We start from the raw sequence: 72,089 nt of genomic DNA, 5'->3' as shown, positions 1-72,089 counted from the left end.
TTTATTTTTGGGTGCTGGCGATCAAACCCAGGGCCTTGTGCTTACAAGACAAGCACTCTACTGACTGAGCTATCTCCCCAACCTGATTGGTAGGTTCTTAATGGTTTAAAATAAGCATACTATGGTAGCACAGCCACATAAATGTTTATAGCTGCTCAGTTGACAATAGCTCAGTTGTGGAACCAACCTAGATGCTCTTTGATAGATAAATGGGTAAAGAAATTTTGGTATATATACACAATGGAATATTATTCAGCCGTGAAGATTAATAAAATTATAGCATTCACATTTAAGTGCATTGAGTTGGAGAATATCATGCTAAGTGAAATAAACCAATTTCAAAGAAACAAATGCCAAATGTTTTCTGTGATAAATGGATGATACATAATGGGGGATACCAGGGTGTTAAGAGAAGAATGGAGAAACTTTGGTTTATATAGAGGGAAATGAGGGGAGGCCAGAGGGTGGGGGAAGGAGAGATAGTGGAATGAGACAAACATCATTACCATGTGTACATGTATGATTACATAAATGGTGTGAATTTACATCATGTACAGACAAAAATGAAAAGTTGTACCGCATTTATGTACAATGAATCAAAATTCAGCCTGTGGCGAGGCTGTGGAGAGCTCCGGCCCGCAGATTGCTTCAGAGACCAAGACAGGGCAGCCAGGGACTTCCAGAAGTAGACCAGCTCCCTCCCGTGGGAAGTGCCTTTCTGGGCTAGCTTCTCGGAGCAGACCACCCAGTAAGAGCCTTTCTACACAGTGCCAGCCCCAAGTCCCCAAGTCTGAGGAGACCTCCGACCCACAAGCAGCCTCTGGGACCAGGGCAGGGCAGCCAGGGACCTCTCCAGGTGGCCCTGCCCCCTCCAGCTGCAGGCATTCTCCACAGGGTGATCCAAGATGACAGACTAGAGAGTGACAGCATCTCCAGTCACTCCAGAACCCAGGATTCAAGAAGGGGAGGCATTGAGAGACTCAGACTAAAATAGAGCCACGGGGTGAATTTCCCCCACCTGGTGAACCTCAGACCGGGTTGCAGGCCTGGATTCGGGCTGCTTATTAGAGTAGGGCAGAGCACCTAGGGTCTCCTCCAGGCAGCCCTGTGCACTCCAGTGGTGGGCTCCTCCCACACAGCCAGCTTCTCAGAGCAGGACCCCAGTGAGAGCCTTTCCACACAGAGCCAGCTCCAAGCCCTGGAACCAGTACCAGACTAGTGGCACCTTTCTTCAGAAGCACTGCATTATCAAGTTACTCCAAGACGTCAGGCTACTGAAGGCTGGGAGGTGATACACTGGTAATCTATAGGGACACTATAAGGCAATAGAGGAAATCTGCAATATCACAGAGTCCCACTGACATCTGACCAATATGAGAAAACAAGGGAAGAAAATGTCCCAAACAAACCTAGATACTATATCACTAAAACTCAATGACAGCACAGCAGAAGAAATGTCAGAAAGGGAGTTCATAATGTATATAATTAAAATAACCAGGGAAGCAAACGAGGAGATGAAAGAGCAAATGCAGGCATTAAATGATTGCACCAATCAACAGTTAAAAGAGTAAATACGGGAAGCAAGGTATCATCTCAATAAAGAGTTAGAGATACTGAACAAAAAACCAAACAAATCCTTGAAATGAAGGAAACGATAAACCAAGTTAAAAACTGCATAGAAAGCATAACCAATAGGATAGAACACCTGGAAGACAGAACCTCAGATATTGAAGACAAAATATTTAATCTTGAAAACAGAGTTGACCAAACAGAAAAGATGGTAATAAATCATGAACAGAATCTACAAGAATTATGGGATATCATGAAAAGGCCAAATTTAAGAATTATTGGGATTGAGGAAGGCTTAGAGAAATAAACCAAAGGAATTAATAATCTATTCAATGAAATAATATCAGAAAATTTCCCAAATCTTAGGAATGAAATGGAAAACCAAGTACAAGAGGCTTATAGGACTCCAAATATACAAAATTACAACAGACCCACACCATGCACATTATTATGAAATTACCTAACATACAAAATAAAGACAGAATTTTAAAGGCCATGAGAGAAAAGAATCAAATTACATTCAGGGGAAACCAATAAGAATATCAGCAGATTTTTCAATCCAGACCCTAAAAGCTAGAAGGGCCTGGAACAATATTTACCAAGCCCTGAAAGAAAATGGATGCCACCCAAGTATCTTATACCCAGCAAAACTTACTATCAGATTTGACGATGAAATAAGATCCTTCCATGATAAACAAAAGCTAAAGGAATTTACAAAAAGAAAGCCAGCATTGCAGAACATTCTCAGCAAAATATTCCATGAGAAAGAGATGAAAAACAACGAAGCAAATCAGCAATCGGAAGAACTAGCCTAAAGGAATAGCCAAATAAAGGGGAAACCAAATCATGTCAAAATAACAAAAATGAGTCACATGACTGGGAATACAAATCATATCACAATAATAACCCTGAATGTTAATGGCCTGAACTCATCAATCAAAAGACATAGACTGGCAGAATGGATTAAAAAGAAAAATCCAACAATTTTCTGCCTGCACGAGACTCATCTCATAGAAAGAGATACCCATAGTCTAAAGGTGAAAGGATGGGAAAAAACATGCCATGCACACAGACACAGCAAAAAATCTGGAGTATCCATCCTCATTTCAGATAATGTGGACTTCAAGCCAAAACTAGTCAGAAGGGATAAAGAAGGACATTACATACTGCTTAAGGGAAGCATAAATCAGCAAGACATAACAATCATAAATATCTATGCCCCGAACGTTGGCTCATCCATGTACATCAACAAATCCTTCTCAATTCCAGAAATCAAATAGCCCACAATGCAATAACACTAGGTGATTTTAACACACCTCTCTCACTGCATACAAAAATATATTAAAAAGATAGTGCACCATGATCAAGTGGGTTTTATCCCAGGGATGCAAGGTTGGTTCAACATCCAGAAATCAATAAATTTCATTCCCCCTATCAACAAACTTAAAGTTAAGAATCACATGATTATTTCAATAGATGCTGAAAAAGCATTCGATAAAATACTGCATCCCATCATGCTCAAAACACTAGAAAAAATTGGGGTAGTGGGAACATTCCTTAACATTGGAAAGGCCATCTATGGTAAGCCCTTGGCCAATATCATTCTAAATGGTGAAAAACTGAAAGCATTCTCCCTAAAAACTGGAACAAGTCACGGATGCTCTCTTTCACCACTTCTATTCAACATCGTTCTTGAGACTCTAGGGAGAGCAATTAGAAAAACCAAAGAAATTAAAGGGATACGAATTGGAAAAGAAGAACTCAAACTATCCCTGTTCGCTGATGACATGATTATATATTTAGAGGAACCTGGAAATTCCACCAGAAAACTCTTACAACTCATAAGTGAATTCAGTAAAGTAGCAGGTTACAATTCAATGCTCATAAATCCAATGCATTTTTATACATAAGTGATGAATCTTCAGAAAGAGAAATTAGGAAAACTACCCCATTCACAATAGCATCGAAAAAAATAAAATACTTGGGAATCAATCTCACAAAAGAGGTGAAAGACCTCTACAATGAGAACTACAGAACACTAAAGAAAGAAATCAAAGAACACCTTAGAAGATGGGAAGATCTTCCATGTTCTTGGATAGGAAGAATTAATATTGTGAAAATGGCCATACTACCTAAAGTGCTATACAAATTCAATGCAATTCCAATTAAAATCCCAATGACGTACCTTACAGAAATAGAGCAAGCAATTATGAAATTCATCTGGAAGAATAAGAAACCAAGAATAGCTAAAGCAATCCTCAGTAGAAAGTGTGAATTAGGGGGTATAGCAATACCAGTTCTTCAACTCTATTACAAAGCAATAGTAACAAAAATGGCATGGTATTGGTACCAAAATAGACAGGTAGATCAATGGTACAGAATAGAGGACATGGACACACACCCAAATAAATAAAATTTTCTCATTCTAGACAATGATGCCAAAAATATGCAATGGAAAAATGATAGCCTTTTCAACAAATGGTGCTGGGAAAACTGGAAAACCATATGCAACAGAATGAAATTAAACCCCTATCTCTCACCCTGCACAAAACTCAACTCAAAATGGATCAAGGACCTTGGAATCAGACTAGAGACCCTGCATCTTATAGAATAAAACTAGGTCCAAATCTTTAACTTGTTGGCTTAGGATCAGACTTCCTTAACAGGATTCCCATAGCACAAGAAATAGAAGCAAGAATCAACAACTGAGATCGATTCAAACTTAAAAGCTTTCTCTCAGCAAAGGAAATTATCAGTAATGTGAAGTGAGAGCCTACAGAGGAGGAGAATATCTTTGCCACTCATACTTCATATAGAGTGCTAATTTCCAGAATCTGTAAAGAACTAAAAAAACTCTATACCAAAAATACAAATAATCCAGTCAACAAATGGGCTAAGGAAATGAACAGACACTTCACAGAAAGAGATGTACAAGCAATCAACAAATATATGAAAAAATGTTCAACTCTCTAGTGAGAAATACAAATCAAAACTACCCTGAGATTTCATCTCACCCCAATTAGAATGGTGATTATCAAGAACACAAGCAACAATAAGTGTTGGTGAGGATGTGGGGAAAAAGGTACACTCATACATTGCTGGTGGGGTTTCAAATTAGTGCAGCCACTCTGGAAAGCAGTATGGAGATTCCTCAGAAAGCTTGCAATGGAACCACCATTTGACCCAGCTATCCCACTCGTTGGCCTATACCCAAACGACTTAAAATCAGCATACTACAGAGATACAGCCACATCAATGTTCATAGCTGCTCAATTCACCATAGCCAGATTGTGGAACCAACTTAGATGCCCTTCAGTTGATGAATGGATAAAGAAACTGTGGCATATATATACAGTGAAATATTACTCTGCCATGAAGAATGATAAAGTTATGGCATTTGCAGACAAATGGATGAAAGTGGAGAATATCATGCTTAGTGAGATAAGCCAATCTCAAAAAACTAAAGGATGAATGTTCTTGCTGATAATCGGATGAAGACATATAATGGGGGGTAAGAGGGGTTAGCGTTAAGGTTAAGGTTAGGTTTAGGGTTAGGGATATGGAGGGTGGCAAGAATGGAGGAAGGAAGGACTGTAAAGAGGAAAAAGAGGGGTGGGAGAGGTGAGGGGAAGTGACAAAATAACAGAATGAATCAAACAACATTGCCCTATGTAAATTTATGACTTTTAATTAAAAAAATAATAAATAAATAAATAAAATGTTAAAAAAATGGAGAAATGGGCAGAGATTATTCTCTATTAGTAAAACCACATAAAAATACTACTAAAACTTCCACTCCTGTCCAAATGTTTATGCCTGATGCAAAGACTAGATCTTTGGAGCCATTGTTCTAGGTCGGATTTTTTTGTAAAAAGAAGTTTTGTGATTGTTTTGGACATCACTTGATATATTTATGCTACACATTTTCTGTTTTGTGCAAAGCATAATTCTGGGAAAGACTCAAATCTTTGCTGACTTCTCTGTGAAGTGTTTCTGAACTCTTGTCTTCCTCCCAGCACTCATCCATCTTTTTATTTTACCACCTATATTCTGAACGAAATCTTTATAACTCCTAAACTCCTTAATATTTGAACTCTCTTTTCACTTTTCGACTTATATCATATTTATGTTCAATTATGGTGCTTTTAGTAAAGATGAACAGCAGTTAATATGTGCCTGTTTAATTTACAGGATTTCTCTTTTGTTTTTTGTTTGCTGACAGTGAAATGTAAAAGAGTCAAAAGGTCCCTTTAAAATTTCATGTCTTTTAAATATTTTTATATCATGCTATTAAGATATTTATACCAATGCTGACAGCAGCAGGTGAAAAGATTAAAAATTGAAAATTAATTTCCCATATAATTTTAGTACAAAATTTGTTTCTTTTTACTCTTTAAAAGTCAGCACTGTTCATGTTACCACTATTTGTTGTATATATTCTATCTAAAGCTTTTATGTTAAGGCTTGGGTTTACTTTTGTTTGAAGTGGGAAGTATGTTAAATTTGATTTTTTCAAAATGTGAATGTTAAGATTAGATTTTTACAGCAGAGGTAGAAGCTTGCATAAAATACTTGTGATATGTTAAGTCAGATCTAAGACTACAGCCACTTCTCAAAGTGATTGATTTAGTTTTTCTAAAATAAGTGAGGTTTTGGCACTGGGGCTGTAGCTCAGTAGCAGAGCACTTGCCTAGCATGTGTGAGGCACTGGGTTCAATTTTGAGCACTGCATAAAAATAAATAAAGAAAGAAATAAAAAAATAAAAACATGTTACCTATCTACAACTAAAAAAAAGTTAAAAAATAAGTGAGGTTTTGTATGGCAGAACAACAAAATTATCCCAAAAAGTCATATTCAAATTGAATTTTTAAGTTGAAGTATACAGCCACAGTCATATTTATTTGACTCTCCTACAGGCAATGTTTTCCAAAACAAATACTTGGCAAAGGTCTGCTAAACAATATATGTAAAAAATTTTGTAAACTCAATAATAAAAAAGACATATATCCCATTTTTCAGAAGTAGGCAAAAGATTTGAAGATTGTTCACAAATGAAGATATACAAAATACTAGTAAGAATAAGAAAGAAACAAGTCATCAGAGAAATTCAAATTAAAAGGTTAGTGACATACTGTTACACATCTAATAGACTGACCAAAATACGAAAGGCTAACAACACCTCATGTTGGTAAGATTGTGGAGCAACCGGAAATCCCCTGTGGTATTTCTGAGAATAAAATTGTACCAACATTTTGGAAAACAAGAGGGCATTTTTTATTTTTGTTTGTGAAATTAAACCTTGACATCAAATCTGAGTTCCATCAATTCCACTCTGACATTTTACTGAAGAGAAATGAAAATATAGGTCACAAAGATAACATTTAGTAACATGTTATTTACAATAGATAAATACCATAGTTTGAAGTCTACCAATAGGAGAATAAATATACTATGATAAATTACATTGAACATTACATTGAACAATATTTAATAAAGTCCTTTAATGCATTACTGACAAATGAAACAAATTAATAACCAAGCTTGATAACTAAAGTATATCTTAAATAAAAAATAGAAACTCTGGTGTCTTTTCTATAAAATTCTGGCAGTGAAGTCATCAGTTGAGAAAATATCAAAATAATGATTGCTTTGGAGTGATGGAGTTAAAATTGACTGGTGTAAAGAGTGTGAGGATTTGAAAGCTTGTCAAGCATGAAGATACAGCCATGGGACAGGGCTGCATAAGAAAGTATGTTCCAGTGGGTGTGGTGGTACATGTCTATAATCCTAGCAGCTCCAGATTCTGAGGCAGGAGTATCACATTTTTGAAGGCTGCCTCAGCAACTTAGTGAGGCTGTAAGCAACTTAGTGAGACCCTGTCTTCATATAAAAAATAGGACTAGGGATGTGCCTTAGTAATTAAGAAACCCCTTGGGTTCAATCCCTAGTACAAAAAGATAAAAGAGGAAATAATGTAAAGAAAGGACATCCCTCACAACCTGAAACTGTCCACAGTATTATGACAAGCAGCCATCATCCAAAAGGGGAAGAGTTCAAGGGAAGTCATGGAGAAGCAGAGAACCAGAGGAGGTGTCTCTGTGAATTATTTGCCCAGGTTATGCAGCTAGTAGCATGGCAGGGGTTAGAGAGATCCGAATGGGAGTAGTACCTTGGGATCTCTTAACCACACACTTTTCTTTGGACAGCAGATGCTAGGTGCTCAAAGCAGGTGGGAGGCAAGTGGTTAAAATTTTTGCTTCGTGGACCTATTTTTTAAAATAATAAGGTGTGAATGAATTTGGATTTGGCATTCATGAGCTTTTGACCTAATAGTTCTGCCTGTAGTGAACACGTAATCCAGGAGCAAACACATGGAAACCATCCTTGCTAGTTTAAATAACTGACAACTAGCAAAAGAGAAGTTTTTGGACTGATAATTATGTATATTTTGGTCAGAGTTTAGCGTTCACAGATGAATAAATCTGCTAGACCTTGGTGAATATGTACTTCAGATTTGTTTATTTGTGCATTTCTTTGTGTAAGTTTTTATAGCAAGATAAAAATTCTTTTTTTTTTTTTTTTTTTTTTTTTCGTGGTGCTGGGGATCGAACCCAGGGCAACAAGATAAAAATTCTAAAAGAAATATTGAACTGTATTTAGTGATAGACATGCGGCAGTATTTAAAGGAATATGAAATGCTTTTTGCAGTTCATGGTAAAATGTCAAAAATGAAATGAATGAATCAGTTGAAGATCAGGTACTTGGTTGTATATGCACTAGCAAGAATCATAAAATAGTAATGTTAGAATCTATGTTGGGGTATACGTAGATTTACACTAAAAGACATAAGGCATATGTTGGAGACAAGGGTACAAAGAGTTAACAATTCAGATACTGAGAGAAAGAACTGTAACAAATTACCTCAGAACATACTGTTTGAAAACTAAATATTCTCATAAAGTTAATTATAAAACTAATTCAAATTTTATATTTCAAAATGTTTCTGGTGAAGCATTAGAAATTACTGTGTATAGAATTGGCTGTGGGTCAGTAATGACACAATACTGTTGAATTAAAAATATTATAGTCTTACATTTCTTACCAACTGTAAGCTATAGTTGTATAAAACTTTGTTCTATAATTCTTGATATGACTAACTGATCTGTGAGATTTTTCTGTTATGGGGAAAGTTCATTTCTCCTTCTTGTTATTTTTCAAACATCAAGAAGGGAAGAATATTTTAACAGATCCATTCTGCACAATGAGAATTTAGTCACTAGAAAGAGTAAAAGCTTTATTTTTACTATTAATACCCTCACACGTAAATTAGCCCATGGCATATATAAGTCACAGTCAGGGGTAGGTCCAAACTTGGCAAAACACCATAATTAATATGAATGATCTTAATACAAATAAAATTAGCATTTATTGCAGTCTTATAGTATGTTAGGCATCAGTCAGAAGACATTAAACAATAAAACTATAAAGAGATATTTTTCTCATTATGTAAAAATTGATATTTAGAGGACTTAAATGATTTCTCCTAGATTACCAGTTTAGTAGTTAGTTGAGTCCACATTTGAAAATAGGTCCATTTTATTTCAAAGTCTACTCCATAAATCAATATGGAATTGGCTGCCCCTATAACCGAATTCTTCTGAATTATATGAATTGCAACAATGTATGTTTTTTTTTAACCTTTAACTTCATCTTTACTTGTTTTGTTTTGTTTTTTTCTGTTCTTTCTTTCTTTGTTGTTTTTTCTTTTTTTTTTTTGGTATCTGGGATTGAACCCAGGGATGCTTAACCACTGAGCCACACCCTCAGCCATTTTTTGTATTTTATTTAGAAACAGGGTCTTCCTAGTTGCTTAGGGCCTGCTACGTTGCTGATGTTGGCTTTCAACTCACAATCCTTCTGCCTCAGTCTCCCAAGCTGCTGGGATTAGAGGTGTGCACCCCGTGCCCAGCTCATTTTTTCTTTTGATGAGAAAAAAATTTCTACTAAATACTCATTGAGTAAAAATCGTAATACAAGTTTTATTGAATAGTTCAAGTTTTGTGTTTTTTGTTTGTTGGGGGTTTTTTGCTTGTTTTTGTACTGGGAATTGCATTCAGGTGCTACATTCCAGTCTTTTTGTTTAGCTTTGTTTTTCTTTTCTTTCTTTTTTATTTTGAGAAAGGGTCTTGTTAAGTTGCTAAGAGTCCCGTGAGGTGTCCTTTGCTGTTCTCAAATTTGTGATCCTCCTGCCTCAGCCTCCTGAGTAGGTATTGTAATAGGAGAACAAGACAGGTCCATTTTGATTTTTCTAACAATCCGTTAAGGCAAGAGTTGTTGTACATATTAAACACTGAGTCTCAGTATGTTCATCATATATAGGGACTTGGCAAAGATGGGGTTTAAACACAGGGCTTAATTCTACAGCTAACTCCTTCTACTTGATTGCATTCTTCTCAATTGCCTAGCCTGTGCTCAGCCTGGAGGCCAATAAGACAAGACTTATATAATATCCAAAATCCCTGAACTCACTAGGACCTCAAAGACTGTTTACTCCTAACTGATATTCAGTTGTTACGGAGGAAGGCATTTTTCTTTAACTTTTTGAATTTTTTCTTAACAATTATAGTCATGTTCAAAATAGTACATCTTTCCTTCCTAAAGTTCCTATTTTTCTGAATATTGCAAGTATCCAAATGTTTTTTGTTAATCTATTTTGCTAAAATTCTTTTGCATACTCTTTTCCACTGGAAAATTTCTATTTTTAAATATATAGACGAAGTATGTGCTCACAATCTACTTCTATAGGTGACTTTTTATTTTGATCTTCTACATCTCAAATAAAGTAATACCATGTGTTTTCCACATACTGCTTTTGACATGACATTTTGGGCCACTTGAATGTTTTTATGCAGTCACAAACTCCATATCAATTTATTTAAATGTTGTTTTTAAAGATAATCAGTTCACAAAAAGTTATAAGTATTTTGTTTATTAGAGATATTTTAAAATACAAGTCATCTATTATTTATTATTAGTTATTTTTGAAAACCCAAACCCTTAAAATAGTACATAATTATTTGATGAAATAATAATTAACAAATGCTACCCCCTTGAAAATTTATGACCACAAATTTTCAGAATGTTGTCTACATGTCCATTCTCATAGCAAACATTTACTCATATTTACAAATCATCTTCATAGAAAATAATATTTTTCTAAAATGAACAACAATCAAAAAGAAACAGCTCCTGAAATAGCAAATGTGTGTCTTTTATCTTTTCATACTTGGATGAAAGACTGGGTGGTGTCCTGGATCCTTTAATTTGTTGAAATAATCTGAGTCAACACTTAGTATTCATTACTTAGTCCATCAATTTGCAGTCATGAAAATCATGCAGCCACATGTTCCTCATATCAGCTCTTCTTCAGGCTCCTTAAGAAACTGTTTCAGTCATTAGGATGAGCTCACAGAAATAAAGTCAACGGGGATAAATAATTGACTAGCTGCCACATAATGTTCATGAGTTCAATAGAGAGTTTTCATTGTATCTTTTAATTGCTAAAATAATATATTTGCTCCATTTAGTGTTGAATATTGACAGTATTTCTAAGAATAATTTTGAGTTCATTATCAGTCTTTTCCATATTAAATTGGAAAAAGGATTAAAGACAGATGGGCTTTATTGGCCATGTTAGAAAGGTATGTTATTCTCTAAACAAATTTTGGGCTTGTAATGTTAAAAACAGGATCTGTTTTGTAAACATTAAAGTTTTAGAAGGAAGTCAATGTTTTCCCTGCTAATAGCCATAGGAAAACCATGTGATATTAAAAGAAAAGAAATGACTACTCACTTCACACCCACCCAAACCTACACTTATCTCATATTTCATTCCATAAGCAAATGATAAGCCATGAATTCTGAGTAGGTAAGATAGATTTTAAACAATCTACTGAATAGTAATTTCACTAGAATTTTGATTGGATATTTGTGGCATATGTTGTGATTTCTACCCCAAAATGTAACTATATAACACTCTATATGAAAAGGGAAGAAAACTATCATTTTTTGAACTCACTGGAATTTCTTCCAGGATAAAATTTCCAATATACCTGTCATTTTAAAAATTTGGAAGTGATAAACTACATGTAGATAAACAGTAATTAATTTTGGGGAGTTATTGTTTTGATTTCAGTCAGTTTCCCCTTAGATACAGAAGTTAGAAAAAAAAAAAAAGAATGAAAGGGAACATCTCAGAGAAATAGGCAAGTCAGTAGAGGAGAGTTAGCAGATTGAGATGGGGGTAGGGAGGGAATGAGGAAGAATGAGGGGATAGTTCTGAAAAAATTATACTGTATTAATTGTGAATATAGCATTGTAAATCCCACATTTATGTGTGCAGTGATGGAAAAAATGTAAAAAAATTAAAGAAAGACCAGAAGAGAAGAGGAAGGGGAACAGGGCGAGGGAGGTAATGACAAGGGGAATACCAGGGAATAAATTAAAGTAAATTGTAATACATGAATATGGGAATATGTCACAATGAGAATGACTTATGTAAAATTATAATGTAATAATACAACATAAAATGTTAGAATTTAATTTAATTTCTTTTGGTGTAGTATAATTTCAGATAATAATAGCAATACTGTTGCAGCCAGTAAACACTAGATTCATATTCTTCAATTTCTTCAGTATAATAATATTAGAGTTTGAGAGTAAAAATTGGAAGTACACTATGACCCCAGAACTGTCCATTTTTGAATAAAGATTATTGGAATACTTATTTTTAATACTTGTGAGCTATACATTCTACATTTGTATCCATAACTGTTCACAACTTTTCTCCCCCAAGCCCATAATAAAAATAATCATATCAGGAATACTTGTATCTTAGGATAACTGAAAAAAGTAGGCCTAAGAGAGAAAAACTAAAGGGAATTTTATGGAAAGTGACTTCCATTCATTTGCTTTATAGGGATCACAATTTCCAGATCTTTCTGCAGATTCTTAGGAGTTAAGAACATAAATAAGCTCAGAAGTGTACCCTCTCCCTGTTCAGATTCTTGCTTTGCTTTTTTAAGCTCTTTCACTTTTGGCAAGTTAGTCTCTCTATGACTCCATTTAAGGATAAAATGTCTGAGAGTTAAAGTAAATAATATTGTAGACTTTTACACAGTGGCACCTGGTAAGTTTTCAGTAAATATCAACTATTATTTTTAGTAGACGAGAACAGAAAACATTGTTACACATGCCAAAATTACCTTTCTTGACATCAGGAATTGGCAACATTGACACTTTTTGATCTAGAGAAAGAATTATTGTAATCACTGTTTCTAGATCAATAGATACTCATCTGCACATGAAATCTAATTCAGAGACCTGAATAAAAAACAAATATAGCAAAATAGTGTCCACACAAAGAACTTTTAGTTTTCCTTCATAATTACCTATATTTCATTAAGAAATAAGATTTTTATTGATAATCAAGTCTGTTTCATACAATAATATGCAGATCAATAAAAATGGTGTAAAACTATTACAAGGCCAAAAGGAGCCATTATTCTACAAAGCACTTTTACCTTACATTGAAAGTCAGTGAACCCTATGGGAGGAACAAATGAGGCATTGAAATTATGTTAGCCTCTTTGTATAGTTTCTCCAAAATCCTTTTTCATTTTATAAATTCCATTTAGAATTTTTAGCATTAAGCGTTCCATGAAGTAGAGAATCTTTAGGGTTCTTTCTACATAAGCTGTCTTTGATTTCCCTTTATCTTTTAGCATTTACTCAAATGGTTCTGAATGATATTAAGTGTCAGACTTTCCTGAGTATTTGTCCATCTCTGGGCCTTCTAAGCTTTTGAGTCTCAGATCCTTCATGAGAACAAAAACTATCCATAAAATCAAAAGCCATGGGGATTTTCATATTAGAGATTGTCAAAAAGCAGTTTTACTGATAATCCTAACAAGTAGGTTACTTTTGAGTTTCTCAGAAATGAAAGATGATTGTGTCAGTTCTATTCTTCTGCTTTTTTCTTTTCCAATTTAGTTTAGACTGTTTTAGGCCATAGTTTTTCAGGTTTTTTGTCAGAATATAGGGAGTAAAGGTCAATGAAATCATAAGAAGTAAAATTTAAAACAACCTACTCTTGTAATAATACAGCTGAAAATGTATAATAAATTTCTCTAAGTTGAATATTTTTAGAACATCTGCCATGAGATATATTTGTAAATATTTTAATAAATGATGGTTATTCCAATAACTTGAGTCTTTGAAAGTAAGCAAGTTGCAAATAATTTATGAATATTTATAACCACAGTAATTTTCAATTTGGTGTTTGATCCAAATCCTCAGCATATAGAAAATGAAAAGAGCTAGGTTAAAAAAATTAAAAAACAAAGCTGCCATAAACACAGGTATGAGGTTAAAATTGTTCCCCAGATATTTTGAAGGTCTTTCTGGGCCTAGGTATCCTACTATGTTAGCACTTACTCTGCTGGGCACTGAAGATAAACACCGTAAGATATTCTCTGACCATTATTATTAGCAAATGTCTTGTCATAACAAACACAGAAGTTCCTGTAAAATTTAAGAAATGAAATATCAATTCCTGTTTTGTTTTTATCTTTCTAGATGAAATAACTTGGATGAAAAAAAAAACAAAATAAAACTAACAAATATGTGGATTGTTGTGGATGAAATGGAAGAAGACAACATCAATTCTGTAACATCCTTTGTCTTGGACTGGCCCAAAATGAACTACCTGGTCACTTTAAAGTAAGAACTGCTAGTTTCTCTGTATTTACCTGACTCCACAGCTGAAATAAGGTCTGGGAAAAGAGGAAAGATTTATTCAAATTTTGTTGCTATAATTTTTGAAACATTTTTTTTGAGTTTGTTTTAATACTTTTGAAACACACATCCAACCAAAATACTCATGCACCTTATGTTTCTCCGATAGACCTTTGGATTAAAATCCATATGAAAGTCATGTGTCAATAAAAGAAACTCTTGGAGTCACTTTGGTTTTGACAGTGATTTTAAAAGGGTTTAAAATACCATAACAAGTTGAAGAAAGGAAACTTAGAAATCTGAGTATAAAATAGAGTGGTAGGATCTCTAGGAAACTGCTTCCTCTAAATGCCCTTTTTCTAATGGATTGTTGCTTGTTTTACACATTGAGATTTTAGGCCTCATCAGTCTTTTCAACTTTTTAAAACAGTCCTTTATTGAGGCAAATTTTATAAAATATTATGATTATATTTGAATAGTTTATACTATATATATTTTGAGCAAAATAGTTTTTAGTACACCAATAAAATGAATATTACAAAATACTCAGTTTCCTGAATTGTATCTCCAGTTTTGATCTGGTAGCTGTATAATGTGTCAGTGAAATCCAAATTTTGATTTTTGTTGGAAACTAGTTTCCAAGTCATATTAATACCTGAGATTGTGGCAAATGTAAAAACACAAAATATTCATATTTGTAATATGAATGTGTTCATTTAGGACTTTTGACTCATGGTGAACATACCGAATGCACACCTTTCTGCCCCAACTCCAGTGTTCATTTTACACTCCAAGAGTTAGTGTTCATCACATGCACTTGAAGATTTTTATTATTATTTTATTCCCATTACCACCAACCTGCTGGACAAAGTCCTGAAGTCAGATAAGTATAATAACCCAAACTGTTATTCTTCTAACAAAGGTCAGGCTTGCCACTAAGTTCTGCAATGCACTACTGACCTATCACATGCTATTTTATGGTTTTTTATTTTACTCAATTATTCAATTATTATTAAGTGGAAGGCCATGAATTTAAGTCTGGAACTATGTGAATCTAAAGATCATATGTAGCATGCTAGCATACTCATTCATACAGCACAACTAGTTTATTACTTCATGTACAACTACCCTTATTGTACACGAAGATTATCTTTTAGGTAGGGACAGTGGAAAATGTATATTTGATTCCTGATTGATGTCTGTGTCGAGGGTTTCTGGAATAGCACAGTGGACCCTACTATAAGCATACCTCAAAGATACTGTGGATTTGATTCCAGTCCAGTGCAATAATGTGAATAGCACACTAAAGTGAGTCACACAATTGTTTTGATTTTCTTTTGCATATAAAAGATGTTTATACTATATTTTAGTATACTAAGCATACAATGATGTTATCTTACAAAAGTATGTACATTGATTTAAAAATTCTTTATTGCTAAAATTTGTAGCAATCATCTGAGCTGTTTTTATTTAAATGTCAAATATACATTTAATTCTTTTTTTTATGATTCAAGAATATTTTTCTTTATTTTATTTTATTTTAATTAAAAATCATAAATTTACATAGGGCTGTTTTAAAAATGAAGCTAATAGATATGCTTGAGGCAGATTTTACAAACCTCCAAATAGGAAACAGATGTAATATCTGAAAAGCACAATAAAGTAGATGGTAGTAATATGAGCTATCTTTGTACTGGAGAAGGCCTATCTTTATCCAGAGAAACCCATTCAGAATTAACCAGGTTTTACTTAGAAAATAAATACAATTCTAATTCAGAAACTTGAGAATAGAAAATAATCTAATGAAAATTAAATGACAAAGGATAAGAATATGCACTACTTTGCTTATTTCAGGATCTCAAAATTGATGGTGAATTGTTTCCAGATATTTGCATGATGGAAAATCATTCAAAAATAATGTTTTAAGAGTGATTGAAAATGAACAGAAAAGTTAGAGTCTGTTACAAGACAGCTAGACTTCAATATTTGATATTGATTCTCTTAAATGAGAATAGGGTAGACATCCTCAAATTTCCTTGGTGAATATTTTGTAAAGAATATTCACAGTTACTCAAAAAAGAACTTAGATTTCCAGAGAGAAGGTGAATCACTGCCAGAGGATTTAGAGGCTATGTTGAAAAAACATGGGTTTGTATCATTATTCGTTTCCATCATAATTTTCCCGTCATATTTTCTCCCCATTATATTTTCCATATCATATTTTCTTTTCAATGTCAAATTTCTATAGATATTATCATTTCATGTCCTATAAATATTCTTAAAATTAAAAAAAAAAACAATTTTAAATAAGAAATGAATAAAAATGGATCTCTCTTGGATCCATCCAAAGGAATTTAACAGAAGTTAAAATTGACTCTGCAGTTTTTCCTAGGAGGCATTGTTTAGTCAGGGTCTCCAGAACATAATTACGCCAGATTCACAGCTCATGTGAAAAACTACATCACAAGAACAGTCTTGCTTTCATTTTATTTAGATTAGCAATTTTCAAAATATTAGTGTTAGCATTTATCTGGTTTAATTTTTCTTTTCCCTTTCCTTTGATTGCAGTTCTCCAGAGCAAAAGGACAAATTGTTCTCTTCCATTCAGAGGTATTTTCTTAGTATAGTTATTTTTAAATTTTAACATGTAGTAAGTAAATTAAAAGCTTTAAGTAATACCTTCCATCTGTTTCTGTTGTCTCCAGTCTACCACTTGAAGTTTCTTAAACATGTCTATCTATTGAGTTTCCATAAACGTGAGGTTTTCTGTGGAATGCCTCAACAATCAAAGATTGATTATATCCCTATCATTGAGCACACAGACTGAAGTGCTCAACTTAGGATCATGGGTTGGACCCAGAGTCCTTCACTCTTTCTTTCCGTTTTTCTCTCCCCAACTAATGAAGAAAAGCTAAATGAAAAGAGTTCATTGCCTTGTTTGATCTAGTAAAGTATCATGTGTTGTCTTCTTGTACTTATAACCAAGATGCCATACCCCTTCAAGAAAACAGGGAGGCTTTCAGGATACAACATCATGCAAATGTGCCTGAAACTTATTATCATTCTCAAGCCTCATATTACCTGGATCTTCAATTCCGTTATTGGTAGCCTGCCCTCCTAATGTCAAAAAAAAAAAAAAAAAAAAAAAAAAAAAAAAGGCTGGGATATAGTTTGAATCCAGAGTGCTTTGCCTTGCACTATATCTACAACTTTTGTTTATGGTGGAAATTCAGGCGATAATAAGATTCCTTACAGTAAAACCCAAATAGTAAACGGCAGTACATTTTGGTTTGCAACAAACTTAGTCACAGTACTAGCTAGCGTAAAGCCTATGTATAGATTTTTCCCTTTTATAGGACACAAATATCCCTATGGAATAAAATGTGCACTCTTCAAGACACTGCACTCTGACACAGAGATCAAAAGTACTGCACCACCACTTCCAACCTCCTACAGTTCTTCCTCATGGAAGAGGTTCCCCCTAGAATGCAGTGCCAGTTCATCCTGAAACCCTGGCACCTGGCTGTGTCTCAGGATTCAAATGGTGAGTTTGCTTTTCCTCCTTTATAAGAACCTTCCTGAGCACAAATTTAGTACAAAGACAAGAATCCAAATTTTCATCCTGATGAAGTACTTTTTCTTTTGATTTTTCTAGTGTTTGAAAAGTAAAAGCTAAAGGTTTAAGAGTATGGTTTTATAAGTAAGCAATAGGCATGGCTTCTCTATAAGTAGCAGTAAGTAGCAATATAGTCATTCCCTTTTTTTTCTTCAGCTTTTCCTTTTAACCTCTTGCCCATAGCAGAGTCAAAGAAGCTATAAGTGCTTCTTGTATTCAAATACACTATGTGTCTGCTTTCTGAAATGTTTACATTATATAAAGAAAGTTACCCATTGATGGGTATCAGAAGACAGTGAAGTCTTACCTGGATAGTTGTACTGGTTAGTATGTGAGCACTAACATGCTTTCTAGAGAAGTCTCTTCTTAGCTGAATAATCTAATATATATTCTGTGTGAAATATCTTTCTTACCTACCCCACAGTATGGATTCTTACATGGTAAGGGTATTGATCAATGAAAGAGCCCCATAATTTATCATACTTTTGCTCTTCCTTAAAGTATACAAGTATGGCTTCATAAGAAACAAAAGAAAATGGATACTAACAAAAATAAATGTGATTTTAAAGAGAAATAGAATTTCTACATCTGCCTTTTTCACTCTGAACCAACTAAAGGATCCAGTGAACAGCGTCATTGTGCTTTGCAAATGAGCAAACCTGTGCTCAAGAGGGAAAGTGTAGACCTTGTGAGATCATTGAGGACAACTCACTTTCTGCCACATGTCAAATTATGGGCATAATCTGAATGCCAGATGAAATTCCAAAATATTTTGTCTTCCTATGACACAATTGATGTAGTATTAAAGAAAAAGTGTTTCATACTACTTTTAAGTTTAATTTATAATGACACCATTTTGTGAAAAAATTGTATCCAAACTTAAGGAAAACTGACAAATCACCATTCATTGTAAAGTTTTATTTTTATTTTTTTATTTGATTTAGGTATTACACAGTATGATCCTTTAAAAGGGAACCTCCCTTAAAGCTTTTAAAATTATTTAGTTAACATTATTATTTTCATACTAAAACAGAGTCTCTTAAATTACTGGAACTTTGGTATGTGCTGTTTCTACTTCCTGCCACTCTGACACTTGACACGGTCTGTTGGAGTAGAGGATCTGACACTTGACACAGTCTGTGGGAATAAAGGACTCAACACTTGACACAGTTCAGTTATCGTCCTCCCTCTTGGGGACGATAGGCATGACATGTCTCCATGTGTATTTGCTTTTTCATATTAATAATCAATATATCATTAGAAACTTATTGGAAAAAACATTGGGAAGGTTTTACTGTATTGGGACAGAAAATAGTGCACAATAAAAATTTGGCAGTTGTATATAGATAAAATATATGAAAATAAACAATTGTAGCTGTGCTTGAGTTTAAAGGAGCCTGTGATTACTTAGTATAATAATAGATGGATAAAGAGGCATTCCTCTGAGCTTGGATGCAGTGTTTAGCCTTTGTTGCTTTCCTCAGTTTTAATAGTTGATTCTAGAGATACTTTACATAATAAAAACATTTAGCTTAGTCATAAATATAATTTGTGCTTTTCCTATGTTTAGTCTAATTCTTTGAGAATCAGAATAAGATTGTAGTCTGCCATTATATGATATTAGAATAGACTAAATATTAACTATAATTTGATTTCTTTGCCCTTTAATAATAATAAAAGTTTCTCACTATTAAACACTGGAGTTCATGGTGGGGGTGGTTTCTCAGAAAATCTAGTGATGTGTTTGTTCTGAAGGTTAAAGTCTGCCAGATCATGGTGCCCTTAGTTTAGCTGGGAGACAAGGTTGTTTTAATCTAGCTGGGATATAAGCTTGTTTTGGTCTGGACTATCATACAGAGAGAATGTGTACTTTGAGAAGAATCATAGATAGTACTTTTGAAGGTTTTTCTTATTTTAAACTAACCAAAAATTATATAATCATTACTAAAGAAAAATATCTATAAAAAAGAATGGCAGAAAAAATAAAGATAGATTTAGTCTCAGAACACTTGCTGTCTTGATGTGCTGTTTCTCCACCACGCTGATGCCTCCCATCCACCTAGGACCCCTGAACTCTGCTAGGGCTGAACGTCTGCAGGTTTTTTTTTTTTTTTTTTTTTTTTTTTTTCTATGCCACATTGATTCAAAATTTTAAGTTTTGGGGGACCAGATGGTTATAACTGCTCTCTGTGCCCTTTGTTCATTTTCTGTTCATTATATTTTCTTTCTAGAAGCCCAGATTTTTTTTTACTGCAACCTGCTGTGCTCTGCCACTTTCTCCATCCGTTAGAGCCATCACATCTTTATTCTTCCCTCCATGCACAACTTAAATCCCATGTTTATCAGGATATGAACCCTCTTTCAGATATATTGTTTGATCCTCCCTAATTTTCTCTATATCTGAGAATATCTCACCTCTTGCTGAAATCTAAGTCCTCCTAGAGGAAATCATACAGCAGAAAGGCAGTTTGGAATCAATCATGTCCAAATTCAAAAGGCAACTCCATATTGGCTTGCCTGTGCTAACTATATTTTTCTAAGGTAATTTCCAATTTTTTCAGTCATGTTGTATACACATTCCCCAAACTTGCATAGAAAACTTTATCATGTTCTGTTGAACTCACCTCAAACATTTTACACTCCTGAAGTTGTTAATGGTTCAGTTATCAGGAACTTCCTTTTCATAAATCTCCAGATCACTGTTCTGCTAGCTTAATTGCAAGTTGTTTAAATCTGCCCACAAATATCTGATCTATGTGTTAAGCAGAGATGTAGGCAAGAGTTGTCCACAAAACTTAGGGTGTCTACTATTCTATTTTCTTCTTTCTGGCATTCCCTCTTTCCATGAGCTGTGGCTGTCACTGTCTTTATTTTCTAGTACTGCAAGCCAGCCAGACTGAAGGTTTACCTTAAAATATTGTCAATCCCTCTGCCCTTTTCTTCCCTCATGTTAAAAAAATGAATGAAGTAAAAACCCCACACCCCAGTGCCATGCCATTGCCTTCTTCCAAGTGTTAAATTTTACCTGTATTCTCTATCGTAATTTAGTCACTCTTTGGTAGCACCATGAAAAATTAGTTCCTTTGTCCAATGTTTTTAATTTTTATCTGTGCGTTTGTGCAGGGGAGAGCGAAGAAAAGGAGTGGCCCAATTTAGAAATAAATTTTAAGGTGTTTTCTTTTTATATTTAAATGGTGTCAAAATCCATAAACTTTCATGTTGGAGTTAAACATTTTGACACTATGGAATGGTAAAAGCATAATGCCTATTTCAATTCCCTTCACCCTGCCTATTTTGCTAATAACACCTTTCCCCACATAAGCCCTTTCTCACTTTTAGTGTAAAGCACTGTGCCAGATGCTCATTGCCTCGGTTTCACTTCCCTCCTTCAGACTGAGTAGATGTGGCTTACTTTCTTCTGACTGCCTTTGATGCTTTCTTCCTCCCTGATGATGTTTCATCTACTCCTATACCTGCTTTTATCTTCACCACCACTAGTCTTGCTCTGTTCACTGAAACCAGTCTTTGTTTCCCATGAGTCACTGTGAACAAGCCAATCTCACTCATATTTGTGGCTTTCCATGCTGCCTTCAACATACTTTCTAAAATTGTGTACTGGAAAGATATGTGAGAGATTTTGCAGTTGTAAAGGAAGGGAAAATAATCTAGCAATTAGTCCTTTATCTCCATTATCAGTAGTAGAGTGACACATCAAGTAATAAACATTACTTGTTTCTGGAGAACAACTTAATACAAACAATACCTCTTCTCATTTTTCCCTCATCTTGCCCTCTTTTTTTCTCTCTTCCCTTTCTTCTTCTCACATTTTTTCCCCACTATTTAATCGTGGCCTAATTCAGTTTTCAACATTTTTACATACCTTGTCCTATCTTCTATAATGGTAAAATATATGTGTGGGCATAAAGCACTTTATAAAGTTGTTTTCTTCAGTAAAAGAAACTTCCCTTTCCCTGTGAAATTTTGGGAGATAAACTCAAGTAAACAATTCAATGAAATCCCCCAAAAGGAACATATAATAAGTTTCTCCATAATTTATAATCTAATTATAATTATAATGTAACCTCATAGGTTTTCTTTTTATTAATAATGAACCACTATAAGAATTTTGCTCCTTTCAGCCACTGTAATAAATATATTCTAAAGTAGATATGGTAGAAGCAAGGATAAGTGAATTTCACAAGTTTTCTTCATTTTCAATTTTTCTGAGATTCAGAGTGGGATATTCATAATCTGGGCCACATATTGTAGTTTGAGCACTAATTTGGACACTTCAACTATCCCAGCAAAATCTCCAAAGCCAGGAGAGCTGTTTGGAGTGCCTCTAGCAGACATCTGTGAGGATGACCATCTACCCAAACCTGTACTGGTACCTCTTGGTCTAGACTGTAAACTGCGGGTAAGGACATTTGGGAGGGAAGTTCTCTGGAATGCAAATGTGTCTCCACTTGGGAAAATGATAGACACCACTGGCATTATCTGAGCATTTTATTCTTACTTCAAAAAATTTTAAGAAACTCATGTAGCAATTGCAACATAAGGAAGAGATAATCTAATCTTTTCATGAAAAAGCAGCATAAAGCTGCTCAGATAAATTAGACTATGCTCTGCAAGGAATCAACATTGCCCGTCACATATCCTTTCTCAAACTCCACACAGTTCTTAAAGTCTTCTTTGTCACTGTAACAGAAGAGACTTATCAATCTTATGTTTTCTGAGGTTTTAAAGGCTGGTTTACATGTATTTCCACAATTTCTTCATCAAGATATGTTCTGTGGGATATAATTATCTTTGTTTTATAGAAGAAAACCACTGAGCTTGCATTTTATTCCACTGACACAGAAAAAACACTGATGAGAACATTTATTGAGGGATGGAGTTGTGTATCAGTGGTAGAGAACTTGCCAAGCATGTGTGAGGCACTGAGTTGAATTCTTAGCACCACATATAAATAAACTAATAAAAATAAGGTCCATCAGCAACTAAAAAAATTTTTTTTAAAGATACATTTAACGAGTATCCAGTATCCTTCAAGCTTTATAATAAATGGATGGCATTTTATGTTATGTTGTACCTCTGTATATGGCAGACACTATGATTGTCATTTTATCATTTTTTACAACAATTTAAGGGGCAGTTATTATTATCATCAATATTGTTACCTTAAAAATGAAAAAGTAACCACAGAATGTAAAGTTACATATGAAATAACTGGCTTTCTAATCTCACGAACTGTTTGTCTCCAAAATCTTTTCTTTTTCAACACTGCAGGTAGAAGATATACAAATAGAAAAACAAGAAATTAGAGAAAATTTAAAATCTACTCTCAGTAATTTTAAAATATATAATGTTATTATTAAATATACCATGTTAAACAAGAAGTCACCTGAACTCCTTCTTTTCATCTAGCTGAAATCTTGTATCAATTGACCAATATATCTCCAGCCCAAGTCCCTGATCACCACCATAGTGTTTTCTTAAAATTGACTACACTACACTACACTTGTAGTCAGCTCACTGGCTCTGGTGCCTCACTGCTCTCAAATTGGCCTCTGACAGTCAAAGAAAGCAAATGCCTCATCTCTTGAATGTACATCTTCAGGCAGTCAGCTAACTTAAGGTCTTGCAGAGAATTAAAAGAAAAACTGAATAATGGATTTGAAGTAAAACTGAAACTGTGAATCTGTTATTGTACTATTGTCTTAAAGGTTGAAGTCCATCTTTACATATCCCATTATGTAGTTATGGAGCAAGATACATGGTTTGTTTCAGTATGTGTAATATTTCTTTCTGGAAAGAGCTAGAAGGTATACATAAAATTTCACAAAGTTGACATTGGACTTTAAAAGTCACCACCAATCATAAGATATGTCAGATGTGCTTTAATTTTTCCTTCTAATACTCTCAAGTTCACTTCCTCCACCCTTTGCATAAAATCAAATTAAATTAAAAAAATTATTTTGTTCTTTCTAGCTATTCATGAAAGTAGAGTCTGTTTTGACATATTAATACAAACACGGAGTGTATCTTTTTTACTTTATTTTTAAAATTTAGATGTTTTAGTTATACAGGACAGTAGAATCCATTTTGATATAATTATACAAGCAAGGAATATATCTTTTTCTAATTAATACCACATTCTTGTGGATGTACATGGTAATGGGGTTCACTGTGGGACAAAAGACACGTACTCTTTAGAAGTTTATGAAGCAGTTTCCCGTTTATTCAAAGAACACCCTCAATATATAAGCAGTCTCATACATAAGCAATTGTATCCAGATATGTCCATCCAATCCTGTTAAAGGTCAAGCGATCACTCGCTCAAGCACACATGTAAAGTATATCTGTCCACGCACTAGGCAGCTGAACTGATTATCATACAGTCAATTGTAAATGCTTCCTGCCTCTCTCCAGGCATAATCAGGATGCCGTTTGCTCTCTGGCAGTCGTCATCTTTAGATCCACGTGGCGTAACCCTGGGCCCCGGTTTTGCCCGCCACATTTGCTTTGCTTATAACCCTTCCTTCCCTCCATTCTTTATTGTCTACTCTACTGAACTTCTATTTTACCCCCTTATTGTGGGTTAGCTTCCACATGTTGGAGAGAACATTATTCCTTTGGATTGTGCACACTGGCTGACTTTACTTAGCATGATCGTCTCCAGATCCATCAATTTACTGGCAAATGTCATAAAGCCATTCTAATTTATGGCTGAGTAATACCCCATTGTGTGTGTGTGTGTGTGTTATATCACATTTTATTTATTCATCTATCTTTTGAAGGCCACCGTGTTTGGTTCCATAGCTTAGCTATTGTCAGGTGCACTGCTATTAACATCAATGTGGCTGTGTCACAAGTGTGCTAATTTTAATTCCTTTGGATATATACCAAGAAATGGGATAACTGCATTGAATGGTTGGTACCATTTCTAGTTCTTTTGAGGAATCTACATACTGCTTTCCAGAGTGGTCGCATCAATTGACAATCCCACCAGCAATCCATGTGTGAATTTTCCCCCACATTCTCACCAATATTTATTGTTACTTGTATTCTTGATAATTGCCATTCTGACAGGAGTGAAGTGAAATCTCAGTGCAGTTTTCATTTGCATTTCTCTAATTGCAAGAGATGTTGAACATTTTTTATATATTTGTTGACCATTCATAGTTTTTCTTTTGAGAAGTGTCTGTTTAGTTTCTTTGCCCATTTATTGATTATTTGTTTTTGTGTTGTTAAACTTTTTAAGTTCTATGCACACTCAGGAAATTAGTGCCTTATCTGAGGTTCAGAGGGTAAAGATTTTTCTCCCCTTTTATAGGCTCTCTCTTCATGCTCTTGATTGTTACTCTGTGAAGAAGCTTTTTAGTTTGATGCCATCCCATTTATTGATTTTTTATTTTAATTATTGCACTTCAGGAGTCTTGTTGAAGAAGTTGGTTACTAAGTCAACTTGATGGCAGGTGGGGCCTTCATTTTCTTCTAGTATCAGCAGGGTCTCTGGTCTAAAACCTAGGTTAATCATCTATGTTGAGTTCAGTTATTTGCAGGGTGAAAGAGAAGGGTTAAATTTCATTTCACTACACATGGATTTCCAGATTTTCCAGCACCAGTTTTGAAGATAATATCTTTTCTCCAATGCATATTTTTGGTGCCTTTTTCCAATATGAGATCATTCTATTTATATGGTTTTTGTCTCCGTGCCTTCTATTCTACTCCATTGGTGTTCTTCCCTGTTTTGGTGCCAATACCATGCTGTTTTTGCTACTGCTATATAGTATAATTGAACATCTGGTATTGTGATGCCTCTTGCTTCACTTTTTTTTTTTTTTTTTTTTTTTTTTTTTGCTAAGGTGTGCTTTTACTCTTCAAGGCTTGTTATTTTCCCAAGTAAATTTCATGACAGGGGGTTTCAAGATGGCGGCCTAGAGGGTGGCTGCATTTCATGTTGCTCCAGGACTCAGGATTCAAAAGAGGAGATATTGAGACACTTGGGACCAACTCAAAGCAGCCGGGTGAGTCTCTCCCATTGGGGAGGCGTCCCGGATGGGACAGTGGTCCCGGAACGCAGGAAACTTTGTGAAGTAGAGCTGCCAGTGAGACGCCCCTCCCCCCGCTGGAGCAGTGAAATCGGACAACTAGGAGCGCCGAAAAGGAGGCCGCTCAGCACAGCGCTGGGACTCGGAGCAACCACTGGGGATCCGGCGGCTGCCCAGGGGAGGAGTGGCGAGGAGAACTGTGTGGACTCAGGACACCGGGGCCTATCCTGAGGAGGAGGAGGAGGAGCGTGGCCACTTGGATTCAGAGAGACTGCACCAGAGCTACAGGCGGTTGCCAGAAGAGAAACTCCGCGGCGAGCTGTTTGGACTCAGAATGACACTTCTGAACCCCGGGGCCTGCCCTGAGGACGAGGAGGAGGAAGAGGAACGCGGCCGCTTGGATTCGGGGTGACTACACCAGAGCTTCAGGCGGTTGCCAGAGGAGAGGCTGCGTGCCGGGCTGTTTGGACTCAGACCACTTCTGAACCCCGGGGCCTGCTCGGAGGAGGAGGAGGAGAAGCGCGGCGGGTCCTTTGGACTCGCAGTGACTGCATTGGCGCTCCAGGCGGCTGCTCAGAGGAGAAGGCGAGTGGTGAGTTGTTTGGACTTAAAGGGACAGCGCCTGAACACAGGGGGGCTGCCTGGAGAGGAAGCGTGGTGGGTCGCTTGGTCTTGAGTGGCCGCACCAAGAGCTCCGGGCGATTGCCCATAGGACCCGTGCAGCGGGTCACGTGGATTCAGAGCCACTCAGAGCGACCACTCCTGAACACTCGGGGGGTTATCTGGAGGAGGAGGAGGAACGGGGAGTGTCACTTCGACTCGGAGTGATTGATTGCCCAGGGCTACGGGTGGTTGGTGGGAGGTGGAGGCACGCAGTGAGTTTCTTGGACTCCTAGTGACTGCACCGGAATACTGGGCAGCTGTCTGGAGGAAGAGGCGTGTGGCGGGTCTCTGGGACTCAGAGAGATTGTACGGGGCCCCAGGTGGCTGCTCAGAGGAGGGGCTGCATAGCCAGGAAATTAGGGGCAGAGCAGGGTCCCAGGATCTAGGAGGCTTCTGGGTGGAAGAGCCGCACAGAGACAGGCTTAGGGCAGAGCAAAGGTTCCAGGCCTGAGGGCATATTCTCTGAGGAGGGGCAGCCTAAGGAGATTCATCTGCGAAGGGTGAGGCTCCCAGGCCCAGGAGGTAGGGCCGGGCCCCTGAGAACTTTGCAGAGGAAGGCAGCCCAGCCCAGGCAGTAGCTGTAAATTGAGGGGAACCTCTAGGAGGGTACTGACCAGCGAGACCTCCCCACCGGGTGAGTCTTCCCTGCCGGGTGAGGTTTCCCCACAAGGACGGTAAAACTAGAGACTCAGGCCCAAACAGGCCTTGCCTCAGCCCGCAGCCTAGGTCCCCTTTGGATGACCATTGGTCAACAAGTGGAGGCACCTCTGCCCACTAGCAGGGATTATACCCCTCCTGAAGGCCACCACTCCTAGAGAGGCAGCTTCCTTGTGGAGCTCGGCATTATCAACTTCCTCCAAGACTTCAGCCTACTGAAGGCTAAGGGGGGATATATATAGAAATCTTCAGGGACATTGTAAGTCAATAGAGGAAATCTGCAATATCTCAGCGGTCAACTGATACCTGAACAATATGAGAAAACAAGGAAAGAAAATGCTGCAAACAAATCTAGATGTTACATCAATAAAACCCAATGACAGCATGGCAGAAGAAATGAAAGAAAAGGAGTTCAGAATGTACATAATTAAAATGATCAGAGAAGCAAACGATGAGATGAAAGAGCAAATGCAAGCATTGAATGATCGCACCAATCGACAGTTAAAAGAGCAAATACAGGAAGCAAAAGATCATTTCAATAAAGAGTTAGAGATATTGAAAAAAAACCAAACAGAAATCCTTGACATGAAAGAAACAATAAACCAAATTAAGAACTCCATAGAAAGCATATCCAATAGGATAGAACACCTGGAAGACAGAACCTCAGACATTGAAGACAAAATATTTAACCTTGAAAACAAAGTTGAACAAACAGAGAAGATGGTAAGAAATCATGAACAGAATCTACAAGAACTATGGGATATCATGAAAAGGCCAAATTTAAGAATTATTGGGATTGAGGAAGGCCTAGAGAAACAAGCCAAAGGAATGAACAATTTATTCAATGAAATAATATCAGAAAATTTCCCAAATCTGAAGAATGAAATGGAAAATCAAGTTCAAGAGGCTTATAGGACTCCAAATACACAAAATTACAACAGACCCACACCAAGGCACATTATAATGAAAATACCTAACATACAAAATAAAGACAGAATTTTAAAAGCTGTAAGAGAAAAGAACCAAATTACATTCAGGGGGAAACCAATACGGATATCAGCAGACTTTTCAATCCAGACCCTAAAAGCTAGAAGGGCCTGGAACAACATTTTTCAAGCCCTGAAAGAAAATGGATGCCAACCAAGAATCTTATACCCAGCAAAACTTACCTTCAAATTTGACGATGAAATAAAATCCTTCCATGATAAACAAAAGCTAAAAGAATTTACAAAAAGAAAGCCAGCATTACAAAACATTCTCACCAAAATATTCCATGAGGAAGAGATGAAAAACAAAGCAGCAAATCAGCAAAGGGAGGAATTATCCTAAAGGAATTGTCAAATAAAGGAGGAAACAAGTTGTGTCAAAGAAATAAATAAATAGAATTTTAAAAATGAACCAAATGACCGGGAAACCAAATCATATCTCTATAATAACCCTGAATGTTAATGGCCTGAATTCATCAATCAAAAGACATAGACTGGCAGATTGGATTAAAAAGAAAGATCCAACAATATGTTGCCTGCAAGAGACTCACCTCATAGAAAAAGATACCCATAGACTAAAGGTGAAAGGATGGGGAAAAACATACCATGCGCATGGACTCAGCAAAAAAGCTGGAGTATCCATCCTCATTTCCGATAGGGTGGACTTCAAGCCAAAGTTAGTCAGAAGGGATAAAGAAGGTCATTTCATACTGCTTAAGGGAAGCATAAATCAGCAAGATATAACAATCATAAACATCTATGCCCCAAACAGTGGCTCATCCATGTACGTCAAACAAATCCTTCTCAATTTCAGAAACCAAATAGACCATAACACAATAATACTAGGTGATTTTAACACGCCTCTCTCACCACTGGACAGATCTTCCAGACAAAAATTGAACAAAGAAACCATAGATCTCAATAACACAATCAATAATTTAGACTTAACGGACATTTATAGAATATACCATCCAACCAAGAGCGAATACACTTTCTTCTCAGCAGCACATGGATCCTTCTCTAAAATAGACCATATATTATGCCACAAAGCTAATGTTAGCAAATACAAGAAGATAGAGACACTACCATGTATTCTATCAGATCATAATGGATTGAAGTTAGAAATAAATGAAAGAGTAAAACACAGAAATTATTCCAACATCTGGAGATTAAACAATATGCTATTATATGATGAATGGATAACAGAAGATATTAGGAAGGAAATTAAAAAATTCTTAGAGGTAAATGAGAACAAAGAAACATCATATCAAAATCTCTGGGATACTATGAAAGCAGTACTTAGAGGGAAATTTATTTCATGGAGCGCATTTAATGAAAGAAGTAAAACTCAACAAATAAACGACTTAACACTACAGCTCAAAGCCCTAGAAAAAGAAGAACAGACCAACACCAAAAGTAGTAGAAGACAGGAAATAGTTAAACTCAGAGCCGAAATCAATGAAATTGAAACAAAAGAAACAATACAAAAAATTGACAAAATAAATAGTTGGTTCTTCGAAAAAATAAACAAAATTGATAAACCTTTAGCCACACTAACAAAGAGAAGACGAGAGAAAACCCAAATCACTAAAATTCGGAATGAACAAGGAAATATCACAACAGACAGGATTGAAATACAAAACATAATTAGAAGCTATTTTGAAAATCTATACTCCAACAAAATAGAAAATTTCGAAGACATCAACAGGTTTCTAGAGACATATGAATTGCCTAAACTGAACGAGGAGGACATAAACAATTTAAATAGACCAATTTCAAGTACTGAAATAGAAGAAGTCATCAAAAGCCTACCAACAAAGAAAAGTCCGGGACCAGATGGGTTCTCAGCCGAGTTCTACAAAACCTTTAAAGAAGAGCTCATTCCAATACTTCTCAAGGTATTCCATAAAATAGAAGAGGAGGGAACCCTCCCAAACTCATTCTATGAAGCCAATATCACACTGATACCTAAACCAGACAGAGACTCATCAAGGAAAGAAAATTTCAGACCAATATCCTTAATGAACATCGACGCAAAAATTCTCAACAAAATTTTAGCAAATCGCATACAAAAACATATTAAAAAGATAGTGCACCATGATCAAGTGGGCTTCATCCCAGGGATGCAAGGTTGGTTCAACATCAGGAAATCAATAAACGTAATTCACCATATTAATAGACTTAAAGTCAAGAATCACGTGATTATTTCAATAGATGCAGAAAAAGCATTTGATAAAATACAGCACCCCTTCATGCTCAAAACACTAGAAAAAATAGGGATAGTGGGAACATTCCTTAACATTGTAAAGGCCATCTATGCTAAGCCCATGGCTAATATCATTCTAAATGGTGAAAAACTGAAAGCATTCCCCCTAAAAACTGGAACAAGGCAGGGATGCCCTCTTTCACCACTTCTATTCAACATTGTTCTTGAGACTCTGGCCAGAGCAATTAGACAAACCAAAGAAATTAAAGGGATACAAATTGGAAAAGAAGAACTCAAACTATCCCTGTTCGCTGATGACATGATTATATATTTAGAGGAACCTGGAAATTCCACCAGAAAACTCTTAGAACTCATAAGTGAATTCAGTAAAGTAGCAGGTTACAAGATCAATGCCCATAAATCCAACGCATTTTTATACATAAGTGATGAATCTTCAGAAAGAGAAATTAGGAAAACTACCCCATTCACTATAGCCTCGAAAAAAATAACATACTTGGGAATCAATCTCACAAAAGAGGTGAAAGACCTCTACAATGAGAACTATACAACACTAAAGAAAGAAATTAAAGAACACCTTAGAAGATGGAAAGATCTTCCATGTTCTTGGATAGGAAGAATTAATATTGTCAAAATGGCCATACTACCTAAAGTGCTATACAAATTCAATGCAATTCCAATTAAAATCCCAATGACGTACCTTACAGAAATAGAGCAAGCAATCATGAAATTCATCTGGAAGAATAAGAAACCCAGAATAGCTAAAGCAATCCTTAGCAGGAAGAGTGAAACAGGGGGTATTGCAATACCAGATCTTCAACTCTACTACAAAGCAATAGTAACAAAAACGGCATGGTATTGGTACCAAAATAGAAAGGTAGATCAATGGTACAGAATAGAGGACACGGACACAAACCCAAATAAATGCAATTTTCTCATACTAGACAAAGGTGCCAAAAATATGCAATGGAGAAAAGATAGCCTCTTCAACAAATGGTGCTGGGAGAATTGGAAATCCATATGCAACAGAATGAAACTAAACCCATATCTCTCACCATGCATGAAACTAAACTCAAAATGGATTAAGGACCTCGGAATCAGACCAGAGACCCTGCATCTTATAGAAGAAAAAGTAGGTCCAAATCTTCACCTTATTGGTCTAGGATCAGACTTCCTTAACAGGACTCCCATAGCACAAGAAATAAAAGCTAGAATCAACCACTGGGATAGATTCAAACTAAAAAGCTTTCTCTCAGCAAAGGAAACTATCAGCAATGCGAAGAAAGAGCCTACAGAGTGGGAGAATATCTTTGCCAATCATACTTCAGATAGAGCGCTAATCTCCAGAATCTATAAAGAACTCAAAAAACTCTACACGAAGAATACAAATAACCCAATCAACAAATGGGCTAAGGAAATGAATAGACACTTCACAGAAGAAGATCTACAGGCAATCAACAAACATATGGAAAAATGTTCAACATCTCTAGTAATAAGAGAAATGCAAATCAAAACTACCCTAAGATTCCATCTCACCCCAATTAGAATGGCGATTATCAAGAATACAAGCAACAACAGGTGTTGGCGAGGATGTGGGGAGAAAGGTACACTCTTACATTGCTGGTGGGGCTGCAAATTAGTGCAGCCACTCTGGAAAGCAGTGTGGAGATTCCTTAGAAAACTCGGAATGGACCCTCCATTTGACCCAGCTATCCCACTCCTTGGCCTATACCCAAAGGACTTAAAATCAGCATACTACAGAGATACAGCCACATCAATGTTCATAGCTGCTCAATTCACAATAGCCAGACTGTGGAACCAACCTAGATGCCCTTCAATTGATGAGTGGATAAAGAAACTGTGGTATATATATACAATGGAATATTACTCAGCCATAAAGAATGATAAAATTATGGCATTTGCTGGCAAATGGATGAAATTGGAGAATATCATGCTAAGTGAGATAAGCCAATCTCAAAAAGCCAAGGGACGAATGATATCGCTAATAAGTGGAGGATGACACATAATGGGGGGGGAGGGAAGGGTTAGCGTTAGGGTTAGAGTTAGGGTTAGGGAGGGGGGCAAGTATGGAGGAAGGAAGGACTGTATAGAGGGTAAAGAGGGGTGGGAGGGGTGGGGGGAAGGGAAAAAATAACAATGAATCAAACAACATTACTCTATGTAAATTTATGATTACACAAATGGTCTGCCTTTACGCCATGTACAAACAGAGAAACAACATGTATCCCATTTGTTTACAATAAAAAAAAAATAAATAAAAAAAAATTTCATGACAGTTTTTTTTCTATTTCTATGGAGAATGCCACTAGACTTTTTTTAGATGTTGATTGAACTTTATTTTATTCATTTATTTTTATGTGCTACTGAGAATCAAACCCAGTGCTCCACACACTCTATACAGGTGCTCTACCACTGAGTTACAACCCCAGCCCCACCATTGGAATTTTAAGAGGAATTGCATTAAATCTTTTGGAAGCTTTTGGAAGTGTGGCCATTTGGTGAATATTAATTCTACCCATCCAAGTACATGGGAGATCTTTCCATCTTCTAAGTTAGTCAATTTTCTTCTATAGAGTACTATAGTTTTAATTGAAGTTTCACCTCTTTTGTTAGATTAATACCCAGGTATATTTTCAGATTATTGTGAATAAGATAGATTTCCTAATTTCTCTTTAAAGTTGATTCATCAGTGATATATAATAGCATAATTGATTCATAGCATTTTTCAGAATTCATTTATGAGTTCTAGAAGATTTCTGGCAGATGTTTGTCTTTTTAAATTTGTTCTTTTTAGATATACATAACACTAAGGATATTGTGACATATTTATTGAAACATGGAGTATATCAAATTCTAATTGGGATCCCAGTCTTGTGGTCATACATGATGTGATTCATTGTGTTGTATTTACATCTGTAAGGAAAGTTGTGTCATTTATTCCACTGTCTTTTCTATTCCTATACCAATTCCCTTCATTTCCCTTTGTCTAATCTACTTAACTACTATTCTTCCCCACTACTTTCTTGTGTTTTAGCATCCATGTATCAGAGAGAACATTCAACCTTTGTATTTTGGGGTTTGGCTTATTTTACTTAGCATGCTAGTCCATGCTAGGATCTATCCATTTACTGGCAAATGTCAGAAAGTCATTCTTTTTATATATGAGCAATATTTCATTGTGTATCTATACCACATTTTCTTTATCCATTCATCTGTTGAAGGGCTCTTTGATTGGTTCCATAGCTTAGCTATTGTGAATTGAGCTGCTATAAATATTGATGTGTCCACATCACTGTAGTAGGCTGATGTTTTTCTTTTCTTATGAGGGATTGAATCCAGGGATACTTAACTACTGAGTCACATCTTCACCTACTTTTTCATATTTTATTTAGAGACAAGGCCTTGCAGAATTGCTTGGGTCTTGTTAAATTGTTGAGGCTGTCTTTGAACTCCTGATCCTCCTGCCTCTGCCTCCCTGGCTGCTGGGACAATATTCTGATCTTAACTCCTTTGGATATAGAGTTTTTGGGTCTTCTAAATATAGGATCATGTCATCAGCAAATACAGTTTGATTGCTTATTTTCCTACCTATATCACTTTAATTTCTTTCTTTGTCTAATTTATCTGACTAGAGTTTCAAGAACTATGTTGAGTAGAAATGTTAAAAGAGGGCATACCTCTCTTGTTCAAATTGTTATAGGAAATGCTTTCAATATTTCTGTATTTAGAATGCTGGCCTTGGTTTTGAGGTTTTTTACCATACCTTTTACAATGATGAGGTATTTTCCTTCTATCCCTGATGTTTCTTTTTCTTTTTTATTTTGCATTGCTGGGGGTTGAACCCAGGCCTTATGCATGCAAGGCAGGCACTCTACCAACTGATCTTTATTCCCAGACCTCTAGAGTTTTTAAGATGAATGGATACTGTATTTTTTTCCATTTATTGAGGTGATCTGTGATTCTTGTCTTTAAGTCTATTTATTTGATGAATTACATTTGTTGATTTATGTATATTGAATCAATTGTGCATCCCTGGGATTAAACCCACTTAATCATGAATTTTTAAATAATCAAAGAAAATATAGAACACTTTTATGAAAACATATAGCTTACTTATGGTGACTTTCTAGTTCACTGACTTCTTAATTAAATAAATGTTTTCAAAACTACACTTTTTATTAAGCTTTTGACATAATTCTACAATATACAATAATGAGCAAACATTTGTTTTACAACTAAAAGTAGACACAGATGTAAATTCTATTTTCATAACCATTTTGCAAATACACGTTCCTCTCATCCTTAGGGCCTTTACTTTAAAAGTGAACTAGAAATGACTATTTGCTGCGTCTTTTACATTAACTGCATTTGGCATTCATTATGGTTTTTAGCCCTTACCCACACTGACTTAAGTTACATCTATAGTTGTACAGATAAAGTGTACTGTATTTTGTTTCCCATATTCTTGGAAATTCCCTGCATTTGTAAATTCTTAAGTCAAAGATCTTGACCACAGCAGAGGTTTGTCTACACCTTCCTCAGGCTCCATCTTCCGTGGGGTTGGGGTGCAGTAGATCCTGGAGTAGAAAAGGACCTATCTTGCATCCCGGGATGTGTGACATGGAAAACAAATGAAGAAAAACTGGTGAAGAATTTAATGTATCTATACTCGCTGACTGGCCAGATACTCATAGAACCAACATCATTTTTAAAAAATTAGGTGTTTCCTCATATGGGTCATATGTTCCAAAATAAATCCTGTTTTAGACTTATGAAGTAAAGTATCACAAAAGGGGTCTAAAGGGCTTGAACTAGAGTAATCTTATCTAGAATGTACCAGTTTCAATTACTCTTCAATCCTCAAACAAAATCAAGTTATATAGAGAATGCTTAGCGAAATATATATGTCAAAGGTACAAATGCACCATGCCTTTTTTCCCCCACATTTTATTTTTCTCTCCTGTCTTAACCTTAGAAGGTAATTTCTATGTTTGTAAACTTTTCATAGTACCACACTTCTTAAAATTTCTGTCTAAACTTTGAGGTTATTGCACAGAAGTTTTGATCAAGAAGGTCCAAAAATTTTGAAAATTTTGAAAATTTTGTTTTAAATTGCAAGAATATCATTTGTCCAAAAATAAACAAAAATCAAAAGTGATTCAAATGATTGAATCTAGTTAAATGGATTCCATTTTCTCAGTGTATAATTCTGTTTTACTCCTATAAGTAACAGTAGGTGGTTTCAGAAATGGAAAATTTTTTTGTAAAAATTATGATCAATTGTTCTCTCTTCATTGGTGAATTTATAGATTTTGGGAATATTTTGAAATGGTGCTTCTGTTTTTCAATAATTTTTACTTATGTGAGTTTTGTTTAAATGTAAGACTAGTTCTTCAAGCAAATTGGAATAATATTGCTTCAGACCCTATAAGTTTAATTCCTTAAATCTTTGACTGTAACCTCAAATTTAATTCATAGAATCTCATTGCCAATGAATGGTAGGGTTTTGATGACCTGGGATCTGGTTTTGAAGGGTAAAATATTTCAGTTAATTACTGCAATTCAATAAATATAATTCAGAAGAATCCATATCATTCTTAGGATGGTTGTATTTCTTAATTTGTTCTTGGGTATCTGGGAGAGTTCATTGAGATATAATGACATGTAACCTTTCAAATAAAGGTTTGAGAACTAATGATGTTTTATCTTCAGTTAGATCATTAGTTTGATATTCACTGATATTTAAAAACATAGCATTTGCCATTCTCTCATTATTTTTTGTACTGGGAATTGAAACCAGGATCAGTTTACCGATAAACTACATACAGTCCTATTTCTTTTTACTTTTGATGCATGTTCTTGCTGAGATGTTGAGGCTGGCCTCAAACTTGTAGTCCTCCTGCCTCAGATACTTGAGTCACTGGGATTATATATATGTGACATCATGCTCACTCACTACCCTCTTTTTATTTTTATTTTTATTTATTTATTTGTGGTGCTGGGGATTGAACCCAGGGTCTTGTGCTTGCAAGGCATGGACTCTCTCAACTGAGCTATACCCACAACCTTTTCTCTATTTTGTTTGTTTTACCCCCTTTTTAATTACCAGAGATAGCCCCTTCTAAATCTGACTTTTTGAGTGGTTGATCCAACTAAATTTTCTTTGGAATTATAAAAACTTAATAACTCTACCCAAGAAAAGGTAACTTTGTGATGACATATCTGAATCACAAGTATGTAGGTAGATTTCTACTGAAAGAGTTAATAAAACATAGGAATACTTTGAAGAACTCCATCTTCCCCCTTACTAACACTCTTTGAAAGTATGTAATAAATTGACATGAGTACAAATATTTTCTTAAAATTTTTCAAGATCCTCAATTATAGTTGATTTGTTCTTTTTTTTTTTTTTTTTTCATCCCCCATTTATACTTGATCATGTGGCACATAGTAACAGTTCAATTATGGTATCTTCTGTGGCTAGAGCCATACTTGACAGTGATGTGCACAAAAAGGTGAAGGTCTGTGCTAGCTCTGGGAAAGTTCATAAGCAGGTCAGAGATGCCCACATAATCAGCTAACTGTAATACTGAGGTAAAACTGCTTTTCTTAACAATGTAAACATGATATAAGTAACAGGTTTTTTGTTGCCTTCTACAAGGCAAATATAGGTTAATGATGTGGTGTTACCCCAATTGCACAAATTTGCCTGTCTTCATGTTGTAAATAGAAATTTGCAAGAATATAGCCAATGATGGGTTCAGTACTCAGATAATACAAATAGAGTTCTCTCTGCCTCAAGTTTATTAACCTGGAGACAAGATTGTAAGTTTTTCCTTTTAATGTCATATGAAAAGCAACAGAGAGACAAAGACTGAGAGAGAGAGAGAGAGAGAGAGAGAGAGAGAACATGGGTGGGGGACTTGACCAAAACCAAATTCTTGACCAAAACCACAAAACCAAATTACTAAGACCTGGCACAAGTTTGTTTACTTTAACTTTACTGTAAACAAAGACCAAACAGCAAATATCTTTGTCATTTCCAATCTTGTTTTGCTGCACCAACTCTGCACTTGGTCTGAGTGGAATAATTTTTGACATCACCTTGAATGGTTTTTTCCCTGAAATATGTGAGAGCTCTTCTATGGGGGATATAGGGAGAAACATTAAATACTTTGATGCAAACCTTGTCTTAGTACCACTTTAACATGATGTTCCCAGATAACAGAGACTTTGTTTTATGCCCTTCCTTATCCCAAGTACATCAAACATTGACCACTATGGTTGAATAAATACATATAGAAATGATTGAATATTACCAGATTATAAATTTCACAGATGTCTTGGTGCCCCTCCTTGAACAATCTATGTAAGGGGGGAAAAGGCACTGAAGATGGTTTGCTAGATATGTTGCACTAGTTTGCTAAATAGTATGCAAAAAGGAGGGTTCAGCCCCAAAAGATTGTCCTTGATTTTTCTTGCTATAAGCCACATTTTAATTATCCCAATTTTTTCCTGATAAAATAAAACCACACATTCCTTCCATTTGCACAAGTCATTGAAGAGTTAGCATAAAGTTGTGTCCTTCAGAGAACAGAGGATGTAACTTTCAACAATATTTTCTCTAAGCTCTCCAGTACATTATTTCAGTGAGAATAATAAAAATATTTTTTCTTTTCTGTTTAAGGAATTTTAGGCCATATTCTTGGAAGCATATTTACATCCAATCTCTCTTACCAATGGGTCAGTGTTATGAGTCAAGGAAACAATGATGATAAAATTAATATAATCCAAATGTAATTATTCTACCTGGCCATTGTCCAAATTAGTAACTTTATCTTGAATCCCCTTTATCAGGTGTGAGACTAGAAACACCTGCTTTTTTATGAGATCCATGTGAATGATAAGTTTTTACCATCCTTTTACCTTCAGTCTGTGAATGTCTTTGCCTATGAGGTGAGATGACTGGAGCCAGAATAATATTTGGTCTTCTTTTTTAATCCAACCTACCAGCCTGTGTATTTGGAGTGATAAATTGAGTACACTAACACTCAGCATTATTATTGGAAGATGAATTTTATTTCCTGGCATTTTGATTTATTTCTAGTTTTAAAGTTGAATTAGATTTTCCTTTGATATACCATTCTTCAAGTGTAGTTTCATCCTCTGATAGTTTTCATAAGTGTTCTCCATTTCTTCCTCATGAAATATTCATTTAATATGTTTTGTAGTGCCAGCTTTCTCATTGTGAATTCTTTAAACTTGTGTTTGTCAAAAGTTATGAAAGTTTTTTATTTCTTCCTCAAATATGAAGTTTATTTTTCCAAGGAATAGTATTCTTGGATAGCATACATTTTCTTTTGGAACTTTGTTTAAATTATTTCAAGTCCTCCTAGTTTTTATGGCCTGGTTGAAAAATCACCTGAAATTCAGATTGGTCTACTTCTAAATGTGACCATTTTCCTCCAGCTGCTTTAAAAATTCTGTCCTTTTTCTGTAGGTTAGGCAGAAAGGTGCCTCGAAATGGGTTTACTGTAATTTTGTATATTTGGAGTGCTGTATGCCTCCTGTATTTGATTTTTCATTTTATTTTTAAAATTTGTGAATTTTCCTGTTATTATTTTATTGGAAATATTGTGCATTCCTTTAATTTGTACCTCTGAGCCTCTATAATGCCTAGATTTGAACTTTTACTATTATCTCATAATTCTATTTTTTAATTTTTATTTATTTTTTTATTGTAAACAAATGGAATACATGTTGTTTCTCTGTACATGGCATAAAGGCATACCATTTGTGTAATCATAAATTTACATAGAGCAATGTTGTTTGATTCATTCTGTTATTATTTCCCTTCCCCCCACCCCTCCCACCCCTCTTTTCCCTCTATACAGTGCTTTCTTCCTCCATACTTGCCCCCTCCCTAACCCTAACTCTAACCCTAACACTAACCCTTCCCTCCCCCCCATTATATGTCATCATCCACTTATTAGCGATATCATTCGTCCTTTGGCTTTTTGAGTTTGGCTTATCTCACTTAGCATGATATTCTCCAATTTCACCCATTTGCCTGCAAATGCCATAATTTTATCATTCTTTTTGGCTGAGTAATATTCCATTGTATATATGTACCACAGTTTCTTTATCCACTCATCAATTGAAGGGCATCTAGGTTGGTTCCACAGTCTGGCTATTGTGAATTGAGCAGCTATGAACATTGATGTGGCTGTATCTCTGTAGTATGCTGATTTTAAGTCCTTTGGGTATAGGCCAAGGAGTGGGATAGCTGGGTCAAATGGTGGGTCCATTCCAAGATTTCTAAGGAATCTCCACACTGCTTTCCAGAGTGGCTGCACTAATTTGCAGCCCCACCAGCAATGTATGAGTGTACCTTTCTCCCCACATCCTCGCCAACACCTGTTGTTGCTCGTATTCTTGATAATCGCCATTCTAATTGGGGTGAGATGGAATCTTAGGGTGGTTTTGATTTGCATTTCTCTTATTACTAGAGATGTTGAACATTTTTCCATATGTTTGTTGATTGCTTGTAGATCTTCTTCTGTGAAGTGTCTATTCATTTCCTTAGCCCATTTGTCTACTGGATTATTTGAATTCTTGGAGTAGTTTTTTGTGTTCTTTATAGATTCTGGAGATTAGTGCTCTATCTGAAGTATGATTGGCAAAGATATTCTCCCACTCTGTAGGCTCCTTCTTCACATTGCTGATAGTTTCCTTTGCTGAGAGAAAGCTTTTTAGTTTGAATCTATCCCAGTGGTTGATTCTAGTTTTTATTTCTTGTGCTATGGGAGTCCTGTTAAGGAAGTCTGGTCCTAAACCGACATGTTGAAGATCTGGACCTACTTTTTCTTCTATAAGATGCAGGGTCTCTGGTCTGATTCCGAGGTCCTTAATCCATTTTGAGTTTAGTTTCGTGCGTGGTGAGAGATATGGGTTTAGTTTCATTCTGTTGCATATGGATTTCCAATTCTCCCAGCACCATTTGTTGAAGAGGCTATCTTTTCTCCATTGGATATATTTGGCACCTTTGTCTAGTATGAGAAAATTGTATTTATTTGAGTTTGTGTCCATGTCCTCTATTCTGTACCATTGATCTACCTTTCTATTTTGGTACCAATAACATGCTGTTTTTGTTACTATTGGCTTTGTAGTAGAGTTGAAGATCTGGTATTGCAATACCCCCTGTTTCACTCTTCCTGCTAAGGATTGCTTTAGCTATTCTGGATTTCTTATTCTTCCAGATGAATTTTATAATTGCTTCCTCTATTTCTGTAAGGTACTTCATTGGGATTTTAATTGGAATTGCATTGAATTTGTATAGCACTTTAGGTAGTATGGCCATTTTGAGAATATTAATTCTTCCTATCCAAGAACATGGAAGATCTTTCCATCTTCTAAGGTGTTCTTTAATTTCTTTCTTCAGTGTTGTATAGTTCTCATTGTAGAGGTCTTTCACCTCTTTTGTGAGATTGATTCCCAAGTATTTTATTTTTTTCAAGGCTATTGTGAATGGGGTAGTTTTCCTAATTTCTCTTTCTGAAGATTCATCACTTATGTATAAAAATGCGTTGGATTTATGGACATTGATCTTGTAACCTGCTACTTTACTGAATTCACATGAGTTCTAAGAGTTTTCTGGTGGAATTTCTGGGTTCCTCTAAATATATAATCATGTCATCACCGAACAGGGATAGTTTGAGTTCCTCTTTTCCAATTCGTATCCCTTTAATTTCTTTGGTTTGTCTAATTGCTCTGACCAGAGTCTCAAGAACGATGTTGAATAGAAGTGGTGAAAGAGGGCATCCCTGCCTTGTTCCAGTTTTTAGGGGGAATGCTTTCAGTTTTTCACCATTTAGAATGATATTAGCCATGGGCTTAGCATAAATGGCCTTTACAATGTTAAGGAATGTTCCCACTATCCCTATTTTTTTCTAGTGTTCTGAGCATGAAGGGGTGCTGTATTTTATCGAATACTTTATCTGCATCTATTGAAATAATCATGTGATTCTTGACTTTAAGTCTATTAATATGGTGAATTACATTTATTGATTTCCTGATGTTGAACCAACCTTGCATCCCTGGGATGAAACCCACTTGATCATGGTGCACTATCTTTTTAATATGTTTTTGTATGCGATTTGCTAAAATTTTGTTGAGAATTTTTGCGTCGATGTTCATTAAGGATATTGGTCTGAAATTTTCTTTCCTTGATGAGTCTCTGTCTGGTTTAGGTATCAGTGTGATATTGGCTTCATAGAATGAGTTTGGGAGGGTTCCCTCCTCTTCTATTTTATGGAATACTTTGAGAAGTATTGGAATGAGCTCTTCTTTAAAGGTTTTGTAGAACTCGGCTGAGAACCCATCTGGTCCCGGACTTTTCTTTGTTGGTAGGCTTTTGATGACTTCTTGTATTTCAGTACTTGAAATTGGTCTATTTAAATTGTGTATGTCCTCCTCATTCAGATTACGCAATTCATATGTCTCTAGAAACCTGTTGATGTCTTCGAAATTTTCTTTTTTGTTGGAGTATAGATTTTCAAAATAGCTTCTAATTGCGTTTTGTATTTCATTCCTGTCTGTTGTGATATTTCCTTGTTCATTCCAAATTTTAGTGATTTGGGTTTTCTCTCGTCTTCTCTTTGTTAGCGTGGCTTAAGGTTTATCAATTTTGTTCATTTTTTCGAAGAACCAACTATTTATTTTGTCAATTTTTTGTATTGTTTCTTTTGTTTCAATTTCATTGATTTCAGCTCTGAGTTTGACTATTTCCTGTCTTCTACTACTTTTGGTGCTGTTCTGTTCTTCTTTTTCTAGGGCTTTGAGCTGTAGTGTTAGGTCATTTATTTGTTGAGTTTTACTTCTTTATTAAATGTGCTCCATGAAATAAATTTCCCTCTAAGTACTGCTTTCATAGTGTCCCAGAGATTTTGATATGATGTTTCTTTGTTCTCATTTACCTCTAAGAATTTCTTAATTTCCTTCCTAATATCTTCTGTTATCCATTCATCATATAGTAGCATATTGTTTAATCTCCAGATGTTGGAATAGTTTCTGTGTTTTACTCTTTCATTTATTTCTAACTTCAATCCATTATGATCTTATAGAATACATGGTAGTGTCTCTATCTTCTTGTATTTGCTACCATTAGCTTTGTGGCATAATATATGGTCTATTTTAGAGAAGGATCCATGTGCTGCTGAGAAGAAAGTGTATTCGCTGTTGGTTGGATGGTATATTCTATAAATGTCCGTTAAGTCTAAATTATTGATTGTGTTATTGAGATCTATGGTTTCTTTGTTCAATTTTTGTCTGGAAGATCTTTCCAGTGGTGAGAGAGGCGTGTTAAAATCACCTAGTATTATTGTGTTATGGTCTATTTGGTTTCTGAAATTGAGAAGGATTTGTTTGACATACATGGATGAGTCACTGTTTGGGGCATAGATGTTTATGATTGTTATATCTTGCTGATTTATGCTTCCTTTAAGCAGTATGAAATGACCTTCTCTTTCCCTTCTGACTAACTTTGGCTTGAAGTCCACATTATCTGAAATGAGGATAGATACTCCAACTTTTTTCTGAGTCCATGTGCATGGTATGTTTTTCCCCATCTTTTCACCTTTAGTCTATGGGTATCTTTTTCTATGAGGTGAGTCTCTTGCAGGCAACATGTTGTTGGATCTTTCTTTTTAATCCAATCTGCCAGTCTATGTCTTTTGATTGATGAATTCAGGCCATTAACATTCAGGGTTATTATTGAGATATGATTTGGTTTCCCAGTCATTTGGTTCATTTTTAAAATTTTATTTATTTTTTTGTTTGACACCACTTTTTTCCTCCTTTATTTGACAATTCCTTTAGGATAATTCCTCCCTTTGCTGATTTGCTTCTTTGTTTTTCATCTCTTCCTCATGGAATATTTTGCTGAGAATGTTTTGTAATGCTGGCTTTCTTTTTGTAAATTCTTTTAGCTTTTGTTTATCATGGAAGGATTTTATTTCATCGTCAAATTTGAAGGTAAGTTTTGCTGTGTATAAGATTCTTGGTTGGCATCCAGTTTCTTTCAGGGCTTGAAAAATGTTGTTCCAGGTCCTTCTAGCTTTTAGGGTCTGGATTGAAAAATCTGCTGATATCCGTATTGTTTTCCCCCTGAATGTAATTTGGTTCTTTTCTCTCACAGCCTTTAAAATTCTGTCTTTATTTTGTATGTTTGGTATTTTCATTATAATGTGCCTTGGTGTGGGTCTGTTGTAATTTTGTGTATTTGGAGTCCTATAAGCCTCTTGAACTTGATTTTCCATTTCATTCTTCAGATTTGGGAAATTTTCTGATATTATTTCATTGAGTAAATTGTTCATTCCTTTGGTTTGTTTCTCTAGGCCTTCCTCAATCCCAATAATTCTTAAATTTGGCCTTTTCATGATATCCCATAGTACTTGTAGATTCTGTTCATGATTTCTTACCATCTTCTCTGTTTGTTCAACTTTGTTTTCAAAGTTAAATATTTTGTCTTCAATGTCTGAGGTTCTGTCTTCTCGGTGTTCTATCCTACTGGATATGCTTTCTATGGCGTTCTTAATTTGGTTTATTGTTTCCTTCATGTCAAGGATTTCTGTTTGTTTTTGTTTTCAATATCTCTATCTCTTTATTGAAATGATCTTTTGCTTCCTGTATTTGCTCTTTTAACTGTCGATTAGTGCCATCATTTAATGTCTTCATTTGCTCTTTCATCTCATCATTTGCTCCCCTGATTATTTTAATTATGTACATTCTGAACTCCTTTTCTGTCATTTCTTCTGCCATGCTGTCATTGGGTTTTATTGTTGTAACATCTAGATTTGTTTGCAGCATTTTCTTTCCTTATTTTCTCATATTGTTCAGGTATCAGTGGACTGCTGAGATATTGCAGATTTCCTCTATGGACTTACAATGTCCCTGAAGATTTCTATATATATCCCCTTTTAGCTTTCAGTAGGCTGAAGTCTTGGAGGAAGTTGATAGTGCGGTGCTCCACAAGGAAACTGCCTCTCTAGGAATGGTGGCCTTCAGGTGGGGTATATTCCCTGCTAGTGGGCAGAGGTTCCTCCACTTGTTGACCAATTGTCATCCAAAGGGAATCTATTCTGCGGGCTGAGGCAAGGCCTGTTTGGGCCTGTGTCTCTGTTTTTACCATCCTTGTGGGGAAACCTCATCCGGCAGGGAAGACTCACCCGGTGGGAAGGTCTCGCTGGTCAGTTCCCTCCTAGAGGTTCCCCTCAATTTACAGTTACCACCTGGGCTGGGCTGCCTTCCTCTGCAAAGTTCCCAGGGTCCCGGCCCTACCTCCTGGGCCTGGGAGCCTCACCCTTCGCTGATGAATCTCCTTTGGCTGCCCCTCCTCAGAGAATCTGCCCGCAGTCCTGGAACCTTCGCTCCGCCTCTAAGCGTGTCTGTGTCTAAGCGTGTCTTGGCTTCCACCAAGAAGCCTCCTAGATCCTGGGACCCTGCTGTGCACCTAATCACCTGGCTATGCGGCCCCTACTCTGAGCAACCACCCGGGGCTCCGTAAAGTCGCTCTGCGTCCCAGAGACCCGCCGCACACCTCTTCCTCCAGACTGCTGCCCAGTATTCCGGTGCGGTCACTAGGTGTCCGAGCAACTCACTGTGTGCCTCCTCCTCCCACCAACCGCCCGTAGCCCTGGGCAATCACTCCGAGTCGAAGTGACCCTCCCTGTTCCTCCTCCTCCTCCATGTAACCCCCCGGGTGTTCAGGAGCAGTCGCTCTGAGTGGCTCTGAACTCATGTGACCCTCTGCATGCCTCCTCTGGGCAGCCGCCTGGACCTCTGGTGTGGCCACTTGAGACCAAGCAACCCACCACGCTCCTCCTCCAGGCAGCTCCCCTGTGTTCAGGAGCGGTCGCTTTAAGTCCAAACAACTCACCACTCGCCCTCTCCTCTGAGCAGCCGCCTGGAGCTCCAATGCAGTCACTGCGAGTCCAAATGACCTGCCACGCTCCTCCTCCTACTCCTCCGGGCAGGCCCCGGTGTTCAGAAGTGGTCTGAGTCCAAACAGCTCGCCACGCGGCTCCTCCTTTGGCAACCGCCTGTACCTCTGGTGTAGTCACTCCGAATCCAAGCGGCCACACTCCTCCTCCTCCTCCTCAGGGCAGGAGTGTTCAGAAGTGGTCGCTCTGAGTCCAAACAGCTCTCCTCGCCGCTCCTCCCCTGGGCAGCCGTCGGAGCCCCAGTGGTTGCTCTGAGTCCCAGCGCTGTGCTGAGCAGCCTCCTCTCTGATGCTCCCAGTTGTCCGAGTTCACTGATCCAGCGGGGGGAGGGGTGTCTCCCCGGCAGCTCTGCTTCACAAAGTTCCCTGCATTCTGGGACTACCGCCCCATCCGGGACGCCTCCCCAATGGGAGATACTCACCCAGCTGCTTTGATTGGTCCCAAGTCTCTCAATATCTCCTCTTTTGACTCCTGAGTCCTGGAGCAACATGAAATGCAGCCACCCTCTAGGCCGCCATCTTGAAAACCTCTCATAATTCTTGAAAATTCTGTTCATGGTCTCTTAACCTGTTTTCTCCATGATCAAGTTTATTTTCAAGATCATGGGGCTGCATTGTGGTAGAGTACTTGCCTAGAAAGTGTAAGGCACTGGGTTCAATTCTCAGCACCACATATCAGTGAATAAAATAAAGATCAATCACACAATATTTAAAAATAAATTATGTAATTGTGTTTGTTGCCTGAAATATATCTTTCAAATGATCTAGTCTATTAGTAATGCTTTCCATTGAATTTTTTAAATTTATATTAATTGTAAACAATTACTACATGGGATACATGTTGTTACTACATGGGATACATGATGATTCTCTGTTTGAATTTTTAACTTGGTATATTGATTCTTCCATTTCAAGTATTTCCAGTTGATTCTACTTCAAAATCCCTGTCTCCTTTTCAAAGTGATCTTTCACTTCTTGTATTTTCTCTCTCATTCCACTCTTTACATCATCTTTTATCTCTTAGATCATCTTATCTATTAACTTTCTATATTTCATCCCTGACATTTCTTGCACTGCAATGTCAATGGTGTCTACTGTGAATTATTCTGTTTTATTGTGGAAGTTTTCCCTTGCTTCTTCAAATTGTTTATGTATCTACCCATCTATTTGAATGGATTTGAAGTAGTAGGGCTTCTCCTCTGCAAGCTTTTAGGTTTACAGATTAGGGGAGTCAAATAAAAGCAAAAACTGTTATATAAAATATATGGGATTAAATTAAGTACTTAATTCCTTTTATGACATCTACAATGTTGGTTGACACAGTAAACAAAAATGGCAAGATCAGCAATTTCAGTAAAAACAATAGGTAGTCATATATTATGTCTGTCATAAACTCAATAGGTATTATTTATGAATTTCTGTGTATTAACTCTTGCTATAGCATTCGTGGTAGGGTCTGACATTTTATAAATCAGTGGTAAGTGAAATTAAAATTAGAGTTAAGAAAGAAGTGATCAGAGGGTAGAAAAAGGTTTGCAATTTCAAAAGTTGAATAGGGCTGATGCAGAGGCAACATAGGATGTGTTGTTTATGAGGGGGAGGAGAAGAAATAGAGGTATAAAAAAAGCAAGAGTGAAAGCAGAAAATGAGTTTTTCTTTTATTGGTTTGTCTTCTACTTTTAGATTTTTAAATTACTGCATTATAGATATAGATAAAGTTGAAATTCACTGTACTTTTTTCATTTATGTACATGAGAGAGTTTTGTTTGTTTCATTCTACTGTTTATCTCTCTCTTTGTCCCCCTTCCCTTCCCTATAACCTGTTCCTTTACTCCACAGATGTCTCTTCTATTTTCATTGATTTCCCCTTTTTCCATTATTTGGTTAAGCATTCACATATGAGGGGAAACATTTGACCCTTGACTTTCTGAGTCTGGTTTATTTCGCATAAAATTGTGTTCTTCAGTTTCATCAATTTTCCATCAAGTGCTATCATTTTATTCTTCTGTATGACTAAGTAAAACTCCATTGTTTATACACACCATATTTTCTTTATCCATTAGTCTGTTGATGGGTATGCGGGCTGGTTTTGGAATTTGGTTATTGTGAATTGTGTTGCTTTAAACACTAAAGTGGCTGTGTCTTTAGAGTATGCTGATTTTAGATCTTTAGATATATACAGAAGAGTGGAACAACTGGGTGCACTATAACTTCCTATTCTTCTGTGTGTTCACATAGAAACATATGAAAGTTACATCTGATTCATTCTACTGTCATTCTTATTCCTATCCCCTCCTTTCCCTTCATTCTCCTTTATCTAATCCAATAAACTCCTATACTTTGCTTCCCCCTGATATGTGAATCCCTCACATTATTCACATTATTCTTGGTAATTGCTATTGTGAGTGGAGTGAGTTAAAATTTTGATGTAGTTCTTTTTGAATGTAGTAGTTTTATTGAAGTATAGGAAGAGATCAGGGGGACAATAATAGACTGATTGCTGGAGATGTTGAACATTTTTTCATATATATGTTGACCATTTGTATTTCTTCTCATGAGCAATGTGTGTTTAGATTTTTTCCCCATTCAGTAATTGGGGGAGTTCATGGTGTTTCCAGTTCTTTTTATATTCTGTACATTAATTTCCTATCTGAAGAGAAGGTGAAAAGATTTTCTTCCATTGTTAGGCTCTTTATTCACATTCTTGTTTTCTTTGTGTTGAAGAACTTTTGAAATTTTATTTCATCCTACTTATTGATTCTTGGTTTTATTTCTTGTGTGGAAGTTGATGCATTTGTCAATATATTGGAGTGTTGGACCTACATTTTCTTTAAGCAACTGTAGTTTCCAGTTTTATTCCTAGGTCTCTGGCCTTCTTGGTGTTGGCTTTTGTGCAGGGTGAGAAATAGTGATCAAGTTTTATTTTTTTCTACTTGTGGACATCCTGTTTTCATAGCACCATTTCTTTTTTTAAATTTTTATTATTATTTTTATTTAGCTTTTCATTTTTTACAGACTGCATTTTGATTCATTGTACATAAATGGAGTACATCATTTTGTTTCTTTGATTGTACACCATGTAGATTCATAAAATTTGTGTAATCATACATGTACATAAGGAATGATGTCTGTCTCATTCCACCATTTTTATACCCCCTCCCTCTCATTTCCTTTTATATATTCTAAAGTTCCCCCATTATTCTCTCATTCTTCACACCCAACTTCCATTATATATCATTATCCACTTATCAGAGAAAACATTCAGCCTTTGGTTTGTTGGGCTTGGCTTATTTCACTTAGCATGATATTCTCCAATTCCATCCATTTATTTGCAAATGACATAATATTATTCTTTATGGCTGAATAGTATTCCATTATATATATATATATATATATATAATCAGTATTTTTTTATCCATTCATCTGTTGAAGAGCATCTAGGTTGGTTCCACAATCTAGCTATTGTGAACTGAGCTGCTGTAAATATTGATGTGGCTGTGTTACTATAGTTTGCTGATTTTAGGTCCTTTGCGTATAATCTAAGGAGTGGGATAACTGAGTCAAAAGGTGGGTCCATTTCCAAGTTTTCTTAGGATTCTCCATACTGCTTTCCAGACTGCCTGCACCATTTTTTAAAAGTTTCTTTTCTCCAACATACATTTTTGGTAGTTTCATCACATGTCAGGTCACTGTATCTATGTGGATTTGTCTGTGTTTTCTATTCCATTGGTTATATATATGTCTTATATATATATATAAATTTTATATGTATATATTTATGTATATGTATTTATTTATATGTATTTACATACAAATTTATATATGTAAATGAAAATATATACATATAAATTATTTTTTGCTACTGGTGATTGAACATAGAGATGATTTGCCGATTAGCTATGTCTACTACAACCACTTTTAAAAGATTTCCATATTTTTATTAGTACATTATAGTTTTACATAATGATGAGATGTATTGTTACATATTCATACGTGCATTCAATATAAAAATATACATCATTTCCCAGTGTTTTTCTTTTCTTTTTCCCTCCCTCCCCCAGGTTCCTTTCTTCATGTTTTATTTGTTCTTTTTAGATATACATGACAGTTGAGTATATTCTGAGATATTATACATGAATGGAACATAGCTTATTCTAATTAGGATCCTATTCTTGTGGTTGTACATGATGTAGAATTTCACTGGTCATGTATTCATATGTGAAAATAGGACAGTTATATAAAATTCATTTTAATGTCTTTCCTATTCCCATGCCACTTCCTAATATTTTTTCCTCTTTGTCTAATCCAATGAACTTCAGTTTTTCCCTCCCAACCTCTTATTGTGTGTTAGCAGCCACATATCAGAGAGAATATTTGGCCTATGATTTTTTGGGACTGACTTATTTCACTTAGCATGATAGTGATTCATCCATTTACCAGCAAATGGCATAATCTCATTCTTCTTTATGGGTGAGTAATATTTCATTGTGTATGCAATATTGTCTTTATCCATTCATCTGTTGAGGGGCACCAACTTTGCTTCCATAGCTTTGCTCTTGTGAAGTGAGATCCATCACTCTAGTATGCTGATTTTAAATTTTTTGATATCTACTGAGGAGTGGGATAACTGGGTCAAATGGTTGTTCCATTCCATATTTCTGAGGAATGTCCATATTGCTTTCCAGAGTGATTTCACCAATTTGCAGTCCCACCAGCAATGTAAGAGTGAGCATTTTTCCCCACATTCTCACCAAAATTTATTATTGTATTTTTGATAATTGCCATTTAGACTGGAATGGGATGAAATCTCAGTAGTTTTAATTTGCATTCATCTAAATGGTAAAGACATTAAACCTTTTCTCATGTATTTGTTGACCATTTGTATTTCTTCTGTGAAGTGCTTGCTAAGTTTCTTTGCCTATTTATTGAATTTTTTGGTGTTCAGCTTTTTGAGTCTTTATATATTCTAGATATTAATGATCTGTCTGTAGTGAAGGTGGCAAAGATTTGTCTCATTCTGTAGACTTTCTTTTCACGTTTTTGTTTTCTTTGCTGTGATGAAGATTTTTAGTTTGATGCCATCCCATATTCATTCTTTATTTTACTTTTTGCGCTTTAGAAATCTTGTTGAGGAAGTTGGTTCCTAAGCCAACATGGTGGGCAGTTTGGCCTATATCTTTGGCTAGTAGTCAAAGAATCTCTGATGTGATGTCTAGGTCCTTGACCCAAGTTGAGTTGAATTTTGTGCAGGTTGAGGAATAGGACTTAAATTTTATTGTCGTACACATGGATTTCCAGTTATCCCAGCAGAATATGTTGAAGAGTCTATCTTTATCCAGTATATGTTTTTGTCACCTTTGTCTATTATGAGATAACTGCATATATATAGGTTTTTCTCTGTGTCTACTATTCTGTTCCATTTGTCTTCATGTCTGTTTTTGTGCCAATACCATGCTGTTTATTATTACTATAGCTCTGTAGTGTAACTTAAGGTCTGATGTTGTGATGCCTCCTGCTTCAGTTTTCTAACTAACGCTTGCTTTAGTTATTTAGGGCCTCTTGTTTTTCCAAATGAATTTCATGATTGCTTTATCTATTTCTATGAAGAAAATCATTGAAATTTTTATAGCAGTTGCATTAAATTTGTATAATGCTTTTGGTAATGTGTCATTTTGACATATTAATTCTGCCTATCCAAGAACATGGGAGATCTTTTGATATTCTAAGGTCTTCTTTAATTACTTTCTTTATTGTTCTATAGATTTCATTGTAGAGGTATTTTGATTCCTGTTAGATTTATTTCCAAGTATTTTTTGAGGCTATTGTGAATGACTAGTGTCCTTCTTTTGCTTTCAGCTGATTCATCAAGGGTGTATAGGAACACACTTGATTTATGGCATTAATTTTATATTCTGCTACTTTTCTGAATTTGTTAATGTATTCTAGAAACTCTCTGGTGGAGTTTTTTGAGTCTTCTAAATTTAGAATCATGTCATTGACAAATAGGGATAGTTTAAGTTTTTCTTTTCCTATTCATATTCCTTTAATTTCTTTCTATTGTTTAATTGCTCTGGCTAGACATTCAAAGACTATGTTGAATAGAAGTGGTAAAAAAATGCATTCCTGTCTTGTTCCAGTTTCTGTCAGAAATACATTCATTTTTTCTTCCATTTAGAATGATAGAGACCTTTGGTTTAGAATATGTAATATTTACAATGTTGAGGAATATCTCTAATTTTTTTGGTGTCTTAAGCAAGAATGGATGCTGAATTTTGTCAAATGCTTTTTCTGCATCTGTTGTGATAATTATGTAAGTTTTATATTTAAATCTGTTGATGTGATGAATTATGTGTATTGATTTCTGTATGTTAAACCATTCTTGCATTCCTGACACAAACCTCACTAGATCATGGTGCTCTACCTTTTTAGTATGTTCTTTGCCAGTATTTTACAATTTTTGCATCTATGTTCATCAGGATAATTGATCTTTCTTTCCTTGCTGTATCTTTATCTGGTTTTGTTATCAGGGTGATACTAGTTTCACAGAATGAGTTTTGAAGTGTTTTCTCCATTTCTATTTTATTTAATAATTTAAGAAATATTAATGTAACACATTCTATGAAGGTCTGGAAAAATTTGGCTAAGAATCTATCTAGTCCTGGGATTTTCTTTGTGGTAGGTTTTTGATGGCATCTTCAATTTCATTGCTTGAAGTTGTTCTGTTTATATCTTCTGTGACCTCCTTCATTAATGTGGATAGTTCATATTTCTCTAGAAATTTTTTGATGATTTCATGATTTTCTATCTTATTAAAGTATACATTTTCAATATAGTTTCTATCATCTGAGTTTCAGTACTGTCTGTGGTGCTACTTCATTTTCATTATGAATTTTAGTAATTTGAATTTTCTCTCTTTCTTCATTAGCATGACTAAGGGTTTATCAAATTTATTCATTTGCTCAAAGAACCAAATTTTATTGACTTTTTGAATTTTATTTGTTTCAGTTTTATTGATTTCAGCACTGATTTTAATTATTTCCTGTCTTCTATTGTTTTGGGAGTTGATTTGTTCTTTTCCTTGGACTTTTAGATGTAATGTTAGGTTAATTACTTGGTGATTTTCTATTTTTTTATTGAATGAGCTCAGTGTGATAATCTTTCCTCTTAGAACTGCCTTCATAGTGTCCCAGAGATTTTGGTACGTTGCATCACTATTCTCATTTACTTCTAAGTATTTTTTTTAACTTCATCTCTGATTTCTTCAGTTTTCCTTAGCCATTCATTATATTCATTATCCACTTGTTAGGGTAGGTTCTAGTTTTTATTTTATCATTGATTTCTAATTGCATTTTATTATTATCTGATATAATGCAAGATATTATTTCTAATTTTTTATATTTACAAAGAGTTGTTTTGTGGCCTAAAATATGCTCTATTTTAGTGAAGGTTCCATGAGTTTCTAAGAAAAAAGTGTATTCAGTCATTGATGTGTGAAATATTCTATACATGTTGGTTATGTCTAGATTATTAATTATATTTTTTTATTTCCAAAGCTTCTTTAGGTTTTGGTTGGAAGATCTATCAATTGGTGATAGACATGTATTAAAGTCACCCAGTATTATTGTGTTGTGGACTGTTTAATTCTTGAAATTGTGAAGAATTTGTTTGATGTATGTAGATACTCCATTGTTTAAGTCATAATATTTGTAATTGTTATGTCCTGTTGATGTCTAATTCCCTTAAGGAGAATGAAATGACCTTCTTCATTCCTTTTGATTAACTTTGGCTTTGAGTCCACTTCATCTGATATAAGGATATTATATATATATATATTATATAGTGTGTATATATATATATATATATATATATATATATACTTCCTTGTATAACAGTTCCATATAAATAATATTTTTTCCATCATTTTACCTTTAGTATTTTCCTATGAGGTAAGACTCTTGGAGACAGCATATTTTGGGGTCTTGGTTTTGAATCCAATCAGTCTATGTCTTTTAACTGATGAGTTATACCATTTAAATTCAATGTTATTATTGAGATATGATTTCATTTCCTGTTATTTGAGTTATTTCTATTTGTTTTTTAATCTGAATTAGTTTCTCCTTTGATTAACTATTCTTCTAGTGTTGTTCTTCCCTTCACTGGTTTCCACTTCTTCTTCATGAAATATCCTATTGTCTGTTTTGTAGTGAAGGTTTTCTAGTTGTCAATGCTTTTAACTTTTGTTTAATATAAAGGGTCTTTATTTCATTGTAAATTCTGAAACTTAATTATTCTGAAAATAGTATCCTTGGTTGTCCTCAATTTTCTTTCAGAGCTTGGTACGTAGTATTTCAAGACCTCCTGTCATTGACAGTCTGAGTTGAGAAATAAACTGAGATCAGATTTGTTTCCCTCTAAATGTTACCTGTCATTTTCTCTGAAAGTCAGTAAAATTCTATTCTTATTCTGTATGTTAAGGATTTTCATAATAATTTGTCTTTGTGTGGGTCTCTTGTAATTTTGTACATTTGTGTCCTTTTGTTTTTAGATGCATTTAATGAGTCAAAGAGTCTCTGATACAGCTAGGACAGACTGCCCCTCCAGTCTCAGGATTTTTCACTTTAAGCCTCAGGTAGAAACAGTATTACCACTGCTTGAGTTCTGGATAGCTGAACTAGGAGATGTGCTTCCTTACTCTAATCCACCAACTTGTGCCTCCCCTTTAACATTTTATTTTGAGACGTGATCTTGGTAAATTGCCAAGTCTAACTTTGAACTTGAAATCCTCCTGCTTCAACTTCCTCAGTTGCTGGAATTAAAGGTCTGTACCATTACACCAGCTTCTAAGTAATAATAATTCCTAAAAAGTTTTCTAAGTTTCATATACTTTTGCTATTTTCAGCAGGAATCTTGATTTTTCAGTCTGTGCTGAACCACATTAACACCCAATGACTTCCAATGATGTAATGAACAGAAAGTCAACACAGGTTAGTCATGTTGAAGAAGATGGCCTCTTAAAAAATATTGTTCTGCCTCAGGCCTCACCACCACAACCTACCTTCCAGTACCTGTGTATCAGCCAGAAAAAGAATAACATTTACTGCCTGGTATATGTTTTTTAGAAACCTTGCATACCTTGGATGAAACTCACTTGCTCATGGTGCATTATCTTCTTAATGTTTTGCAATGTTATTCAACAAGAATTTGTCAAACATTTTTACATCTATGTTTGTCAGGAATATTGTTCTGAAGTTTTGTTTCCTTGATATCCATTTTGTTTTGGTATCAGGGTGATACTTGCTTCATAGAATAAATTTGACAGTGTTTTCTGCTGCTCTGTTTAATGGAATCATTGGAGAAGAATTGGCATTAGGTATTCTTTAAAGGTCTGATGGAGTTTGACTGAGAATCCTTTAGCTATTGGGTTTTTCTTAATCTCAGCTTTCTTGATCCTTATTACTTTACTCTATGCTGATAGCATCCCTCTTTTGGTGAACTCTGAGAACTTCTAGAGAAAAATCATACAACAGGAGGACAGTTTGGAATTATTAATGACAAGACTCAAATGGTAACTTCACATTGACTGGGTAGTGTTTGTTTTTATAAGGCAATGTCCAGTTCCATGGATCACCTGCTTTATACACATCCCCCACATATGCACAGACTACTTGGCTATGTTCTTTTCATGATCCAGCCTCAAACATTATAAATTCTTTAAATTGTCATTAGGTCAATCATCAGAAACTCCATCTTCATGAATCTTCAGATCTCAGTTCTATTAGCTTAAATTTGTTTACAATCAGATGTTATCCAGAGAAGGTATCCACAAAACTTGGGTTCCCCACTCTCAGGTTTTCTCCTTTCTTCATTATTCCTCACTTTGCATTACCTAGGAAATCTATCTGTTTTGTACATCTGCATGTAGCCAGACTACAGGTTTGTGTTAATATATTTTTACTCCTCCACCCTGCAGCCTATCTTCATGAAAAATGATGAAAGAAAACCTGTGCCCAGCCCAGTCCAGTGCTATGACCTGATTTTGTCATTCTGTAATTACTTTGGATAGGATTCCTTTTGTTCCTTTGTCCAGAGTTCGCAATTGTTGTTTCTGCTTATGTGCTAGGGATAGGAAAGAAGAGGGTCAGCCACACTAAGAAGAAGGTTTTTAGAGCTCTCTTTTTATATTCAAATGGTATAAAAATCCATGAAACTTCTTGTGGAAATTAAACACATATGATACCCAAAACTTCTTGGTACTATGCTATAAAATCCCAATGCCCTGTCCTTCTTTCTTACTTCTTCCTGTTTTTCTAATTAGATATATTTCCCACATAAACGCATCCTCATTTTTATTGCAATTCACTGTGCCAGTTGTTCCATCTCTTGAAATCTGCCTCGCCACAGGAACACATCTTCTCTTCCTTGGTAAGGCAAAAAGGGCTTTCCCTCAGTCACCCTTGCTGAGCTTCTCCATGTCTGTGGCCAGCAGTTGCTATACAGTTTATGTTGTTTTTCAGTTATCAGGGAAAGTTTAGATTGCAGAAATGATATGTTCCACTGTCAGACAAAGAGAAGGAAAAAAATCATAAGAATTTGTCCAGTCCAATTATCAAGGAGACCTAAAATGTTCAGTTTCCTTCAGTGGTTTACAAATAATATATTAGTCTCTTTTATTCTGTGTACTGAAGATCAGAACAATGAAGTAATTTCCCTGGAAATAATCCATTGTTATGTGTAATTATGTGTCAAGTATTTTGGCAGTGTGTGTGTGTGTGAATTTGATATCTTTCATTTTGAGAAGGCCTATATTATTTTGGATGAGTTTCTTTTCATAGGGAAAATTTGGAAAACATCCAAAAAAATATTCTTAAAGCAGTGGAGCAGGCTGATCTACTATAAGAGCCACAGCATGAATATATTAATGTCCTTGTGCCCTAAATGACTACTCATCAAATATGCAGAATTTCACAGAGAAAATAGAGAGCTGATATACTTATGAAAGAAAATATCCTCAGCTTGGTGACTATCTTGTTAAATAATAATAGACTATTTCAGAACTAATACCATTACAATTGTATGTTTTTCTTTTGTGAATTTCTCTTTGCTGTATTATATCATTCTATATATGATCTTGATATAACTTGTTCACAAATGATTTAAATTCTTTTGACAGGGTATGACATGTGAATGTTTTGAATAATAGTTCATCTTTTAACACATGCATGTTACAATTAGTGAAGCATCTATAATCATTTTATAAGTGAAAACATAGCATTCATTATTGTTTACCAAAGATACTTTGACTGAAGTACTCTGTTAAAATAAGCAATGCCATAATATTTCATGTGGTTCAGTCTTCAACTGCTGAAGGGGAATAAAAAAGAAAAGCAAAACTATAGTGGGATTGTCTTGCAGACTGAGTTGGAATGTTCTAATGTATCACATAAAAGGGTATATGGACATAATACAAGAAAGTAAAATTAATATATACCAGTATACAATATTTAAGGTTAAAACATTCAGTTAAGAAATTTTGTAGAGCCACAATTATTGAATCACATTTGTGCCAAATAATGATATTGATCAATATCTTTAAGAACTATCAGAAAGCTGTGTCAGAAATGTCTCTTCTGCACGATATATTGCTCAATGATACCCCTTTCCATATATCAATACTGATCTTATTTGTATAGTTCAAAAATTCTAAGACTATTTCAATACCTAAATGTTTATATGTATGTATGTGTGTGTGTGTATATATATATATTTTTTTTCTTTTTGTCATGCTAGGGACTGAACCCAGTGCCGTGTGCTTCACAGGCAAGTACTCTACAAACTGAGCTATATCCCCAGTCCTATATTTTTAAATAAAGTACATTTTTTGGATTGTTTTTCACATCACAACCACTCTGGAAAAATAAACAAGGATATCTAATAATTAAAACCTGCAATGGACAGATTGAGACAAACATCATTACCCCGTGTGCATGTACGACTAAACAAATGGTATGAGTCTACTTCATATAGAACCAGAGAAATAAGTTTTACCCCATTTTTTAATAATGAATCCAAAAAAAAAAAAAAAAAAACCCTGCAGTTAACTTCACTCCATGGTTAATTTGGGCCACTTCACACCCTCCAGTATTCATTTTTTTTTCCCCCAAATGCCCTCACAACTTCACAATGGAACAATAAAATTTAAAACTTCAAGTTCTTGGGATTTATGGTTCACATGAAGACACTATCTGAGCAATTTTAAATGATGTAAGGCTCTCCATGTAAAAAGATGTTTTGTAGTCACAATGTCCTCAATAAGTATTTATATTCAAATAACCTGACATATCATGCCTTAGCAATTTCAAAACCATTATTTTGACAATGGCCATTTATAAGTTGGGCAAATGTGAACTGCTAAAAGAGCTGAAAAGTCGCTCTGTTTCAGTGTTCTAAGAGTGCTGCACAACTCAGGTAGTGATTTTTTTTTTTTTTTAGTTAACATAACCAGCCCAGAGTACTGCATGCTAAATCAAATTCAAGGAAGTTAATACCTTTACTAAGTTACAAAACTTTGGCAAAGCAATTCAGTACTCTTTAATACAATAACATATTATTTATGTTGGAGTCATATTTTAGACTTAGTCATAATTTTCACTCCAAAATTATCATTAAGTACCATATCAAAACAATGGTTTCTAGGATAGCAGATTATTTTATACAGTTTAATGTATTTTAAAACTATATGATTTCTCCTGTTAGAGTGAGTTCCCTCATGCACACTGTTCTATTCTGTATTACCAAAGTGATCTTGCTTGGTTCTGAGGTTGGTCCAGAGTCAGGTACAGTTCCAAAATCTGAAAAGTGTTAAAATCTTATTTCAAGGAGACTCAATGTCAATACCAATTTTCCCAAGTACTCTTTAAAAATATTGTTAAATTTTTACATAAATATTAGAATTTTAGAAATTAGTCATTTCAAGCTCACTAACCTCAGATGATTACTTGATTTTAGAAGCCTTGTATGTTTGTTTGGATATAAAGTCATATAGCCTTACTCTAGATTATTTTTAAAATTCTACCTAAAATATAGGTATAGTTCTTAATGACAAATAAATACACTGCTTGGAGAGACCTAGGGATCTGATACATCCTGACTTTTTCATTTCTCTACAAATGCTGCCACCACCATCCGTATTCTGATGCTTCTTGCCAAAGCTGTCAACTCTTTGATCTCAGTATTTAATTTATATATTACCGATTCCATTGCTTCTTAGACTTTACCAGCATTAGAAGATATCATGCTTGCCATCAGCCCTTCCAGGTAACTGCTAAGGCTGACTCCCTGCACAGAGATGATGGCTTCCTGAATCAGAACTGTCTTTTCTACGTATTAAGTATGTAATTTTTTATGTAAGTCTCTTGTCCCCTGAAATATTTGTAAAGAAATATTAGTAGTTTTACGTTCCATTGTTTTCTCTACAGGATCAACTACAGAATATTCTTGCAGTTGCTTTGATTCTTGCTGCATCAATAAGAAACTTCAGGGAAGGAAGGAATTCCCCACTGTATGCTGGGAAGTCTGTGGCTGCACAGCTTTCCAGAGGGATCTATATGTCTGCTCAGCATATCAACTCTAACTACATTGAAGTTCATAGGGTTTGTATATTTCTGCATTGTGGCTGTTATAATTTTTTCCTATGGGTGATTGAAGACATGCTCCAAGGTCCAGAGCTTTCTGGTGCAGACAGCCCAAGCCCTGTACCAGCTATGGTGGGGGACAGTGAGTCACCCAGGCACTGTCCCGCCCAACATGCACCCAGTGGGACATATAGTGTGCAGAAGCCATCAGGCCCCAAGAGAGAATATTCCAAAGTGAGATCCCTTAAATATTTTTATTTTCCTAGTTAAAGGTTTCCTAATATGTTGTGTTTATATAAATATTTAATACTTTATTAACTATAAATTTATGTTTCTAAATACAAAAATTTCTAACATTGATCAGTACTGTATATGCTTGTAATAAAACTTGTAAGCATAATTTCTGATAAAAGAAAAAGTACCAAATTATTCATTATTTATATCTAGGGAGTTTTAAGGCTGAATTCAGTAAGTTGTCATTACACAATAATTACAGAAGATACTCAACTGGTTTACCACTGAAAGACCTACCAGCAAATTTTGTATTAGGTAGGTATATAGATCTGTTACTTCTATTCTTACCATTTTTGCTGTAATGTACTACATTTAAAGCATTGGGCAACTCTAATGTTTCATATACAGTTTTTCCCTCCGTCCCTCCCCCTGCCCTGCAATATATTGTTCATATGGTTTCAATGCTGCCCACATATGCATTTTCTCATGCCTGTTTGCTTTGAATGCTATATGCTGATCGGTAGCAAGTTGTTGCTTTTGTTATCTGTATACAATTGCTTGCTGTAAATTAGCAGATTCTGAAAGAGCTTTTTGCATGTCTAAAATAAAAGTATTTTATGTAAAAACTAATATAATGGAACTATGAAAGTTACTTCCATGTAGACTAGCTTAAAAGCAGGTTTTTCTGTTTCTGTCATTATTTTTCTCCCTCTTCTTATTTATGTGGAATACTTAAACATTTTGTACTTTTGGTACAACTGAATCTGATAATATCTAAAACTCATTATTCTACTGTCCAGCACTGTGGTCCCAATCTAACATTTTTGATCTTATCCTTGGGAAATATTTCACTAAACAGCACTTATATATTTCACTCAGCAATAAACTCATACAGAAGAATGACTTATTCTATCCTCCCTAGGAAGCCACAGCCTTGCAGAGTATATAAGCAAACTGAGAATGACATCTACAGAACACTATAATTAGTGTTATAAAGTTTATCTGCAGGGAGCATTGAGAGAATACCAGAGAAGCCGTTAGCTCCTTGAGAATTGCCATGGAGGAAAGGGAGTCATAGAACCTCAGTCTGATAGCAAAGAATGAAATGTCTATATACATGCACAGGGAGATTGCTGGTAGAACACCCTATCCCACATTTTTGAATGCTCCCTACATTATGAGAGACTAGGGAAGAAGAGTTCATAAACAAAACCCAGTTATTTTATTCAAGAGGATTAACTCATTTCAAAAGATTCTCATATCCCAATCATTTGATCTCTTGCATTGTCTCCCACATGAGCTTTTGGGAGACATCTCATATCTGAATCATAACAGTTTTATTAATTTACCTATCAATACCATGCAGAGGAACAAAGAACCTCAGCTCAACAGGGGGATGGAGAAGCAGGTCTGTTGAGAGTAACTTACGTACTGGATTCCAGAATCAGATGGTACCATTCTGTGAGATATTATGGGAAGCAGACACATATGCCTTTAACAAATGTTGGAGTAAATTTGGCAAAAGCTGAGGCTCACTCCTGCTTCAGTCACAAATAAAGCCATTTACACTCTTTGCCTCCTATTTAGGGACTACAGAGACACAAGAAGACTTGCAATTTTATGTAAAAAAAAAAAAAAAAAAACTATAGGGTGCAGGCCCGTTGCCAATAGGATCATCATCTCACGATGGAGTTATTTCAAGGTGAAGGACAGGCTGAAAGGGAATAACAGGAAAGACCACTTTAGTCTTTAAATTATTCTTAGTTACCTCTGCTGACTTCTGGTTTTTGCTGTCACAAAAATGTCTCCATGATAATCCACCATGATATTAAGATGGAGCCTCTCTTGACCAGGGTTTTATTTGGTAGCCTTTGGTCAATAACTGTCTCACAGCAGACATCTACTAAAACCCACTGCAAGTTCTGCTAATCGAGACTCTGTGAGCAGTAGCAGACTCCTGAGCAGACCTCATGTAGTCACAGAGACATCTGTGCAAACTCCACTGCAGGTGTGAACTTTGCTGTCTGCCTCAGTTGTCAGTCAGGGCAGTGGTCACATCAAGGGGACATTGGGCCTTTCTATGGACATTTTTAACTATCAAAAATTGCAGGTGTCTGTGCTAGGTTATCTATTAGGCAGGGAACATGGATGTTACTGAACTCATCATCATGAACAGGGAAGTCCCTCAACACAAAGAAGCATCTGGTCTCACACATTAATCATGCTGAAGATCAGGAATCCTGGTATAGATCATCAATGCTAGTCAGGAAGGCACTGGGTCTTTTCTTGTTCATTATTTTGTCCCCAGTGCTTCAAGAACAGTGACTGTCTTATAGTAGGTGAGGAAGGTAAAAAAAAAGAAAAACAGAAGGGGATGGGAAGACATATGACATATTAAAACCTGGGGGCAAGGGAAGTAATAATTTGGGCCTGATTCTTGTGCTACAGTCTCTCTGTCAATGAGTTTGGCCAGACTACCAAACGTTTTCCAGTCCAAGACCAGTTGTTGATGTGAAGCCAGATGCCTTTCCTTGAATATCAGGCAAGATTCCTTGTAAGTAGTAACCCCCTATGGAGAAAGTAGTATTTCCTCCTCTATCCCAAGCATGCACAATGAGCCATCGAACACTTCACCTGCATGCACACACACAAATTAACATGCAGAGCCACTGGAATCCACTGCCCCATACTGGAGCTGGTGACCTGGGATGTTCTCATGCCAAATGCAAAGAAAACCCATTGATTTCTGATCCCATACATTCAGAGTGGTCCGCATGGTGCTTCACTTTCTCTTCAAAGTAGCAATTAGAGAAAATATAAAATCCAGTGAGAAACAATATCTTGCAAATCCTGCTCACTGCCCTCTTCTCTCTGAGACGTCTGTCCTTGTCCCAAGCATCCTGAGCTCGTTCCGGATTGAGGATAAAAGGACAGATTATTGATGAGTATCTGCATTCTCTGATCTGCTGGCCAAGCTTTATTTCAAACTGGAAGGTTCTCCATTAAAATGAACGAGTCCTTATGCTCTGCAGTCACTCAGGAGTCTGGAGTCTGAAGCATGTGATCTGGAAGACCATAAACACAGGTCCTGGACTAGAGGCACTAGAGAGCAGGCTTGCTAGAAGCACCTGCAGTTACACTTTCTTCCTTTCTGGGAATGGAAACTACTTCCGTTAACCATGTCATTTATTGTTGGTACACTATATCTTTGATATTGGGACTTTTCTGACCCTGAAGGGCATGCCCTCCTATGCTGGTGTGTGTGTGTGCGTGCGCGCGCACGCGCGTGCATGCACATTATGGGTGGTTATTCAGATTGAACTCAGGAGCATTCTACAACTCACCCACAACTGAACTAGATCCCTAGCCCCTTTTGAAATTTTATTTTAAGGCAGGGTCTCACAAAGTGGCCCAGACTGGCCTCCTGCCTCAGTTCCTTGAGTCACTTGGGGATTACAGACATAAGCCACTGCACCCAGGACATGCCTTCCTGGAGATAGCTAATACCTAGAGAGTCAGCCATCTCTCCAGCATGTTTACCTTACACAAACCGATCCAGTTCCCACACCACCAATTCCCTCCCTATTGGTCTTCCAACATCTTGTGCCACTATTTGATTGCCTTAATCATACCATCCCAAGTCCCAGAGAACAAGGGATGGTCCTTGTCTACTAGAGCCCACTGAAATTACTGAAACATACTAATCCTAAACTTGCTTATGCTGCCTCCTCTTATCTTCCTGAACAAATAAAGTCTTTTTCCCAAGTTCTCCCTCACCTTCCACACTCTCTGCATCCTGACCAACCCTGGTGCTTCCCATATTGCCTGGCACAACTGTTTATGGAAACTGTAGATGTCTTTGAGAGTCAAATCTGTTTCTGTGAGTCTTACCATACCAGATTAAAACAAATGTAAGGTACCCTTAAAAGAATGCCAAACTTGCAAAGCTTCTCAAAAGAGCCAGGGCAATTGCATCCATAGCCTGAGTCCCTGGGCCTGGGTCATGGGAGCCCACCCAGTCCTCTGTATTCTGTTAGGCCTTCCCCATGTTTGTACTGAGGAATAGGAAGGGCTGCAAGAGAAGGGAGGGGAGGAAAGTCACTACACCTGGAAAGTGGGAATTGTGCAAGCACTATTTCTATTGCACATAATTTCTTTGATCATGGCTGCAAACTTGGGTCGCAGAAGAGTCACAGGAGCAGACAGAAGCCCACAATAGTTTGTAGTGGAGCTAGACTTGGACTGGTGTTTCAAATGCTAGTTTTCTTTCCATTTCCTCAGTTACCTTCCCAATGAACACTTTCAAGCATCATAAAGGGCAGGTCTTTTTCCTTCCTGGGTGTTCTTACTATCAGATTAGACTTCCCAATGAGAAGAAAATGGCCTGTCATGACTTTATGACCTCTCCTCCTACTCATTGGTATTATCAGGGCCTGTGACCAGAGCTCTGCCACCCCCAGGGCTAAGAACTATGATAACATGGTCCACCTAATGTGCATGGGGACTAGGACCTGTAAAATTCTAAAGGATTTTCCTGCTGCAGTACCAAGGTCATTGCTCCCTCCAGTCAATGCCCCTGGCTGCACATCACTTCCTGGACACCACAGTCAAATCATCCTCAGCGTACTGACAATTTAGGGACTCTGATGGGGCTCAGAGAAGCCAGAAGTCTGACTGCAGAGTGCCCTTGGGTTTTTGCAGGAAAGTGCACTCTCACCATCTAGTGGTCTCAAGGGGAAACTGCAGGGATCTGCACACCATGACCCAGGATCTTTCATACAGGAAAAAGGTGATCCTCTCAATCGTAGTCCTCCCAATCATGATCACGGCGCAGTGACACGGTTTTTAGAGCTTCTTAAACAACAGATTACCTAATGCTTCCACCTCTTTAAGAGAAGTAGAGGTCAAAACATTTACAGGGTTTTGACTATTAATCTTGGGTGTGGTTGTGGATTTTAAAGGGGACACTGCAACAGGATTCTCTGGACTCCTGGGTGGTAAGGAACAGCTTGTGCAGCCTTTTGTATCTCAGGGTCTGTCTACCTGGGCTGAAACTGACTAACACTGGAAGCCTGTCTGCCTGCAGTGTCAGTCAGTGAGATCATCATAAAAAGGGTTTTTTCAAAGTGGTGAACAAGATCGTGTTCTTGGAGGAAAGACCAAAACAGGTGGTCAACTGCAACTGTGTACCTGGAGAGATCATGAAACTTAGGATCCCTGCATCTGATACTGTAGGTCTGGGGTGTGGCTTGAGAATCTGCATTGCTATCAAGTTCTCTGGTGAAACTCAGTTGGTCGGGACCCACTCTTAGAAACCCATTCAACCATAGTATAACTTAGGCAGAACTATTTCTTCTTAAATGATAGGGGACAGACAGATGTGAGCACATGAATTTAAGAGAATAATTTTATAAAGTGGGCCCACTGTGCTGATTCCCACTTGCTTTCTTTTTCAAAAAGCAATTTACCTGCAACCGTGCCAGGCCTAAGTGGACAGGATATGTCATATTCCTCAGGAAACTACCAGTTTTCTGCAGGAGAAATGCAGTCCTGATATAATGTTGATAAGGAAGGAAGGGAGATTTTTGTGACCCTTTCCACAGGCCAGATGCCAAAACTCATGACGATAAAGACAATTCCTTCTAATCATATAATCTGTAAGAGTTTTTGGTTAAGATTTCAATGAGAACCATCAGCATGGGTGAAAGTCACCTAGGGATGTTGTGGCAGTGGGGACTTGACAGTCTGAAATCATTAAGCTGTCAGTCAAAAATCAAGATGTGGACATTGTTGGGACTATTGGGAAACTTCTCTAGGACTCTAATGAAACTAGAGTGCAGAAAAGGCACACAGTCTCTCTCATTTCTGAGAGGACTCACTCTCTTTCTCCAGAGTGCCCTTTTCCCTTGTCCTATCCCTTCAAAAAACCCATTTCTATTACTTGGAGTGACATTTCTGAAGTCTTTCTGACTTGATCACAAGAATTGGGGTTTGAAGAGGAGCCTTTTCACTGTCTCAATTTCCCAGAAGTCACCAGTTCTGTAACATTAAACATTTGAAAATTCTCTTTATCCACATTGATCTTGCTCCAGATACACTGTCAAGATTTCAGGGACCTCAGTCTACAGCTCTTTCAGGAAGAGTCAAAGGTAGAAAGTGTAAGAATAGAGATAAACACTAGGAGTGTTTACCTTCTCACACTCTAGCAGATAGGTTTACCAGGAGATAAATTTGGACCCATTTCTGAGCATCAAGTGCCCTTGTTTCCCACTGCAACATGCAAATGGTCAATGATGCCAGGATTCTCATCATTCATCTTCCCCAAGGCCAGGTTTTAGGTGACTCTCCAAGATATACATAGTTTTTCATTACTTTTTTGCAAAGATTTACATGTGATGCTTTTCATGCTAGAGATTTACCAGTACAAAGGGGAAGCCTCTGCACTGTACAACAAGCATGATTTCATATGATGATCATTTCCTGCCTGCAGTCTCCAGCACATGGGTTCTGACCAATGCTGGGTCCAATAAGAAAACTGCATTTAGCCAATTAAAGATGAGCAGTGCTCTGAGGTCCTCCCTTCCTTCCTGTTTGGCCCAATCAAACTGCAACTACATTTGACCAATCAGAAGTGATTGTTGCTCTGACACCCCACCAACAGGAATCCACAGGGCTATATCTGTTCTATTTACTCAAGAAATAAGCTTCAGTTGATGTGGTTCTTAATATGCACTGTAGATCTAGTGAAAAATGATTTCCTTAAAATAGACAGTAATTTTTGGCCTCAAATGTATGCTCACTGACAAAAATGTTATTTATAATACAGAAAAAAGCAAGCACTTTCAGAGTTGACAGTAGGCAGAGTGCCTACATTGCATGGAAATGTTTTATTTTGAAATCCTAAGAAAAATATATAAATACATTCTGTCCTGGATTATATTCATCTACATACCAGCCCAGTAGCAAAATGTAACTTTTAACCTTCTTTGAATAGGGAGTGATCCATGAAGGTAGACACATGTCTCTGGGACTGTCTAAAGTCATGCTTCAACATGTGGCCACTATTAGGTCATTCTCAAATCTTGTATGGACTTAAATTTTTTCGTCACATTTTTTATTGGTGCATTATAGTTGTGAGACCAGGGCAAAGAGCAAATAGCTGATTACCAAAGAAAGGGAGATGGGTAGATATCACTCACCATCAATTGATTGCTGACAGCCCCTGGGGGAGAGGAAAAATCACATCTTCCAATAAAAGCAATCACCACCTTGTTTGCTCTCTTCCTGCCCTTTTGGTCATCTTTGGCCACAGAGGCAAGATAAGAGGAAGAGGAGACATGAGAAAAAAGGAAACCTAGAATTTATAAAGGGAAAATTCACCCCCACTCCTTTGGGCATCAACACTGCACTCCTTCTTTCCAGAGAACACTCTCTCTCTCTCTCTCTCTCTCTCTCCCTCTCTCTCACTCTCCCTTTCTCTCTTCATTCTATTCTGTAAATGAAACTTTTTTCTTGCCTTGGCACTTCTTGGGAGGAGGAAAAAGGACCCAAGCCTGATTTTTAAAACTGGTTTCAGTTGTACATAATCCTAGAATTTGCTGTTACATATTTGTACATGCACAAAATATAACGATATTATTTGGTAATATCAATCCCCAGCACTTCCCTCTTCTCTCCCTGTATCCCACCCCTTTGTCACTTTTCTCTACTGATCTTCCTTTGATTTTTAGAAGATTTACCACCTGCTTTGTTTTCTTTTTTTCTCTCTAGCTTACATATATAACATATAACCCTTAACCTTCTGGGTTTGACTTATTTCCATTAATATGATGGTCTCTAGTTCCAAAGACTTATGCAAAGATTTATGTTCAATTTTCTTTATAGACATGTAAAACTACATTGTGTGTGTGTGTGTGTGTGTGTGTGTGTGTGTGTGTGTGTGTATATATATATATATCACATTTTCTGTATCCATTCATCTATTGATGGACAATGGACTGGTTTTATATTTTGGCCATTGTGAACTGTGTTGCTATAAACATGGGTATTTGTGTTTGTTCCACTGTAGCATGATGACTTCGATTCTTCAGGTTAAATAATGAAGAGCAGTACTGCTGGGGCATATGGTGTTTTCACACCCAGTCTTTTGAGGAGCATCCGTAATATTTCCATAGTGGTTGTATTAACTTACTTTCCTCCCAACTGTATGAAAGTTTTTCTTTTTCTCCACATTCTCTGAAGTATTTATTGTTTTTATTCTTGATGACTGCCATTCTGACTTGTGTGAGGTAAAATCTCAATATAGTTTTGATTTTCCTTTCCCTAATTGGTAAAAGTGTTTAACAATTTTTTCATATATTTCTTGATCATTTGTATTTCTTCTTTTGAGAAGTGTTCATTTAGTTTATTTGCATCTTTACTAATTGGGTTATTGATTATTTGGAGATTTAATCTTCCATTGTTCCCTGCTATCATTCTCTTTTCCCTCCATTACTACAAAAGGGAATTGAGAAAAATAATAGGTCTGCTAATACTCTTGGTTTCAAGTGACAGAAAACCAACTCTAACATTGGCAAAGGTAGTGTATGTGTAGGGGGGTTGTGTTCTTTTACAAGTAAAAACCCTGTGGGTAGTTCTGAATGCAGGCACAGCAGGTTTCAGTGATCCACTGTCTTTCCCTCTCTCAGTTCCCATTCCATTTTATGGCCTCCCCTGTAGACTATAGATGACAATAAATTTTCCATGCTTACTACCTACCAGTCATTTGTAGGCCTCTTAATCTGTCTGGGCCAACTTGAGCCAATTTGGCAGGATAACTGTCTCCTTGTTCAGGGGCCTTCCATGCTGTGACTTCTTAGGCCTCCTCACCTGCCCAACTCACCCCACATGGGGTGAAATGCAGGGGGAGAGCCCAGATAAAATCAGGAGCTACTTCTGGAAGAAGAGAAAATAAATATTGTAGAAAGATAACACCCTCTTGCTAGACTCCCCTCTGATTTGCAGGGGAACAACTGTCTACTTCATAAAGCTGTGAAGTCTCTGTCTATGTCAGTTCATGGCACTGTTGAAGAACCCAGAGACCAGAACATCCCCACTTCATTGATGAGGAGACCGGGGCTCAGAGAAAGTAAATCTTCCTTCCCAAGGCCACTGACCTTCAAAGTGGTAGAGCCAGAGTATGAAGTCAAATCCAATCTCCAAAGTGTGTTTTAAATCAATCTTGGCCTCCCAGATCATTGCTAGTCTCCCTCAGGTACAAGAAGATTATTGTAGATCAAGAAGAGGAAGAGGGAAAGCAGGAAGGATGAAAAGTCCCTGACAGAACTTCACAGAGACCCTGAACCAATCAGTTTGTTGCTGAGTTTGGGAAGATTCCTGCCTACTCATGTCTTCTAGAGGTTTCCATACATATTTATTTCCATGTCAGCTTTGCAATTTTGGCACTTATATTATTTTTGTTTACTTATTTTTCTTAATTCACCTTACCTGTTAAACTTACAGAAATATATTTAAAATCACAACTGTTAATGGCAGTTGTCAATCAAAATGAGTACTACTTGCCTTAAATAAAAATTCATTTCAAAATTCCATAGAAATACTGAATAAAATGCTCACCAACTGTTCATTTAAAATCACCCCATATCTGAGGCCAGATTTTCAGGCTCAATTTGGAGAATTTCATTTAGCAAGTCACACCAGAAGACACATGACTCTATGCTCCTTGCCACAAATAACTTTCCAGGCATGCCTGCAGTGTCCCTTGCACTCTAAGAGCAAGGTGAGGGAAGTCACAGCTCCTCACAATGAGGTGGTCAGGATTTTCTACCCCAAACATGGCCTCATTGCCAGGCTCCTAGTTCTGACCACTGCATCCTTAGTTTCTGACCACATACCCTTGCAGACATATGATATTCAGAGGCTGTGGTGCCTTCTAGCACCATTTTGCCTAGCAATTCAGTCTTATCATAACTTCTAACTTACCTCTTCTGTGATTATTACTGTTTAAGTGCTGTCTGAAGAAGAAACCAGGTTTTCACAGTGTCCCCAGGAAGCCAGGCAGTTCTAGACTAAGCACAGTCACATCTTGATCCACTCTCCTTCTGTCCAGGTGCTGCTGAAATGTCTGCCAGAGACCAATCTCCATGGGAAGACAGAGGAGCCACCAACTCCAAAAGGAAGAAGGGCCTTTGAGAGCATGAGGGAGAAGATGCTCACTGTACAGAGAAGGAAGTCAGTTCTGCAGGCCCTTGTCTCCTTATCTTGCACAATTTCTGGATCAATGTCCCCTGACTCCTAGCATAAGTTTCCAACTCAAATTACATTAAGTTCATAGTTCCTAGGACAAACTTCTCATCTAGAATAGTCTAGTTTCTGTCGTACAACCATGTAGTCACAATGACATTCTCTCACCTGGGAGATAAACCACTTGACCTGATAGACTAATGATTCTATAGAAATAGAAATCATCTAAACAGCTCTACGCCACCCAGCTCTCATCCAGAAGACTTCAAGACTTTCCAACCTGTCGATAGGGAACCTCAAACCAGATGCTGCATATAGATTAAATTTTATCATTTTCAGAAAGCAATATGGAGTCACTGTGTCTTAGAAAAGGGCAGTGGCCTGAGCCCTTTTCTCTCACAGGTGACTGCTCTACTCCCTGCTGCTCAGTCCTGTTCCTCAACTGAGTTTCAGTTTGGCCACCTCTGTTACCTTTTCAAATGCTAGTGGGGGTGGCCAGGAGGGGTACTGCTTCTCAGCTGCTCAGATTCAGCACAACTACAACACAAGGAGAGCTGAGTAGGCATGAGAGACACAGGGAGGCTAAGGGGACAGAGGTCCAAACAATTCAAGGACAGAGTTTGCACTAAGGAACCAGGATTACAAGGAAGACTGGTCTTATGGGATAACGATGGGAAGGAACAGAAATCCTTCCCCAATAAAAAATACTTCCTCTACCATGACTCTTTGGTTTTACCCCTTTGGTTAAGGTCTTTATATTGTACAGATTATTTTCATGATAGCTGAAAACTAGAAGGAACCCAAACATTGAAAAGAACAATATGTCTGGTATGGATGTTCTGCAAGCTTTCATGCAGCCTTATGAGTAATGGCCTAAAAATATGGATGATTTAAGTGATTCAGGTAATGTTCAAATGTAAAACAGTAATTGCACATATGATGAGATTAGTATTGTGTTATCTGATGCTGTATTTCTTGAGCAAAAATTCTGAGGTATATACAAGTGTGGTGGTACTAGTGAGCATGTGGGACAGTGTGTAGAAATAGAGAAAGATATGATCCAATTATATTCCCAGTCTCCACTCAGAGACTCATGGGAGGTGCCACACAAGAAGAATGGCACTGAATTTTGCAGAATTCAAGTCATTGTGAGGGTTGTTTTTAGTGAATATTTAGACTTGAATTTGACATTCAAATGGAACTGAATGTGTCAATGCTGCTTGGCCATTGAGCTCTGGCCCTGGCTTCATTAAGTTTACAATCTAGGGCGAATATTCACAAGTGAACCCTTTGTTTCTGGCTCCTCTAGCATTGTAATGAAATTCAAGGTCACCAGACCATGCTGCCAGCCACTGCTATAGTTCCCTGTGTCTCTTTTTGTCTCTCTCCTTCCTGCCTGCCCCACCCCCCTCAGCAGGACCCACATGTTGATGTGCTGTTTGTTAACACTAGAATAAAATTAGAGCCCTGGTGTCCTTACTGTCATTGCTTCTTGTTGGTGCTGCTACTTACACTGGCCAGAAAGTCCTAGGAGAGATTGGGCCATGTCTTCCTTGGCTGAGAGTCTGTGCCAGCCTTCATCACAGCACCTGGCCCAATGTGTCTGAAAGGGATGACTGCAGAAGACAAGTGTGTACTGACCTCAAGTTGTGACTACCAGAGGCCTGTGGTATGCCATGTCTGTGAGGATCTTGGGAATATTTGTTACTAGTCTAAGCTTGACTTCACTAGGGAAATTGCCTTTAGGAAAATGGCCTTAGCTAGGGAAATGGCCTATCCCTCTCACCAAAACCTGAGGACCATGCCTAGATCCTTTTAGGCTACACTCCATGGGGAAAGGTGGGGCTTTCATTCCCCATATTTTGCATTTTCTGTCCTGCCCTTGACTACCTTCCCCCTTTTCATCCCACATCCATTTTAAACAACTGTTACTTGCATCTATGGAGTTCTGGGAATGTACCTGAAATTTCTCAGTTAATCCTTCAAGAGAAATATTTTTCCCATTTTGTAAATGGAGCAAAACTGATCACCAAAATACCTTGGATGCTGTCATTGACAAGCAAAATTTAAAATTATTGAAAAGAAATGTGGAACCAAATTGCTATAATCACAGCCTGATGACAAAATGTGTTTAGGTACATTCCAATATATCTGAATCTCTACTCCAATAGAGATATGCCAAAGGTGTCAGAGACTGAGAGGAAGGTATATGTTCAGGGTGCTATACAGAGAAGCAGATAGAACTCTCTTCCCATCTCCATTCATCCGAAAGAGGGATCCCAGGGAGCAGGGAATCTCAAAGCTTCCCACCTTTATCTAGGGCAAAGAGAATCAGTACACATTTTCGTGGATTAGGGAGAGTTTTTATTTATTTATTGGCATGTCTATTCAGTTATTT

General features: G+C 36.5%; 1 long non-coding RNA gene and 1 pseudogene across 3 annotated transcripts; one reads left to right on the top strand and one right to left on the bottom strand.

The window, feature by feature from the left end:
- Positions 1 to 16,932: 16,932 nt before the first annotated feature.
- Positions 16,933 to 70,132, top strand: LOC306643026. 2 transcript variants are annotated; one of them, XR_013758793.1, is made up of 3 exons: positions 16,933 to 16,975; positions 17,722 to 17,909; positions 69,558 to 70,132. It is a non-coding gene; the product is annotated as an uncharacterized lncRNA (long non-coding RNA). The 2 variants fall into 2 exon arrangements; XR_013758794.1 differs by lacking the exon at positions 69,558 to 70,132 and adding an exon at positions 19,959 to 20,388.
- On the bottom strand, positions 58,663 to 61,273 carry LOC306642575 (PRELI domain containing protein 3B-like; annotated as a pseudogene). Its single transcript has 2 exons — positions 61,218 to 61,273; positions 58,663 to 59,342 (listed from the first exon to the last, which is right to left on the bottom strand). The product of its transcript is annotated as a PRELI domain containing protein 3B-like (transcript).
- Positions 70,133 to 72,089: the final 1,957 nt, after the last annotated feature.

This window comes from Sciurus vulgaris, assembly GCF_902686455.1.
Source record: "Sciurus vulgaris genome assembly, chromosome: 13".
NCBI lineage: Eukaryota > Metazoa > Chordata > Mammalia > Rodentia > Sciuridae > Sciurus > Sciurus vulgaris.
The sequence above is the reverse complement of the archived record's forward strand: the minus strand, read 5'-3'. Positions and strand labels throughout refer to the sequence as shown.